General features: G+C 56.7%; 1 protein-coding gene and 2 long non-coding RNA genes across 4 annotated transcripts in view; 1 reads left to right on the forward strand and 2 right to left on the reverse strand.

Moving 5' to 3' along the window:
• Nucleotides 1-22,402: 22,402 nt before the first annotated feature.
• Nucleotides 22,403-28,097, reverse strand: LOC110351311 (uncharacterized). The gene is made up of 2 exons (XR_011803808.1): nt 27,828-28,097; nt 22,403-24,492 (listed from the first exon to the last, which is right to left on the reverse strand). It is a non-coding gene; the product is annotated as an uncharacterized lncRNA (long non-coding RNA).
• Nucleotides 28,098-39,980: 11,883 nt separating this feature from the next.
• Nucleotides 39,981-49,846, reverse strand: LOC106014527 (uncharacterized). Of its 2 annotated transcripts, none has more exons than XR_011803757.1 (6): nt 49,782-49,846; nt 49,527-49,617; nt 42,753-42,941; nt 42,363-42,459; nt 40,996-41,122; nt 39,981-40,897 (listed from the first exon to the last, which is right to left on the reverse strand). It is a non-coding gene; the product is annotated as an uncharacterized lncRNA (long non-coding RNA). The 2 variants fall into 2 exon arrangements; XR_011803758.1 differs by lacking the exons at nt 39,981-40,897; nt 40,996-41,122; nt 42,363-42,459; nt 42,753-42,941 and adding exons at nt 43,654-44,249; nt 44,380-44,505; nt 45,067-45,280; nt 46,281-46,600.
• A 13,565-nt stretch (nt 49,847-63,411) lies between these two features.
• Nucleotides 63,412-69,000, forward strand: part of LHX5 (LIM homeobox 5) — a 7,027-nt gene continuing 1,438 nt past the window's right edge. The window contains exons 1-4 of the mRNA XM_027470064.3: nt 63,412-64,038; nt 65,723-65,946; nt 66,968-67,245; nt 67,929-68,094. Of these exons, the coding sequence (XP_027325865.1) occupies nt 63,866-64,038; nt 65,723-65,946; nt 66,968-67,245; nt 67,929-68,094 (841 nt within the window). The 5' untranslated portion in view covers nt 63,412-63,865. The remainder of the gene's footprint in view (nt 64,039-65,722; nt 65,947-66,967; nt 67,246-67,928; nt 68,095-69,000) is intronic.

The following is a 69,000-nucleotide window of genomic DNA, read 5'->3' on the forward strand; positions in this document are numbered from 1 at the left end:
CCTTACAGGACCGGGCTTGCCATCATCAGGCGTCACCTGAAGGCGTCCCGCGGCTCCAGCCAGCTCTCCAAACCCCGTGGTGGAGCTGCCCGTGGAGGAGCTGCAATCATGGTGCTCAGGACCCCCCTTCCTCCCCGCTGGGACTCCGCCAGGCTGGTCTGAGCACGCCGGAGGAAGGGGGCTCGGCGGACGTGTTGCTTTTCAAATTAGCACTGAATTGATTTGGGTTGGGAAGCGGCAGCCGGGGGGGCTGCGCGGGAACGAGGATGGGTCCAGAACAGAGGTGGGAAGCTGAAGGTATTGCTGCCCAGAGAAATGATTTTCTGGCAAACGTTAAGGACTTCAGCACTTCTGGGGATTGGGTTTTATGTCCTTTTTGGTCTTCAGCTCCTTAAACCCCCTGCCTGATCCCCTCTCGGCACTGTGCCGGGAACAGGACGGGTGGCAGCGGGATGGCGTGGCACCGGCAGCACCGTGCTGGGGTGTCGTGGGGGACTCCAGACCTCGTCCAGAAAGCACCCAAGACCTCGGCCTCCTCCCAGGGCTGGCCTCATCCCCGCGGTGACCTCCGCAGCAGGAGGCCCGGCCGTCCAACCCCTTTGTTCTGCTCCTGGCAGCCGCAGCTCCGGCGGCGCAGAAATGACTGATGGAGTGGGGAGGGCCACGGAGGAATGCTGCGGGGTGGGCGTGTGGGTTCGTGGAGCTCCCCTGCCTCCACATTTACCCCCCTGTCCTCCTTGGCCTTCCCCAGCCTTGCCTGGAGGCCGCCAGCTCTGATCCTCCCTCGCAGCCTCCTCCCTTCAGTTCCTCTCCCTTCTCCCGGGGACGCACGTCGTGGTGCCGGGGGGAGAGGATGGAGGAACCGGGCACCTTGCAAAAAGAGCTCAGGTTTGCACAGCAGCCTCGCAGCTCAGAGGATTAAATCCCCTCGTTCCTCTGGGGGAGGCCAGGAGCTGGCTCTGTGGTGGCTCCAGCAGCGGTGACATTTGGGGACGCTGCCGGGTTTGCGAGCATCCCCACACCTTGCTGGGGGCACACCAAGCGCCGATGTCTCCTGTGGGATCTGCCAAAAAAATCTCCTGGCTCTGATCCTGCTCCCTGCCTCCACCACGGGTGATGAGGGGACCGTAATCCCCCCTCCTCCCTTCCCAGCTCTTCTTTTGCGTCTCCTCCCCGCGCACACCATTCGAGTGGCTCTTGGCTGCTTATTTCCTCCGATGGCATCAGCCTACAAGTGGCTGCGTGGTTCAAATGAGCACCACCGGGCTTTTTTTTTTTTTTTTTTTCCTCTCCTTCGCTCTGGAAAGGGGGAGCTCCACTCCTGAGGGAGGGTGCCGGCCCTTCTCCTGTCCCTCTGCCCCCCGTTGAGCCCAGCAAGCCAAACTCTGCCAACCAAGACGGACACAGAACACATTTTGGGGCATGTGGGATGGGGTTTGATAAGGATGGGGTCCGTGTCCATGTAGGACAAGCATCGTGGGGCGCACCCTGCGCTCTCCAACAACCCCAAGCCAGCACCTCAAGCAGCCCTTGGGGTGCAGCTGGGCTCCTCCGAGCTCATTCCTCACCAGGGGCATCCCACAGCTGGCTCCTACCACCCCTAAAACCCCTTTTCTTGGGGCCTTGAGACCGGGGAAAGCACCGAGGGTGCAGTTGGTCCCCACATCTGGAAACCCCCCAGTTGGGCACTGTGGTACCGTGCAGCATCACCCCCAAAGCCCTGCGCATCCAGCCCGTCTGCTGTTTTTTTTCCCCCCATTTTTCCCCAAAAAAAACCATCAGCGATGCCCCAGCGGCGGGATGTGAACACCCTCAAAATTCGGCTCCAGCACCCCCGGCAGGATCCGTCCCCGTCTCCCCTCCCTCCTCCCTCACAGCTGCTTTCTCCTTCTGCTCCTGCTCCCCTCTCGCTCCCTCCACTCTGCCTCAGAGACACACATAACTCTCCCGTGAAATATATACAGTGTAAATATATAAAAAGCCGGCGTTTGCCTGCTGCTTATGTATTCATGAAATAGTAAATAAATTTTATGGGATAATGTGAAGGCTGCCAGGGAGCAGGAGGATGAAAACTAACCCCTAATGAGGCTCCGTGTCAGCTCGGCACACGCGGGATCGATCTGCCGCTTCCATTTAGCGCCCGAGCACGGGGGTGCAGGAGGCGCTTCCTCGGCCACCGCCGCGGCCGGGGGACACGGGGACACGGGGACACGGGGACATGGGGACACGGGGATGGGGAGTATGTGGGGAGGGTCCTGCAGGGGCTGTAGGGCTCAGCACCGGGGGTGGGAGGGGGAGAATGGGGAAGGATGCCTGGGGGGGGCTGCAGGGGGTGAAGGGGGTGCAGGGAGGGATGCGGGGAGGGATGCAGGCTTATAGGGGAGGGATGCAGGAAAGGATGCAGGTTTATAGGGGATGGATGTGGGGAGGAATGCAGGGAAGGATGGAAGCTTGTAGGGGAGGGATTCAGGGAGAAATGCGGACTTGTAGGGGAGAGATGCAGAGAGGGATGCGTGCTTGTGTGGGCAGGATGCAGCAATGGGTACCGGCTTGTAGGGGAGGGATGCGGGCTTGTAGGGGAGGGATAGAGGCTTATAGGGGAGAGATCACAGGAATGAATACAGCCCTACAGGGAGGGATGCAGGCTTATATGAGAAGGATGTAGGGCAGGATGCAGGCTTGCATGGGAAGGATGAAGGGATGGATGCAGGCTTGTAGGGGAGGGATGCAGGAAAGGATGAATGCTTGTATGGCAAGGATGCAGGGATGGATGCAGGCTTTTATGGGAAGAATCCAGGCTCATAGGGGAGAACCTGCCGGGAGGAACGCAGGCTTGCATGTGAGGGATGCAGGCTCATATGGGAGAGAGGCAGGGAAGGACGCAGACTTATATGGGAAGGATGTAAGGAGAGATACAGGCTTGGATGGGAATGACACAGGGAGGGCTGCAGGCTTTGAGAGGCTGCAGGTTTCAGTGAGGATCTCTTCCTCTACCAGCCGGGGGAGGGCTGGGGGTGGGTCTCCTTCTGCAGCTCCTCAGAGGCCACCAAGAGCTGCCACCCCCTTGTACAGGGGTTCGAGGGCTCCGTTAGCCCACCCCAAGGGTCCCTCAAGCAGGACCCGCTCACCTTGGCCTCCCCCTGCGCACCCACTGCCAACCCCAGCCTGGAAAACCCCACAAGGGACCCCATGCTCTGCCCCGAGGGGCTGGGGCTGTCCCTCCTGCCCTCAGCCTCCCCAGGCAGCAGCTCAACCCCATCACTGCTTGTCCTAATAAACACAGGGAGCATTATTCCCTTCCTCCCCCGCAGCAGGTTGTGCGTTCAGAGGCATCAACCTCCCCATTTGGGGTAATTTTCGGCGATATTTGAACACGATGTGGAAAAACACAGCAAAATGGTGGGATATGGGAGGGATACAAGTCCCACACGCAATGCTGGGTGCTGAATTGCATGATTTTGGAATTCCATGGTGGGAATTCCATGATTTTCTGCCAAAAAAAAAAATAAAAAATCGATTCACGTCAATCGAGTTGCTGATGTCATCAGCGCCTTGGCGAGCTGGCGCTGCCGTTGTGCCGGGCGGCGTCGAGCATCTCGCCTCCGTCATCGCCTGCCGTGCAGTGAGGGAAGAACGCACGTGAGGGAATAACAGCAGCTGAGATAAAGTCCAGGTACCGTGCTTACCAAATACCGCGCTTACCAAAGAAATGCCGTGGTTTCTGCCTCGGATGTTCCCTTTCCACCCGGCACCGGCGCAGGCAGGTGCCCGGTCCCCCCGTGCCCACCCATGGGTGCCGTGCCCGGGGCTGCCGCAGCCCCCCCGGCTCAGCGCCTCCCCCTCCTCCCCCCTCGCATTCTTTTTTATGGAGGGAATGAGATGGAGAAGTAAAAATTATTAACCCCGAGGTCAGCACTGGCTGCCTCATTCCTCTCTAGCTTCAAGCACTTTCTCCCTCATCTGTTTCACAGACAGCGATGTTCGGCTCAACACATTTGCATATACTTATTGCTTTTTTTTTTTTTTTTTTAGTCTTTATCTATTTATTTATTTTTAAAGAGACAGAGCCGAGCTTCCCTCCTTTTTTTTTTTTTTTTTTTTCTTTCATTTTTTTCCCCTCCTGCGAGCTGTAACCAACTGCCAGGCTGGGGATTTGCGCTCCCTCCTTCCGCAGCGCCGGCCGAGCGAGGCAGGGGCACGCCGGCCTCGCCGTCTCCTCCTTCCCCTCGATGTCGCCGCTGATTTTTGGGGTCCCCGCAGGGCACCCCGATGCCGTAACCACGCAGGTTTCGGTGCAAGCCACCCCGATGCTCCCACGCACCAGGCATCCGAAGCCATCACCGGCAAAGCCGTGCCGTCGTTTGGGCACGGAGCACGTTGCGACGGGCCAGGAGCGTTTTGTCTCCAGGGACTGACCACAGCCAAGGCTTTCCTCTGCCACCCAGCCTGACAAGCACCAAAAAAAATATTTAAAAAAAATAATAAAAAATGGAGCGTGGTCTATCTGAAGCTGAGCATCTCCAAAAAATCACTCGCAGATATTCATAATGGTCCGGCAGCTATTAGAGGCGCGGGGAAGAGGGAAAGGGAAGGAAATGAACGCCGGGCGAGAGGAGAAAATTCATAGCCCCGCCGATACGCCATGATAAATAATTATGAGTTATTAATTTTAAATTACATCTTTAATGCGTTGCATGATTTTAATTCCCACCGCAGTATTAATATAGGGGCCGTGGCTTTGATTAATTCCAAGCGGAACGGAAAGGTGTCGATCCCCGGGGCCGCCGGGGAGGGCATGGCCGTGGGGTGCTGGGTGGGGAGCACCCAGAGGTGGGGCGGGGAGCACCCAGGGGTGGGGTGCAAGCCCTGGGGATGGTGGCAGCGGGGTGTTTTGGTGCTGTGGTACTTTTTTGGGGGGGAAACTATGTCGGGTGAGCATCACGGTGCTGGGGAACCCCAAGCATCGCCGTGTCGCTGCACCAAGGGCTGAACCATGCAGAGACGCACCAGTTCCCATCCCCTGCACCATTTTATCCAGTTCCTTATCACCCCCAGCACCTCCTCTCCTCGCTCCGTGCCCAAAAACCGCTCACTGCATCCCTCCGGGTTGGGTACCACTGCCCCACTCCCGGGCTGGGGAGGGCGAGCATCCCAGCCCCCTGCCACCCCCGGGGCCGGCAAGCCGCTCTAAGTTTGCTTTCCGAGTAAACTTCCCTAAGTGTGACAATCGCTTTAGCTTCCCAGCGAGGATTTGCCGGGCTCCTGTTATCTCTTTGAGAGTCGGGAGTTCTCCAAATGGGCATGCGAGAGCAGCCGGAGAGGTCAGAGCCGGTTAGGCTGCACAGCCGTTCAAAGCCCCCTTCCAAGCGGCATTAAAGACGGGATTAAGTCTAAGAGGGTTATGGAGGGAGGAGTAAAACAGACTTGTCCTGCACCGAGCGCCGAGATAAGGCTCTGTTCTGGAGGTGTGAACCCCCGCGTGCGCCAGCCCAGGCGCTCGGGGGCTGCGGGATAATACCGCAGGCGGGCGGATCAAGCCGCAGCCCTGCGGCCCCCTCGCCGGGGCGGTGCCGCCCGCAGCTGGCCCCTCTTTATGGGATTTTTGAAGCTGGGGAGCGAAGGCACAAGCAGCCCCGATTTTCTGCTGGCTGGGAATGGGTCGAGGCAGCGGCTGGGGCTGTGGCGTGGCCCTGATTTTGCGTCCTGGGTTTGGAAACCCGCGTCCTCCTGCACCTCCATGGGCACTGGAGCCAAGACCAACCCCAAACTCGGGTGTCACCAACCTCCAGTGTCACCAACCTCCAGTGCCATCAACCTCTAGTGTCACCAGCCCCTAATATCACCAGTCTGTAGTGTCACCAGCCTCCAGTGTCACCAACCTCTTGTGTCACCTCTTCCCAACGAGCAGCCCCAACCCCATCTTCCTGCACAAGGAGGGACCCTGCCTGGTTTGGGTGTCACCGCACTGCCCTCCAGCCCCAAACATTTGGGGCCAGGCAGATACTGGTTTAACCCCTCTCAGCATGCCCAAGAAGCAACGACACATCACCATGCACCTGGGGAAACCGAGGCACACGGGACACCCGTGCAATGCCACCAACGGGGTGGAGAGGCTGTGCCAAGGCTGCAGGAGCAGGACCAGGGGATGTGATGCTGGGAGCATTTTGGGATGGATGCAGGCACGGGAGGGGGGCAGGATGCTGGCTGCCCATCCCTGCCCACCCCACAGCTCCTGAGGGCAAGGTTTGTGATTATTTTTTTTGGCTGTGTTGGCTGCGTACCCAGGCCACTCCGCAAAGAGCCAAGGTGCAGCGTGATGTCTGCATGTTCAGGGGCTGTTAAATTAAACAGCTCGGGGAATTAACGGCACGCTGCGAGCTGCAGCGAACACGCTCGCAGCCAGAGATGGCTGAATTTGCTTCTCACCCCCCCAAAAAAAATAAATAAAAAATAGGAGAGAAAAGCAAAAAGAAGGATAAGAGAATCCTCGCCTGCTGCACGGAGGCTTTTATTTCTCCCTCGCCCATTCCTCCTCAGTTTATTGCAGTGGTTTGGAGGACTCGGTGTTGGGGTTGATGCTCCCCAGGTGCCCCCATCCCCTCCATTCTGGGTTTGTGATGGAGCTCTGGTTTTTGGGGTCTCCAGGTGCTCTGGATGCCAGCAGTCATGCCACCGTACCATGCTTGCTCAGCACCATTGTGCTTTCTCTTGCTTAAAGGATAAAAAACCACAGCAAGGAGCTGCTCTGAGCTCTTTTGGGGAGCCCAGCCTGTCCCAGCTGCCCCCAAACCCCAAACCCCTGCTCTGTGCACCCCCTCGCTGCTTCCCAGGAGCATTTCGGTGTGCTGAGCATCCCTGCAGGATGCTGGCTTATTTTTGCCAGGGAAGTTGCTGGCCCTTCACTTACACTCTTTATTTTATTATTATTTTTTTTTTCTCATTCTGCACATGCAACGAACCCAACTGGAGGAAAAGGAGAAAAGGAGGAGGGTTTTCATGGGCACCAAGCTAAAATCCCATGGTGCCGGAGCAGAGCCCCTCCAGCAGCCTGCCTTTTGCTGAAACCCCTGCAGCAGGCGTGCAGCCCCTCAGCCTCGGGGAAGGACGGCCTGGGGGGGGAAAAAATCTTCCTACTCCATCCCTGTGCTGCCATGGAGAGCCGTGGCAGCCCCCTGCCTGCCTTCCCACGCCCAGCCGAGGATGCCCATGGATTTGGGGCACCCCCTCCGTGCTGGCTGGGCTCCGAGCCCCCCGCCTCGCCATCCCCAGCATCCCCGCGCCGCTGTCGGGGAGGAAGACGTGGAGCAATCACGGCTCTGTGCTGCAAATATTAATTATCCGCTAACTGCTCTCCAGGCAGCCATTAGATCCCGGCTCTCCGACAGCTGTTCGCGGCCGCACGCCCGAGGGACGCGGTGGTGGGGAGCAGCCGGGGGGACAGCGGGGACCTGGGGTGGCCGTGGGGAAGGGTCCCCGTGCTGTGCCCTCCCCCCCCAGGGTGGGGGATATGGGCGAGGGGAGCGAGGCACTGGTTTTTTCCATGCAAACTGGTTTTATTTTGGGGGGGTTCCTCCTTCCAGCGGGGCTGCGGGGTTCGTGCATCCCCTCTGCACCACCCTGCCTGGCTTCTCCTCCGCCCCGGCGGTGGGAGAGGAAGAAGTTGGAGAAATCCGGCTTTTTTTTTTTAATTGATTTTTCCCCAAAAAGAAAACAAACAGGCATGCTGGTGGGAAGCTGTTTGCTGCAGACAAAGGCGGCGCAGCCGGTGTCACCGAGGAGGGATTTAAGGGCAGGCGGCCGCTACCTACGGCCACCTCCCCACATTTCGGGCTGCAGACCCCACAGCTCAGCATCCCTCCTCCCCCCATCCCCCGGGTGGAGAAGAAAAGCAGGGAAAGCCGTGCCTGGGGTGGAAGGCAGAGATTTTGGGGCTCCCTGGGCGCACATAAAGGGCTGCTTCATGCCCACAGAGGTACCCAAGCCCCGCCGGGTGCCGTGCACGAGCATCCCTTCCTCCTGCCCACCGGGATATAGCGAGCTGCTTAACGAAATAAATGAGCGAGGTAGGCCCGCACACAGATAAATCTCTCCGAGAGAACATTTAGACGTTCCGTATTTGAGCTGGCCATCATTTAAATTACCGCTCTGCCTCCCCTCAACGCAGCCCCTCATTACCGGGGCTTAATTGCGGCGGCTCCTGGTGGGAATCAGCTGCCTCTGCCCACCCGGGATCCCGTGGTCCAGGAAGGTCCTGGGGGGCTTCCTGGGAAAGCCCCTGGCTGTGGGGATTTTTTTTTTGTGCTTCCCTACAGCAGCCCAGGTTCCTGGGGCTGGAGAACACCTGGAGAAAGCGCTGCGAGGAGGATGGGTCCTCTCCAATGTGCTGAGCTGTGCCGGTGGCTTGTAACTCCCCCTCTTCATCGTGCACCCTCTCATCCATCCCAGCCCTACAGGGATCGGGACACATTCCCCTTCCGTCATCTATATGAGGCATAAGTAGTTTTATAGATATATAGAATAATATGTAATAAACTAGGTAGGAATATGGGCAGGGTCGGTGCCACATCGGTGCAAAATCAGGAGTGGTGAGCGTGCTGGAAGAAGGGCGAGGAGACCAAACCAAGCTTTTCTTCCAAAGAATGAGCCAAAGGATGAACCTACAAGAGATTTCAGCAGGGTGTCGAGTCCCTGGGGGGGCTTTACCGTTCCCCCAGAGGTAAAACCTAAAGGTGGACACATTCAGGGACTGGTGCACCATACACCTATCCACCTCTGCCATGGCAAGGGACCCAGAAAAACACCACAATTTAGAGTAAATTTCTTAAAGGGGGGACCCAGAGAGGGATGAGGGGACTGAGGGGACCTGGTGGGTGGATGGCAGGGCGCTGGGGGCCGGGGGCAGAGCCGTGCCCCCTGCGTGGGGTAATTGGCAACCCCTGCCCCGCTGCCCCTTCTGCCGCGCGGTGTTTAATTGCACCGGCTAACAGTTCAGGGGCAGAGCTGCTCGGGGGCCTTATCTCCGCTTTCACCATTTTTCTTTCTGGGAAATGAAGTTAAAAATCCCTTCACAGCAGCTCCAGCAGAAAAAAAAAAAAAAAAAAAGAAAAAAAAAGAAAAAAAAATTAGTCCCCTATCACTATTTAACATGCACTGCTAAAAACTAGATAAACACAGGCCGTCACTTGGAGATTAGCTCCTCACATGACTAAATGATTTATTTAGAAGATTCCTTCTTTTCTCTCTCTCTCCTTCTCCCTCTCTCTCTTTTCCTTGGCTAAGAACATATTAATCAGAAATTAGAGGCAGGCTGAGGGATGGAGAACAGCCTGACAAAGAGCAAATGGGGAGGGGAGAGGGGGAAGGCTGGGGGAGAGGAGAGGGAGGGGAGGTGGGAGCAGGGAGAAGTGGGGACGGGGGAAGGTGCTGGGGGGGGCAAAAAATATATTTGTGGGGTGGAAAAATGGATAAAGAGGGAAATAAGGGGTGGGGGAGAAAGGGGAAAATGTGTGTGTGCATCAGGAGGGGACCCAAAGGTTTTGGGGCTGGGAGGGGGCGAAGCACCGGGGGCGTCGTGTGCAGCAGCGATGCGCAGGGCTTATCCCGCTCCCTGGGGGGGGGCTGGCAGCAGTGATTAAGGTTTTTATCTGGCAGGCAGCCCAGGGGGGCACAGAGGAAGCCCCCCAGCCTCTCATCACCCCTGTGTCCCCCCCCCCCAGCCCTGTTTTCCCACCGCAGGTGCGGGCGATAAGAGGTCCCGGTGCTGCTCAGGCGTGGAGGGGCGCGGGGGGCCGGGGATTTGCGGAGGGGGATAAAGGGAGAACGGCCCCGGCAGGATTAGCGGGGGGGCCCCGTGGTGGGCTAGGTGCTGTGCGGTGTCCCTCTGCCTTTATCCACAGAGATAACCAGCCCCGAGGCTGAGGCCGGCAGCGATAAGGAGATTAGGCGGCTCGGCTCTCCGCGGGCCCACCAGGAGGTTATCGAGAGGGGCTGGGCCTGAACGCGCCCCCAGCCCTGCCCCGTGGGACGCCTGGCATCCCAAAATGTGGAGGGTGCTCCCCGCCATACAAAGCAGGGGTTGGTATCCATCCCAAAATGCAGGGGATATTCCCTATCCCAAAATGCAGAGGATTATCCCCGCCCATAAAACAGGGGCACGCTCCCCATCCCAAAGTGCAGGGCATATTCCCCACCCCACAAAGCAAAGGATGCTCCACATCCCAAAAGGTAGAGGTTATCCCCATCCCACAAACCAGGCATGGTCCCCATCCCACAAATGGGGCATGCTCCCCATCCCAAAACACAAGGGATGCTCCCCATCCCACAAAGCAGGGCATGCACCCCAGCATATTGAACACAGGTGGGGTGGGAACCAGAATTCAATTACAAATTCTATGTACAGAAACAGGATTTTTTTTAATTATTTTTTTAAATACACTAACAAATCCTAACTAAGCAGAACCTATAAGAACAAAAGGTTTTGCGTTACCCAAACACGATTTTTCCCTTTTAAACCAACCCTGGGACGAGCTGGAGGTACCTGCAGCGAGCCCATCACCTTGGGCACCAGTGACGCCAGGATGACAAAAACCTCGTGTTTCTGCCTCAAAACGTGGGCAGGCTGGGTGCTGAGCACCGCCACAGGGGAAAACCAAGCAGAAAAGGAAACTCTTGGCACTCTGATAGCAAAACACACGGCAGCACTTTGAGGTTTAAGTTTTTAGCAGCAGACTTTCAGTGGAACTTTCCTTAAAACTCCAACAGCAAATACGTGCAGCTATCTTTATATGTACATATATATCACTGTACATATGTATTTAATTTTAATATGAATAGATCTTGTTAAATGTAGGCTTTAACATAGGTTTGCCATAATTTAAACTTTAAATTTTAATTCAATTAAATTTTTGAGGCCAAATGTAATGCATTCGAATTAAAAACCCCAGCTTCTGGGGAAAAAAAAAAAAAAAAAGTTTAGATTGTAATTATAACAGGCACCTTTTCATTTATTTTTTGTAATTGATTTTGATCCGCCCTTTGCTCAGGATGACAAGTGAGCACCCCAAGTGCTGTGTGTGACCCCTTGGTGGGTGTTTCCCAGGGCCATGCACCCATGGGGCCACATTTTAGGGGGCCCCGAGGAGCTGGGAGCTGTGGGGAGCTGGAGGATGATGGTGAGCAGGGTCAGGGGTGGAAAACTGAGTGCACTGTGTGTGCAAACTCCTGCACACAGACCTTTGCATGCAAATTCCTGCATGCAAGCCCTTGCACAAACCCTTGCATGTAAAGCCATGCATGTGAAAAATTACCTGCAGATCTGCGTGCAAATGCTTGCATGGCAGCCATGGTGTGCAAACCTTTGCATGCAAACATCTGCGTGCAAATCCTTGCATTGCAACCCGTGGTGTGCAAATCTTTGCATGCAACCATTTGCATGCAGCCCCTGTGTGCAAACGCTTGCATGCCAACCATGGTGTGCAAATCTTCGCACGCAACCCATGGTGTGCAAACCTTTGCGTGCAAACCCCTGCGTGCAAGCCCTGTGGCTCCAGAAAGGAGGCAGGCCGGCTCCCTGCACTCCCTGCCAACCCCATCTTTACTTTCAGAGCCCCAGAGCCGCGTAACCCATCCCTGGAAGCCTCCAGCTCCCCACCCCGTGCACCCCTCTGCTCGCAGGGGATGTCAGCGGGGACCCGCTGCGCTCCCTGGGCACGCCGCAGGAGGGGTGCTCGGTGTGACCGTGACACCCCCAGCTGGGACAAGCCCCCTTTTTCCCCAAAAAATCAAGGGAAAGGATCACAGGGACCAAACGAGGCCGGGTGCATGGCACAGGGGAGCAGAGGCACGGCAGTTGTGCTCCTGCCGGCTGCACACAGGCGCACCCCGCCATACCGGCGGCGACGCAGCCCCAGGAGCCCTTCCCCAGCCTGCCAGCCTCGGTGGCTGCGCTTATCTGCACCCACGACACCGGCAGCCTGAAAATGATTTCTGCATTTGATTTTTGCCTTTGCATTTCCTCTCGTGCTGCTTTTCCTTCCCCCCACCCCTCCATCCCTGCAGAAGATCAGAGCGCCGCGATGCTCCCACGGACTGACAGCTCGCACGCTGCCTCCTTCCTCCTCCCCCTCTCCCCTACTTTCCCCCTTTTCCTCTGCACGCTTTTTTTTTTTTTTTTTCCCATACACTCCTTTCTCCTTCCTCTTTATTTTATCTCGATTTGCCACAAATCTGTTCCCCCTACAAAGCAGCTGCCATCTTTGTTCGTTGCCATTATCAGCTGCGGCACACGGGCCCGGCCAGGCTGCCTGGCAGACAATTGCTGACTAATAGACTGTCTGAGAGCTATTGTAGAGTGTGTCCGAGGCAGATCTATCACCGTGTCCTATCACCCGTGCCGCATTGACACCGGGGGAGAGCGGCACGGAAGGGGGAACGGGGAAAGGGATGGGAAAAAAAAATATAGAAGGAGGAAAAAAAAATTAAAAAAAAAAAAAAATAGGCACGGCGGCATCGCTGCTGCCTGGACCCGGCGGGAGCAGATGTGGGCAGCATCTCCAGCGGGCTCCATCCTGCCTCCATCTGCCGAGGGACGGCAGCAGGAGGCTTCCCCAAGGCTGCTTTGTGGCCGAGAGGTTGCTGCCATCGGCGGTGCCGGCGGCTGTGGAGGGCGAGCTGCGGTGCCGGGGGGGCAAAGGAGTGGGAAGGGGAAGGATTGGGGGTTGGAGGGGCTGGGGTTTTGGGGGTGGGGGGTGATGGTGATGGGGTGTGTGGATTTTCTGGGGGATGAGGGGTGCTGGTGCAGCTTGTGGCCGTGGTCTGCGGTGTGCGGGGGCTGCGGGAGCTTTGGGGAGGCCATGGGGAATGGGGATGCACCCCCGTGGAAATGGGGACACAGCTGGGAAATGGGGACCCAACCTCAGAAATGGGGAACCCCCAGGAAATGGGGAGCCAACCTCGGAAATGGGGAACCCCCCCTCCTCCCTCAGCCAGGCTCAGAAATCAGCCCTGGGGGTCCTTGGGCTCTGATTTATGGGGAGAAGATTTGGGTATGGGCCCATGGTGGTAGGGGTCCCCCGCCCATCCCCTACAACGCTCACAGGTGATTATCCCGCTGCCCTTAACAAGGCCCCAGGCTCCTGGTATTAAAAATGTGTGGCTGAAAAATGTCAAAGGGCTGGAACCTCAATAACCCCCCCGTGGCCCCATGCTGGGAGCTGGGAATGGGGACGGGGTCCTCAGGCAGGTGGGGACAGTGGGGCTGGGGGCTTTCCCTGCTGCAGAGCTGCTCCCATCCCATTTCCCACACCCTGCCACCCAAAAAGGATGTGAAGGAGTGGGAAGGGGACTTTTGGGTTGAGTTTCTTTGAGTCTGGCCCTTTGGGTTCTCCTCCATTTGCTGTCTCGGTCTCGCTCTGGGGAGGAGACCCCAAAAAAGCCACCGGTGCTGCCAGCAGGATGCACCCACAGGACTCCATCCCCAGAGGGATGGGGACAGAGGGGGCACAGCACCAGGGAGGGGGCTGCTGGAGAGGGGCGATGGGGTGGGGAGTGGCAGGTGACCCCCTCCAGCCCCAAAATGGGACCCTGAGGCTGGGGCGAGCTGGAGCCACGAACGGCAGAGGGGGCTGCAGGTCAGCAGGACATCAGTGGGGACAATTTGGGGACACGGAGCAGACCCCAGGCCACCATGGGGGGGGCGAGGGGATGCAGCCTGAGTCTGGAAGCAGCCACAGGGCATGGGGATGCCCACCCCACATCGCCCCTTGATGGGAACCATCCCTGTCCCCCCCGTGCCAATGTGTGTTCCCAAATCGGGACCCCAAAAGAGGCGCCCACCTCCCCGGGGAAGGCAAATACAAAGAAACACCGGGCAGGAGGCGTCGGGCTTTATTTTCCCCGGGCTGTAGAGCCTGATCTATGCGTGCGCACACAAGGTGAGATGAGCTGAATAGTTAATGTCCCCAGCGGGCTCCGCTCCCGCGCGCCGCAAAGTTGGGAACAAAATGACCGGCCATGCATTGAGCTGGCTTACATCGCCCTCCATATGGAAATGAAGATAATCCAGGTCGCAGCTTTGTGTGTGCTGCAGGGGAGGCAGCGGGGGACGAGGGGGATGGGGATGGGTATGGGGATAGATCCTGCCCCGGCACGGGGAGGGCGAGCGGATCCCAGCGCCGGGACAGCCTCGGTGAGCCTCGGGCCCGTCCTTCTGCAGGGTTCAATCCAAGCCTTGTGCCCCGGCAGGGCCAGGTGCTCCCTCTCACACAGCCCACCTCTGCTCCTTCCAAATCCCGATGAGAAAGGATGGTTTTTCCCCAAGTATTACTGATTACACAGACTTTTTTTATTTGGCACCGGCAGGAAGACCCTTGAAGTGCCGTAAGCAAGGTCTAATTTAAGGGGGGAAAAAAATAATAAATAAAAAAAAACAAGCAAAGGATTGCACAATTTGAAATTATCCCCAAATAAAATCCTTCCCCACTAGGCAGGTTTTAAGGCTTTGGCTTTTGTGCCCCTGGTGTGGGGTTGGTTTGCTTTTTGGGGAGCGGGGTACCGCAGCGCCCTGCAGTCATTGTGCTGCCTGTAAGGAATTTGTCGTTCCTGCAGTCCTTGCCTTTCCATTCCCCTCTTTTGTTTCTCTTTTTGCTGCACAAGATGCACGGGCAGCTCCGGTAGGTAGTGGGGAGAGGGGCTGGGTGATGCCAGAGGTGGGAATTTGGGGGTGCCGAGCAGGGCACCAGCAGCTCCGGCTCCATCCCCAGCCCGGGCCGTGCGTCCTCTGCGCTCCTCCTCCGCGCAGGTGGCTCGGGGACCCCAAACCTGTCGGCGGGTCCCCACGGCAGCCCCGTCACCATCTGCCTGGCCGACCTTCGTGCAGGGCTTGACGTGCGTCTCGTCTAGCTCGATGTCTTGGCTCCCCCTGTAGCCGGTGGGGAGAGAGGCACGGGCAGCCTGCGGGAGCAGGGGGGGAGCCCAGGCTGCGCGCAGCCAGGTGGGCAGGGGGCTCCGGGATCCCCCCCAGCCCAGAATACACCGGAGAGGTCCTCACCCTCTGGGCTATTCCCCTGCCCTGCTCTGGGGAGGCTATGGGGTCAGATCGTGCCCCAAAAGCCACATTTTGGGACATCCTTCATGTGCCCTGGTGCAGAGCATCCTCCCTGGGACACTGGCACCCCACAGGGTCCCCAGAGCTGTGCCCAGCCAAGGGCAACAGTTTGGGGATAATTACACTCCTCCAACAGCCCAAACTGTCCAGATTTAACACCAAACTGCGCTGCAGCTGCCCCACGGGGCGTGCCGAGGGCGATCCCACTCCTGGGGGTACCCAGGGAAGCGGCGCGGTGCTGGCACGATGCTCGGGGAGCCCTGGGTGGCGGGGACACACGCAGCTGGTGGAGAAACAGGGCCAGCCTCTTGATCACACCACCAAGAGCTGGCAAATTGCCGTGGCTTAACGAAGTCCCAGTGCCGAGCCGAGCTGTGGAAATCACTCCAGAGCGCGCCGCCAGCCCCTGCGCATTTTTCTTCACCACCAGGTAGGGCAGGAGCCAGGTCCTCATCTGACCCGGCTATTTTGGAGCTGTCCCTGTGCCTGGAAGGCTCTGCTGATTTGGGGGCAGAACTCCCACATCCTGCTCCAGCTGCTGTTCCCTGTGGGGGCTGCAAGCCCCGATGTCCCCCGCTGTGACCACCGGGGACGAGCCCACGCTGCTCCATCCCCCGGGGCTGGGAGAGGAGCAGCAGGCGGCCCCGTGCAGGTGACAAATTGCCTCTGACGGGCGGCATCAGAGATACTCGCAGGAGCCATTTGTCCACGCTCCTGCCAGCGACGCTGCAGGAACCAGCCGGGAACCGCTCCCGCTGTGCGCGGGGCTGACGGAGAGGGGCTCGGTGGGACGATGCTCACAGGATGGGTTTGTACAAGCCGAGAGAAACGACCTCATTCTCCAGGGGCTGAGCACAGCAGGGAGCAGGGCTCAGGCCCCGATGATGCCCCGACACCGAGGACACCCGTGATGGGGCCGGGCTGGTGCCCGCAGCCGGCAGCGCAGCAGCGTGGCGGCGCATCCAGCCTGGCTGTGAAATTAAGCCCTGCTGGTTAATTAAAGACTTGGGCCCCGAGACCTGCTCGCTCAGCTCCGCAGCAGCAGGGCCATCAGGCTGTTACGCACCGCTTCAGCCGCAGCGGCTACGACCACGGCTAGAGAACGGGGTGGTTTGGGGCAGGAGCAGCTCTCCTTATTCTCCAGGTGCCATTTCCCACCAAAAAAAAACAAAAACCATGGACAAACACGTGCTGGATGAGCCCATCCCTGCAGCAGCACACCTTTTCCTACCTGTGCCCATTGACCCGGAGCAGGGGGGGTGTCTCTGCCCTGTCCCCAGCCCCAAATCCCCCCCACCCACCCCATTACCACCCCGCCTGGCTGCTCGCGGGCAGCCCGGCCCCGGGAGGGGCTTTGGGGTGGGGGCCGCGGGCGGGCGCACGCTTTTTATTTCAGTAATTCTTTTATCTTGTTCTCGCACCCTGAACAGTATGAGCGTTCATCAAAGTAATTGACGCGGATGAAATTAGCGCTTCCTGCTATGTCGGACAGATAAACTTTGCTGAATATTGATTTTGCACAAAGAAAATGACATGTGCTTGGTCCTCACCCTTTATCTGGACGGAGCAGGGAGATGCTGGGGGAGGCGAGGGGGGAAGGAGGCAAGCCTCCGCTGGAGAAGCATCCATAAGAATTACTTTTATCTCCTCTCCCACAAGAAGACAACAGAAGATAAGGCTGGGCGACAGTGCTGGGGGAGGAGGTGGGGGAGCAGGGAAGAGGAGCCCGGCGAAGACCTCCGCCGTGCGCTGGAGCGGCTGGGGGCTCTTTGTCAGCCGCGGGGTTTGGGCAGATAACCAGCTTTGTAGGGCCGTGCGTCACGGAGAGCCAGGGAAAGGCGGGCTCCCCTCCGTCCCACCTGCACAACGCCCGTGGCAGGGGGCTGCATCCCCCCCCCGGCGGCACCGTGGGGCATCCCCCAGCCCGGCCCCGCGTCCCACCGGGTCGGCTCCTTTGCACAGCGAAGGTTTTGTGTCGACGCCGCGCTCAGCAGAAAGGGGATGCGGGAACAAAGCTGGTACATGTGCTGCCTTTCCCAGAGCAGGGGTCAGCGCTGTTCTGCCAGACACGGGGCAACCCAGGCTCTGCACACAGAGCATCTCGCAGCGCCAGCAGCAAGGCAGCCACGAGGTTTTTGATGACTGCAGGAGGATTAATTAACGTGCCCTGCTCTGCCTGGCACAGACTGGCTCCGTGATGAACCCCGTTTGGATGAGCAAAGCGGAGGCAGCCACTGAGCCCCGTTAGCTGCTCCCTAATTGCAGGAAAACTGGGGGCCACCTCCTAACTCCTGCAAAGCCTGGCGTCTTCCTGACATCGTCTTCCACAGCAGGTGCCTGGGGAGCTCCTGGAAATTGCCCTGGGAGGTGCCCCCAGAGCCACAAGGCAAGAGCTGGGGCTGGGTGAAGTGGGCACGGAACAGCTCATCGTCACCAGCATGGGGACAGCAACGGAGATACTATGTAAAGTCCTAAAAAAAGGAGGATGTGGAAGGATTTGAGCCTGAATTTCCTGTGCCGTGCTGGGCACAGAGCAGAAGGCAATGGGGGCCTCGTGGACAAAGTCTTGGGGGCTCCATCGCCCCTCTCCCGAGCACACCCCATGTGGGGCCATTGTCATGGCCATCAGTGAGGGACTTTTCTGCTTGGATCTTACTTAGAGAATTAAGTGTAGACGTGAAGCTCAAGCGAGTGCCTCTCTGCAGGCTTGGCAGCAGACGAGCCTTCCTGAAAAACGCCTTTTGGCATTCTGTGGTTTTCTACAGGCAAACCTCCAGGCTGAAAAAAGGTGGGACGCTGCCCTCACCTTCCCCCCAGGAGCTGCATGGGGCACCCCATGGCACTGAGCAAACCATGCAATATGTGAAACAAGCCAGATATCCCCAAAAAAGACAGTACAAATGACCCCTTCCAGTGCCACGGGGGCAAGGCAGCCCAGCCTGGCACTTCTTGCCTCCCCAACACCCACCCAGCAGCCTAACAGGCACCAGCGTTCGGCTCCTTCCCTTTTCCTTGACCAAGCAAACCCCATCCGATACACCAAATACATCTGCAAACTTCGGAGCTGTTTCTGTAACACTTTTCCTTGGCTAAGGTAATGAAGCTTCGTTTAAGCCACGCAGGTTTCTCCTTCACCTGCATGCTCTGGCGGCGAATTCGCGCTCGCGGCTCCTGTGTTCCGCTCCCCTCCTCTGCTCCCTGGCCAAAGGGAGGCACAGCCTCGCTCAGCGTTACAATTTCTGGCTTCTCTTCCTTGATTTCCACCTCCCCCTCCCCAGATATACCAGGCCTTGGGGAAAAAAAATAAAAAAGAAAAAAAAAAGAAAAAAGAAAATCACAGCCTTTAGTTTGCTGCTTGTATTTTCTAGACACAGTGCCCTGACATTGAGAGCAAACAGTTATTAAATAAATGCATTGTTAGGCATGCTTTTAGTCCTGACACCTCTGGTAAATCTGCATTTGTTATTTAGTGAATTAAGTGGTTTTAAATCAAGTTATAATCGGTGGGTGCCCTTGTACGCGGTATTTTATATCCTCCTGTGCATGCTTTGTTTGCAATTTCTGTACAATTTCTTTAGGTGCATTATATATTTTCCTTGAAACAGCGGCACGCTCTGCCCTGCTACCTGGCTCTGCAGAAAGCATCCCACCCTGAGCAGCTCACCTCCACGGCTCGATGTGGGGATGGGGTCCACGCCTCAGGGTGTCGCCCTTGGGTGCCCACCCAGCTGGGTGCTGCAGCCACTCCAAGGAGAGCCACCTGGGGAGGGTGTCCGGGGAGAGCCCATCGCCCAGCCTGCTGCCCCTGCCCGGGCTCTGAACACCCAGGACGTCTGCTGAGATTTTCTTCCCAGCCATGGCCAGTGCCAGGTCACAGAGTGCCCGTCTCACCATGATGTGGTCACTTGCATCCCTCCGTGACATGGCCATCTCCATCTCCATCTCTCCGTGGTGTGGTCACCTCCATCTCTCCATGCCATGGCCATCTCCACCTCCATTCCTCCATGACATGGTCACCTCCATCTCTCCGTGGTGTGGTCACCTCCATCTCTCCATGCCATGGCCATCTCCACCTCACCAAGTTGCTCTCAGACCTGGGAGTCTGAGCCCAGCCAAGACACCCAGCACGGCGCTGCCTTCTGCATCAAGAACCATCTCACCTAACTTTTTGGTGCCCCTAAGCCTGGCTGATCCTTAAGACCCTGGCCATTTAAGGTCACAAACGTGCAGAAGCCTGACCAAACCTCAGATTTTCCACGGGGACTTTCCACCAGCCTAGCAGAAATTCCTGCCCACCTTCCCGCCACTGGCATGCCAGCAGAGGCTGTGCCATCACCCATGAGCTGTTGTCCCCTCGCTGCCCCTCCACGTCCTCCCCCGGGGGGCACATCCCTTGTTGCCCCCGCTGCCCCCCCTCCTCTTTGCCCATTTATCTCCTCCGGCGGGTGATTATACATAAATATGAGCAACTGTGTCTGCGCCTGACCTTACCTGCCCTGACTAAATTCATGTAGTGTCTGTGAAGATAATTCTAAAGCCATAAGAAGATAATAAAAAAGGAAAGATAAAAAAAAAAAGGGCAAGCATTGTGGTTTGTATTCTCTTATCTAACCTCCTGCAGGCCCGGGTGGGAGAGCGGCCCCTCGCTATTTAAAGGGATGCTGCAGTTGGGAGCGCCGCAGAGAGGGCGAGGAGCCCGGGTGCTGCTGGGGCTGGTCCCGGTCCTCCAGAGCTGGTGGGGTCAGGGGAGGGGACTCCCAGGGGAACCCCACTGACAGCAACCCCCCAGCCTGATCCTGTCCCCACATCCTACTCAAATGGTGGGCAAAGGGAGCGGGAGGATGCTGTGGGTGAGATGCCCGAGGTGGCAGAGGATGGGCGCACGGCCCCGCGGTGAGCTGGTGGCCAGCTGGGGAGGCTGAGCTGGGAAAGGGAAAAACGCATCCCTGGGGGTGATTTCCCAGGTAAAAATCCCCCTGCTGCGGCACCCAGCCTTTGCTCACGAGTGCATCAATTGTGGGGACAGAGGGGATTATCAAAGAGTTCATCGCGGCGGTGTCATCTGCGAACGGAGCGGGTTGTCAGATAAACGGCACGGAGCCAGCGCCACGGGGGGGGAAAAGTACAGAGCCCCCTCCCAATGAGACCCTGAGGAAAAGGGTTGGTGCCAGGGCGAGACATCCCCAGCTGGCCCCCAGCTCTGGGAGGCAAGGTGTGAAATGTCAGAAATTCGGACATCCCTGCAATTGTTTTCTCACAGGCTTAAAGATCTGCTGCCCCGAGCCGGAGCGCAACCAGGACACGGAGCTGGGTCCTGGCTTCACCATCCGTGCCAGCACCCAGTGTGCTGTGTGCTTGAAGGCACGAGGCTCGGCTGGAAATCGCCCCAGGCCAACTCCAAATGCTCCAGAGCTTTGTCCGAAGGCACTTTGCTCTGTTTTCCCCTTAGCCTTGTTTTTATTTATTTGTTTGTTGTTTTCTTTTTTTTTTTTTTTTGCATGACTGGGATTTAAGCGCAATAAAGCCAAACGACGTCGATGTCATAACAAGACTAAAACCCCACCAAAGAACCCCAAAACCCCATGAGCGTGCCAAAGGAGGATGTGGTTATGGGGATCACCACCCCTTAGCATCCCCAGCGCCAGGACAGCAAGGCAGGGCTGCATTTAAGGGATGCTCCCTCCTTGTTCCTTGCACCACGGCGGGACGTCCCCGCCGGAGAGGGTCCTGCTGGGCGAGGGGCTGATGGAAGAAGGGACACGGGGACAGCCACCGCCAGGAGCACGAGGAGGGGGACACCAGCCCGCCGCCCCCCCACCGCCACCCCCCCCCCAGTACATGGAGAGGGCTTTCTTCCGCCTTTGTTCAGCGGCTCCGAAGTGGTGTCGCCACAAAGGCCGAGGTGAAAGGGGTTAATTTGGGGGACAGAGGTAGGATGTGAAGATGCAGAGCGGGACAATGGGCCGCCTTCCTCTTTTGTCAGCGCGGCCATTGTGCCGCGTGTGAAAAATGAAATCTGTTTCATTTTGTTCCCAGATGCGATCGGGCGCCTCTATTTAGAAGCCATCAAAAAAAGCCAGCCAAGTGTTGGGGGGGGGGGGGGGGACATGACAGGGGGGGACGCAGGCCTGCCAGACACGGACAGCCCCACCCCGGAGCGGCCTTTATTTATTTATTTGGGGGTTAACATTTATTTAGATTTAACCCGCTCCCTGCCTCCGGCATTCAAGTGGCCGAAACAATCGGCAAAGTCAGGGGGGAGAGGGTTTGGGTGGCGGTGGAGTGTCCTCCCACCCGGAGCATCTCCACCCCAAAGCATCTCCCATCCCGAGCATCTCCATCCCATATCATCCCCAATCCAGAGCATCTCCATCCTAGAGCATCCCCATCCCATAGCATCTCCATCCCAAAGCATCCCCAATCCAGAGCATCCCCATCCTAGAGCATCCCCTATCCGAAATATCTCCCATCCCACAGCCAGGCACTGGGATAACCCCTCTGGCTGTCCCACCCCGTCCCCTTTCCCCCTCGAGTTTTGCAGGAAGGTTGGGCAGCTTCGTCGCTGCTATTTATCAGCGTTTCCCCTTAATCCCTGCAGAAGTGGAAGGAAACCCGGTCCCGGCGCCTTCCCCCCTCCCTCCCTCTCCCCGAAGCAATCTGTGGTTTTGCTACCAACGTGAGAAATTTTCACCTCCAGCGAAGGTGTGAAACTTGGCAGTTTTGTTCCCTCCGAGGGGAATCGCAGCCTTCGCAGAATGCAAACAAACAAACAAATGCAAATTAGCCCCTAAAAAAAAGCATGTTTTTTCAATACGCATCTTAACCTTTGCCACAAATTAACAAATCCAGCTGGAAACCCTCAAGATTTATTTTTCCCATCCAAACACACAGCTGCTTTTCCCCCAGGATGCTGGCGGAGGTGAGAGGCACCAGGCGGCGGGTACGGGATTTGGGCAGGGGACAGAGCCGGGGCAGAGCCAGCCCCGAATGCAGCAGGGCAGGATTTGAGAGTCAGGGCAGGATTTGTGTATCGGGACAGCCCATCTCCCTTCTGCAGACCCAACAAACTCATTCCAGCCACGGATTTGGATATCCTGGGCAGGGCTTTTCCCGAGGTGCCTGCAGGTGATGAGCCAAGGAGCAGTGGGGATGTGGCACCGCAGGGCTGGGACGTGGCCAGGAGCCTGTCCAGAGGAAAGGGACAACCTGCCCTCCATCCAGCAGGGCACGTCGGGTATCTCCACACCTTCACGTGCATCCAGGACCCATCTGACCCCAGCATCACCCTCCGGCTGCTCGCCCCCTGCTCCCACCACCGTCCCCTGCGTCCCCCCTGGTGGCCCCGAGCGGGACCTCCCGGCGCGGGGCTGGCAGGATGGCAACGTGGCGGCGAGGCCGTGGGTGTCACATCACATAAATCAAGCTCCGGAGCCTTCCTATTTAACACACTCTTCCCCTTCGAGTTGTCAGTGAAACCGTTAATTAATTAGCTAATCCCGCCATGAAGTGGATTCTAAATGGGTCTCCCCTCCCTTCCCCCCATTTAGGTAATTACTGCTGAGGGAGCTTTTGTGAGAGTAATTTTCCAGCAGGGACAGCCCCGGATGGCTGAGGGAGATGAATTTGAAGAGGGGGGGGAATAATAATGCAAACGGGTGTGCGTGGGGGGGATAAAGGGCTCCTCCTGCAGGGTGCTGCGCTCCGGAGACCCAGCTGGGGCCAGCTTCTCCTCCCGGTGGTACAGGAGGACCACGGGGCTCAGCCTGGGGAGGCTGCAGCAGGAGAGGCTCCCGGTGGCCTCAGCAGCGTGTCCTCACCACCAGGCAGCAAAATCTGGGTGCTGTCCCTGTGCCAAGGTGATTTGGGTGCTGTAGAGGGTCCCCACGTCCCCACTGTGTGCGCCCATCCTGCCTAGAGCATCCTCATACCTGGTTTTAAAGCATTTTCCATAACAAGGCCAAACCCCGAAGCCTTGAGGATTTTTCCCTGCCAAACAAAGCAAAAGGTGATTGGGTTTCAAGGCTGAGCGGAGAAATACTCAGCGGTCCCCGGGGCAGCAGCTCTTGGGGCATTTATTTCAGTCGAGGCAGCACCAGAAGCAGCGTTTCTCCTTCCTATCTTGCTCTTTCCATGCCCCCGAGCAGCTCCAAAACCCTTTTTTGTTCCTCAGAACCTCAAACCCAGTCTCCAAGCGAAGATTTTCAAAGGCACGCAGAGTTTCAGATCCTCAGCTTCATGTCCACGAGTCGTGCCGTGTCCAACAGAGATACCGCGCCAGTGGCGCAAGCCCGCCCGCTGCAGCCGAGCGCCTTTGAGCCGCCTCGCATCGCTCACAGACGCCTTCAGAAATCAAAGGTTTCATCTGAAAATCGTGCTTTGGCTGGCCTTTGGGTGCCAAGAAGTCGATATGCCCAGCGCAGCCACAAATACACCCGCCCTGCACCCATCCAAGGTGCCCCAAGCATTTTCTCACTGTCACGGGGCAGGAGGTTGTGGGGAGGTTGCTCCGATTTGAGCAGGTGCCTGCAGCTTGTCTGTAGGGGAAATATTACCAACAGCTTGGGATAAGTGTCCCCATCCCCTGAGAAGGTTCCCTGAGCAGCACCCAGTTGGAAAATTCACGTTTTCTTCCCTCCTTTGCCACGTACAGATGAAGTCGCCCTGTGACACCCAGCTGGGATGTCTCCTCCCTTTGGTCTCTCGCTGCACCCCACAACAGGCTCCCAGAAGCAGGGATGGTGGAGACGACTTCTCTCTGGCTCTGGAGAGGTGATGAGCGGGCTGCTACAGCTAGGAGCCTGTTAATACCTTTTTTTCCCCAAGGCTTTCCCCAAATACAGCTAGGAGAAAAGATGGGTGCACCTCTGCGCCTCTCCTTGTCTTCTGCTGCTGCAGCCGAAGCATCCTTTAGGACTTCCCACCCTCATTTTTCTGTATGGATCTTTCTCCTCCAGCTGCCTGCAAACAGCCTGCCAGGGACTGCCCTTGTCTGCTGCCTCCTCCCAAGGAACAGCCCAAACCTTAGCGGTTTTGTGTTGCAAACTGGGGACAAAAAAATGTCCTTGCTCCGAGCTGAGCTGGGGATGGGACCGGCTCTGGGGTTCCTGCAGGAGAGAGGCCCCCAGGGATGGGGCAGGAGGGGCTGGGGGGAGGAGGTCAGAGTCCACTCAGACCACGGAGGATATTTCACAAGTTGTCGAGGGCAATCTGCAGCCTTTCTGCTTTGAGAGATAAGGCTAAGCTGCGAGGCTGAGCAGGATGCGGTGGGGCGATGGCTCAGACTCTGGGTGTTGCGTTGGGAACTGAAGTGACACGGGGCTTACCGGCACGTCCGAAGGATGCTGTCTTGGCCGGGATGAGATGGTGCCATCCCCTCGCCAGAAGCACCCCTGTGGCAGGTTTGGTCCCATCAGGAAGGTACATGGAGAGGAAGAAAAGAGCCCAGAGCAGCTGTTACAGCCTCTGCATCCTTCCTCCAGCCACCACCCCATCGCCAGAAGCTGCTCCCGCTGCAATCTGCGCCTCCCCTCTCCGCCTCGCTAGGAGCGAGTGCGGTCAGCCGGAAAATTAAGACCCGGGGTTGAACCCAGAGGGGCACCGAGCGGGGCCATGGGGATCGGAGCAGCCAGAGCAGCCCCCTGGCACCTCTGTGCCAGCCCCGCTGCCCACCCTGTGCCCAGGCACGGTAAATCACTGCTGACAGCTCCGGCGGGCACAGGGCTCGCGTGCCTGCCCGCTGCCTCCCGCGTGCAGCTGGCGCGGGCGGAGGTCCAAGGTCAGCTAAGTGCTTAATGGGCCTCCCGCGAGGACCTGCGCTGAAAGGCGGGCGAGGAGGGAGCATATGTCACCGCCGGAGCTCCGGGGCTGCTTGGGAGTGACAGGAGGATGCTTCCCATGCGGATAGGCGAGCACAAGGGGCTGCTTTCCCAAGCTTTTTTCCCCGGGAGCGCAGCAGGGACCTGCAGGTCCGGAGGGTGGATGCACACCCAGGTGCCCTTGGCATGAGGCTGCCCAATCCAGGTTTTATTTGGCCAAGGAGGCTGAGGAGGAGAAGGAGGAGGTGTGGGAATGTTCTACAGCACCAGCTCCAGGTGAGAGCAGGAGAAACGAAGAGGAGACAGCACCGGGGGTGAGCTGCCTGGCCAGACCTCTGTGGTTGTGCCCTTGAATCTCCAACCCAGCACACCTGGGTCCAGCCCTGAGCATCTCCCGGTCTCGGCACCGCTGGTCAGCATGACTGCAAAGCGAGTTTCCATGCAACCGAACACAAACACCTTCCTGAGCTCCTGGCCGAGCCATGAGCAGAAATTCACGACAATTTCAGCAGGATGTCCTCGCTGCTCTGCCAGAATGAAGGGGATGTTACGCTCTGACTCAAACTGAACATTTTGGAGCTGTTGAAACGTCATGGCATCTGGGTGGTCCCTGTTAGAGGCATTGATCTCTCCACGACCACACTACTGCACCCTGCAGTAACTCCCTGGTAGCCAGTCCCCTGGGCAAGAACATTTCTGGATGAACACAGGGATTTCCTACTACTGCAGCCAGACAAAACACAGGGGCTGAGCCCTGTCCCTCGGAGGATAACTGGTACAAGCAACCATCCTGAAGCACACGAGGTGCTGCCCCCCTCCTGCAGCCAGGGCTGCAATTCCCAGAGCCTCTCTGCAAAACCTCTCACCTTTCCCTAAGGGGAAAAATATTTCTACTGCTGTCCCATGCCACCTTTCCCCCTTACACCTCCACACTCATGACCACGAAGCCACGAGCACCGTGCACACACAGCAGCATCCAGCTCGAGCCCGTTATCCAGGCACAGGTGGCATCAGGGTAAAGCTCTGCCCAAGTTTGCTTTTCCCCCACATTTGGGCACCAGAAAAGCTTTGCCTGAGGATGCTGCTGCCCCCCCTGTACCCCCACAGCTCCCCAGTCTCACAGTTGGTGGCCAGGCACCGAGGGCTGGTGCCCAGCAGCACGTCCCGGGGGGAACGAGGGGGGAGAGGAGGCCCCTGGGGACGTGGGGTACGAGGTTTGCTTTCGCAGACTGAATCAAACGTTGGGAAGCCGGTGAATTAGCAGTGTTTGCTGAGCAAACGCTGCCGGGTGGGGACAGGCAGAGGAAGAGTGTTTAAGCACACAGTCCTTTATTTGCTAGCAAACATCTCCAGCTCCTCCTCTCCCTCCCCTGTGCCTCCCTGCGCTGCTGCTCCAGCAAGGCTGGGTGATGCCTCCCAAGGCAAGGAGGAACGAAATTCCCCCGGGGGGAGGGAGACCATGTGGAAGAAGCATTTTTTGTTTCACCAATGTGCCCACACCAGAGCACCCAAAAGGATGGGGGTGGTGGATTTGGAGTGCAAAATCCCAATTGGGGGTGGATTTTGTTCAAAAACTACAGTCACCTCCAGCATTGCTGCCCTTCTGTGTGCTCTGGAGGGGAGGGCACTGAGGACACGGCAAAGCACAGGACACACAGCAGAGGTTTGGCATCACTAGAGCAGCTTGTGAGCGCTCTTAAAGCCCTGGGGCACAGCTGCAGGGTAGGATTGCTTCTTGCAAGCCGAGGTAGGGAGCTTCTTGGCCCTGCTGGCTCGTGGGGTTCTGGTGCTGAGCTCAAACCCCTCTCCTGGCACAGCCCCAGGAGGAGCTGATCTGGGAGAAGCTATCAAGCTTGTTCAGATGGCCCAGCAGGAGGGATTTCACCTGCTGGCCAGGGGTTCACTGGGATTCAGCATACAGGGAGCTGCTAAAGCCATTCTCTTGGCTCTGAGAAGTCCAACATTTCATCTAGCTTGCGCACCACATGCCATCTTCGGTGATCGCAACCTGCTTGACCAGACCTCGCTTATTCCTTGGACTCAGCCCTACACCAGACCTGGAGCACACCTCTGCCAACCACCTGACCTCCTGCCGTGACACTCAGCTCCATGGAAAGGGCAAAGCTCGAGAGCCCTTCCCTTTCTGACCTCTGAGCAGGTCCAGATACACCTCCTCTGGAAACCCCAGCTGACAAACTGGGCTGGCTTCCCACCCTGAAACTCCTCCCAGGCGCCAGGAGGAATTTCACGGACCTGTTGATGCTCCGCGCCACTCTACTGCAAATCTCCTTCCATCGCTGGCCAACGACTGCAAAAATGCCACAGCCAGGTTGCCACCTCCATTCATAAAACATCCTCCCCTGCAACTGCTGGACCGGCTTTTATGGAGCTGTCTTAATGCTCATTCACCCTTTGAAGGCCAGGTGCTTAGCCAGCAGCTGTGCTGCACGCTGCTGCCTGAATTACTCATCACGGGCAGCGCGTGCATCATTCATTATTAACTGCTCCGTGTTCGCCCCGAGGCTTCATCCAGTGCCACCGCCGTGGCTGCAGGAGGAACGCAGCCACCCGTGAAAGCAGCAGCACCCCTCACGTCTACCTCTGGGGGATGGCACTGCTTTTTGGGGTGCTCGGTGGCACTGAGGTGCCTCCAAGAAAGAGCCCAGCCCTGCCCTGGTATCCCCCCAGCACCGCAGGGGAGAAGGATTAGAGACAAAACGTGCGCAAAATTAGTCCCCAAGACATAAATTACAGGTGGCGAGAAGCCTTCAGCTGCTATAAATCAGCAAAGCCTCGCCGAAGTAAGTGGAGCAGTGCTGATTTACGCCTCCTGGCAGCTCGGGCTGGCCTTTGGAGCTTTGTCTGGGATTAGTGGGAGGAATTGTTGGGGAGGGGAACACTCTCATTACCTTGTCCCGCTCGGCGCTTTGCTTTTCTCCGGTGCGTGTTGTTGTCGGGAGCTGGATCTAATTAGCCATTGCAGGAAATGCCTCAGCTTCTCCTGTCCCCCACCGCTCGGCAGGGGAGGGGGGGGCTAATCCCAGCCAACGTGGGAACGAGCCCTGATGCAGAAATCGGGGCCCGATCCCAATATTTGCTCTGCAAAGCAACACAGGCACACGGAGCCTGGCTACCTGGGGGGCAGGAGTGGAGGTTGGAGATGTGCTACCTACAGCACAGCCTGGTGGGGGGGGTCTGAGCCCTCAGGGCTGCTCTTAAGCAGAGCTGCAGGGCTGTGGGTGGGACCCCAGGTGAGGCTGGTGAGGGTAATTAGTGCCTTGGAGGATCTGATGAGGTTTAGCTCTGCAGCATGTGATTCCCTTCCCTTGAATTGATTCAGTCCTTTTCCATCAGGTGTCACCTGCGACGTGACCCCCAGCAGACACACCACGTTAAGGTTTGGGGTGTCCGAACGCAGAGGGGTTTGCTTGCAGATGGGGTCAGTGAGCGCTGTACAAGCCGTGGAGATGCAGACATGGGGGTGCCATGCTCTGCGGGTGCTGCTGGCCCCTGGGGGGCTGAGAGCAGCGTTGGCAGGATCCTGGCACCCAGGCGGCACCGAGCTCCTCCGAGCCCATCCGTGTGGGCTCCAGGACCTCGCAGAAAGCTGGCTTTGCTAACTTTGCCATCTTCCCAGTTTGAGGAACCCTTGGGCTGAGCAGTGGTAACCGGCACGCTCACACGCTGAAAATACCGTGGCAGTGGTAAATGCTAAAACAGCACGGGGAGCTTCTCACCACGAGGATGGCTTTGATTCAGTGCGATGTATTTAGCGCTGCGGGGCTGATTTACACCGAAGTCAGAAGGTGGGCCAGCAGGAGAGGGAGGAATTACCACCTTCCGCAGCAGGACCAGCACTGGGAAATATCTCCCTGTGCCTCAGCAGCCGCAGGTCGCAGCCTGACGTACGGGCACATCTCCCCTCCTGCTCCCAAAGCAATAACCCCCAGGTTACCTCAGTCAGCTGTGAGTTCCTGCAGACCAAACCTAAAACTTCAGGTGCACAAAACACGTTTAATGCCCATGGGCTGACCCACGGAGCACCCCTGTTCACCTGTCTTGATTCCCAGACACTGAATCTTTGATGAGAGCAAGGGCAGCCCCTGAAATCCACATTGCCTTTTGAAACCCTCAATTTTGGGTTATAAAGTTTTCCTCCGTGCTGATATGAGTTGAAATGCCATAAGACATCTGCATGGGTTGCAGGGACAGCACCTGGTGCCCCAGAGATGTTTCTACCCCTGGCAGCTGGTTGGGTGTGGGGTCCTTCAGCATCCTCCAGAGCTTCTCTCCTGAAGGGCTCTGCCATGTGTCTCACACCTGGAGCGGGACATACCATGAGTAAAGCTTCCTGGGATCAGAAAGTCAGGGGGAGCCGCAAATCTCCAGCACGGGGCAGGTGACACACGTAATGGTGCACGTACACACACGCTGCTCCCCATCTCCTCGGGCTCCTCCTGCTCCTTCCATCTCTTTCATTCTTCTGAAAGGGGACTTTGCCATTCCTGGGCTTTGTTGGTGGCAAGGAGGATACTGGATAAAGAGTCTGAGAAAGTGAAAGAGGGTGCGCCGGGCTCCAGGAGGAGAAGGAGGGGAGAGCAGGAGAAGGAGGGATTCTCGGTATCTACAAGGGAATTAAAGCGCTTTTACTAGAGTGAAGAAATCATCTAAAGAATGGCAGGCGAACAAAAGCAGCAAGGCTATGGACAAGTCGTTCTGAATAGATCCAGATCCCCTTAAGTTTGTAACACCCCCTACACACTTCTTTTTTTCCCCTTCCCCCCCTTAAGCCTTTGCTCCTCACTCCCTCCAAGAACAAATGCAGAGGGGAAAAAAAAATACTAAAAAACCCACGAGGGAGGGGAGGAGTGGAAGAAAGCTAAAAAAAAAATCAAATAAAATAAAAGGTAATCCTCAGCCACTTTGCCCCTCTGGGGGCTGCTCTGGGCCAGATTAAAGGTCCGGTGTGAAACCATTCTGCTATTCAGATGCGATAAGCAGGATTTACAAGCAAAGAGAAAGAGAGAAAAGAATGGGCGAGAGGAGAAAAGGAGAATTATTTGTGTCTCTTAATACTTGTTAAGCACTTCTCTTTTGCTAGACCAGACAAGACACAGCTATGCTCAAAGTCCGTGCACAATCCTGCCCGCTTGTGTCCCCCCCACCCCTCCCCGCTTCCCCCTGCCCCCTCCGAAGCAAGCAGGCAACACTTTGTTGCTACTGAGCTGAAATTGGTCTCCTCTCCGAGCGGCACACAAAGAGAATGGCAATTAACCTTCCTGTTCCCTGGTGACAGCGATCTAATCAGCGCTGCGCCTAGGCCTGTGCCAGCCGCTCAAAGGCAAAGCCCCCGTGTTTGCGGGGGGGACGGGGCGGCGAGGAGGGGGCTGCAGCTGTGTCCCGCACCGGGGCCGGGATGGGTGCTATGGGGAGAAGGGACTTGGGTTGCTTCCATCACCAAGGTTGGCTTGTCCAGCCCTTGGAGGATGCAGGTGGAGGTGTCGGTGGGAGCCACAGCCTCAAGGATGGAGGGCAAGGCAGCCTTGGGCTAGTGGTGGCCCACCGGGACAGCGTAGAGCCCTGTTGGGGCTTAGGGTGGCTGCAGGGATCCCACCCCAGGTGATATGGGTCTCGATGTTCACTCGTGTGCCTCAGGAGGATGATGCTCTAGGAAGAAGGCGGGGAGGCCGGCCTCCCATCACCAGCACTCCTCTCTGGAAGAGGGAGGCACCTGGGGGGCTTCACAGCTGAGAACTGCGTGCCGAGACCCGCAAATACAGGCCTCGGTTTTGAAACTTCTCCACAAGCTCGTAGGCTTTTTATTTTTTTAAATGGAAAAATAGGCTTGTTAGAAAAGCCTCAACCATCCTTCACAAAAGAACCACTACTCATCAGTGCCACTTTTCAGCAATCCTCCTCCACTCCATATTTTTCCATTTTTGCAAGAGCTGAGGATGAGAAACAACTCGCGTGTTGTTAAAAGACCAAGATGTAAGTGTTGGGTTTGTGCTACTTTCAAGGGAGAAAAAGTGAACCTCCCAGAGGTCAGCTGAAAATTGAGAAGTGCTTTATTATTTTAAACCTCTGAAAAATCCAGCCAATGGCTAGTTCTCTAATTGTGGCCATGGATCCAAGCAACTGAAGCAGAGGTCTCAGAATCAGTCTTTTGCTTGCTGATGAGTCTGGTCTTAGATCCCAGCAACACAGGAAAATGACAGTGAGATGTCCTCTAGAAGAGGAAAAAAAAAAAAATCTTTTTTATTTTCTTGCTAGTTCTAAAGAAAAAAAAAAAAAAGTCATCTTCAGCACTGTCGATGGAATTTTCTCGAGCAGTGAAATTCACCTGTTCCTCAAGTGCTACAACAAACATTTCCCACCACAGCTGAGCAGGAGGCCTGGGCATCCACCTCGGGGACATCCTGATGGGACAGGGGCGTTATGGGGTGGTGCTGACACCACAGAACTCCCTCTACTTTGGTTGTGCTGCCCTTCTCTTTGTTCCTAGCATAACGCTGCACTCTTATTTAATATCTGGTGGCCTTCCTCCAAGACACAACAGCATTTCAGGGACAAATGTGAACTCGCACAGGAAGCATTGCCCATAACCACTGCTTAAAACCCAATTCCCGACCATGTATGCATGGTGCAGAGCCCAAAGCTTCAACCCTGGTGGCAAGGACCCTTCCTTGGCCTTCTCCAAGGCCTGGCATGTCTCAGGGCACGCTAGCACGACCCTATGGCAGCGCTCAGTGCTCAGGAAGGTGCCAACACCTGGAGCTGCCAAACCTCCCTGAGGGCCTCCCTGCTGAGGGACAGGACCCCCACAACCCAGGGGGGAGAAGGAGCGATGGGGGGGACCCCCCAAGCTGGCCTAGGGCCCACCGTGAGGCCAGCCATGATGGAGGCCCAGCACTCGGCCTGCTGCAGGGCTTTGGCCAGACAGGCACAGGCGTCTCCATTACACCGAAAGGAGGAGCATAATTGAGCCTAAATTGATTCAAACAGAGGCAATTAAAGCAAAACTCGGCCCCCCACTGGGAAAGCGAAGGCGCGGCTTATTTTTAACTCATAACCACCACAACAACCACAGAAACGTAATTAAGGGGCAGCGTTACACACACCCCCCTTCAGCCCCAATGACAGACCGAGTGAAATTGCCCCCCCTGGTCCCCCATCCCATTAGCCACCCCCCCAAGCGCTCAGCCCCATCATAGCCAGCACCACGGACAGCCCACCCCATACCATCCACCCCCCTATAGCGTCAATCCTCCCCACTATAGGGCCACCTGCTCCTCTATAGTGCCCACCCCCTGCTATAGCGCCCACTCCCCACTTATACCCCCTGCCCCCTTTACTTATAATGTCTGCCCCCCATAGCTCCCACCTTTCTATAACACCTATCCCACTATAACACTCAGCCCCCCTGCTATAATGCCCCCCCCTTATAACTCCCACCCCACTATAATGCTCACTGCCCCGCTTATAATGCTTGCCCCCCAGCTAAAATGCCCACCCAACTACAATGTCCACCCCACTTAAACACCTGCCCCACTATAACACTCACCCCCTTGCCTATTACACCCACCCCACTGTAATGCTTGCCCCACTATAGTGCTCACCCCGTGCTATAACACCCACCCTGCTATAACACCTACCCCGCTATAATGCTCATACCCAGCTTATAACACCCACCCGCTCTAATACGCACCCCACTATAACGCTGACTCTGCTATAATGCTCACCCCAAATCCTCTGTGCTCTCCCATTTTCCGGCCCCAGAGCTGCTGCCCCGGCCCTCCGCTGCCCCCAGCTCTTCTCCCAGCCCAGGAGCATCCCAAGCATGGCTCCGTGCCACAGGGCAGGGCTGGCGAGGTGCAGGAGGCACGGTTACATCGCACAAATCCTTCTCCTTTCTTAGGTGGAGACCCGGAGCGGGGCTGGATCGGCATTGCTCCGTCTGCAGAGCAAACAAGAACCATCAATTAGAAGTAATTACCACCCCCTCCCCATAACTTAAGAGGCTAATACTAGGCTTCATTTTTAAGAAAGGTAATTTGACGGCCATAAATTACAATTATAAAAACTTCATTAGAGTCGGTAGCAATCCATCCACCATTGTTCTAATTACACACTGTAGGAGTAATGAATGCTAATGGTTTAATGTACAATAATTACCACAATTGAAAAATAATAATAATACAGAACAACCTCAGTTATCCAAATGTCACGGGGGACGTGGAACGGGCTGGGGTAATCGTGGTTTCAGATAATTGAGGGGCTCTTCAGCGTGATTAATAGGTGCCACGACCTCTGCGTGGGGAACGAGGAGCTTTAAGCGATGGCAGCGTGGTCAAGTGAGGCAAGGCTCGGGGCAGAGGGGGGAAATCGGGTGTCTTCTGTCTTTGTTTTGGATTTTACGAGATATTTTAGATGTAAAGTAAATGTATTGTTTTGCAACCGAACTGTGCCACCTCCTGATGAGTTTCAGGTGTGGTCGGCAGGGTTTGAAGCAGAAATATGGGAATTGGGCTCTGAAACCCGCTCACACTCGGTCCCATTGTGAGAAGCACTGGGAGTATTTGCTGTGCCGGGCAGAGCACGAGAGGCAGTTTTGATCCCCTGCAGCACAGCAGCAGCACAGAACTGCAGGAATTTCAGGTGAGAAGGGACCCCAGGAGGTCTTTAACCCAACCTCCTGCCCACAGCAAGCTTAGCATGGAGTTTGGGCTGGGATGTTCAGGGATTTCCCCGGTCAGTTCCCAAACACTTCCAGAGACAGGAATCCCACCAGCTCCTTTGCTCCGGTGCACAGCTTGTTCACCCCCACAGTGGCTGTATTTCCTTACATCCCACCAGATCCTGTTCCAGCCTATTTCCCTCTCCTCTCCTCCTCTCAGCACAGCCCAACCAAGCCCCCAGCCTCTCCTCCCTCCGGCCCCACCAACACCCTGGCAGCCTTCTGCCAAACCCACCCCAACACTTATTCCTCAGCCCCCTAGTCCATCCCAGGGGCAGGGGCTTGCTTTTGTCCATGTTAAAGCCCCACATCTGCCAGAAAATTTCCATTCCCCTAGCCTGGCCAGATCTGCCCTGCCCCACGGCAGGATGAACCCTGCAGGTTGCCACGTCCTGACCCTGCTGAGGAGCATCCCAGCTCATCCCCCAGGTCACACATTGCACACCCTAAACCTATTGAACAGAGGAGCTCTCGGGACAGATCTATCTAGAATCTCTGTAACATAAAACAAACCTACAACAAAAGGCTTGACCCCACCAGTCCTTTGAACGAAGCGCTCAGCTTGCTCCAGCTTTGATCCCAGTCGGAGGAGGTGGTTCTGGTAGCAGAGCCGTGGTGTTTGCCTCGTTACCCTCCACGCCACATTATCCTCCAGCAATGGGTCAGGGCACATTACCTGGAGGTTACCTTGTCACTGCCACCCTGCCTTGGCTTAGGTTGGGGCACAAAGTCAACCCAAAATAGTTTCAGCATCAGTCCGTCTGCAAGCGGCATACGAACGGCATTCCTCTCCTCTTCACAGCAGGAAGGGGTTTATGATAGGAAATCAATCTGCCATCTCCCCTTCCTCTGACACAAGCTGCACAGGGAATATGAAAAGCATTACAGGCTAGGGAAAGCCACTGAATAAGAAAGAAAACAAATCAAGTCTCCAGAAGACAGAACAAAGCATGTCAGCTGCCTCATGAAACAAAACAGTGACCGGAGGAGCAGAACCATGGCTCACCTCCGATGCTCTCCCAGCTCCTCGGGTCTGCCCAGGTAGGGACCCCAGCAGCCCACCCATGGGTGCTGAGGAGCTTTGGGTGCTGAGGAGCATCATGAGAGCTGCACTAACACCCTGCATGGATGGGTGCTGCCAGGGCTCACTCTGCTCCCCAGCCTCTGTGGACAATGGAAGGGCCCAGAGATCTGGGTGATACTTTAAAACATCAGTTTTAGGCTTTTTCATTCTTGTCTCGATAAACAGCCCAGTAGGAAGGGAAACTCTGAGAGAAATCAGGCTTTCCCATTCATTTGCTCCAGGGATTGGAAGATGCCACCTAACTGCTCCCTTCCCAGCCTTGACCCCGCGACTGAAGCAACTCGATTCAATCTTGTTGCCAAGACATCCCTAAGAAACAACAAACCGGGGTCAAATCCAGGATATTGGCCCTGGGATTCCCGTTCCTACAGCCTTGACAAGGTTACAGAACACAGAAAGGCTCCCTGCCATTGCAGTGTGCACCAACATCTATGGGACACCCCCATCCCACCGACCTGCAGGCAGCCCAGCTCCTGTAAGCCAGCCCTAAGAGCAGATCCCATCCACAGCCTGACTGGGAACAGCGTGTTCTTGGTGTGCTTCCTCTCTAATAGGATCCTAATTTATAAGAAAGCAGATAATATATCAATGGAAATTAACTTCACACTCTCCTTACACTGGCAGGTTGAGCTGCAGGTGAGTGCAATGTAATTAAGAAATTAAAAGGTAATTTCCACATATGCTTTCTGCTAATCTAGCTCAGCAATCATTTAATTTACAGCAGGGGACTGGCAAGGAGGCAAGCCAAAATAAATAAGATAATGCTACGTTTAATCGCTCGGCACAGTGGCAGCGGGACGGAGGGGTTTCGGAGCGGGGCCAGCAGGGTGAGGAGCAGGGAACTGGGGAACCCCCTGGGGAAACTGAGGCACAGAGCGGCCCAAAGCAGAGAGCACCTCCACGGCACCAGAGGGAGGGACGAGCAGTGCCACCAGCTGGAGAGGACACCCGGCCACACGGAGCCCCCCGGTGCCGTGCCGGCCTTCATGCACTGCGGGTGAAGGATGCCTGGGCAGAGAATTTGGGCTGCGGGAGCACCTGGAGCCATGCATGCCACAGCCCCCTCAGTGGGGGCAGGCGCCAGCCCCGGGGCCTCAGCAGGGGATGCTCTCCATGCAACTCCGGCTTTTTGTTCCCAAGCCCCGCGCCGTGTGGGGCGGGAATGCCTCCTAGCCCCATCCCCTCCTCCAGCCCAGCTCCCCCCCGAAGCAGAGACCCAGATGCTTCCCCCCTGAGTGGGGAGAAGCATTCATATGGGAGCTTAATCCCCCAGAGACGTGGGGACGCGGGGATTACGGCCGACCTGGGGAGATGGGGCCGGTATTCGGGCTGCTGAGGCAGGGAGGTGGCCACCCGGCCCCATCCGTGGTCCACCAGTGACACACAGACCCGCACCGATGGCTTTGGTGACAGCGGTGACACCTTTCTGTCCCCCGCCGTCGATAACTCATCCGGCGAATCTCCGCCTGCTTTTGCCGACCGAATTATTCCCAGCGCGTGGGGAGGTTATATTTGTCCTCTTCAAGCGGCTCTAGAAACGGTCAAATAATATTTGCCCAGCAAATTGTTAAACGGCAATTCTGCTGTCACTCACCCAGTCCATTATTCACGGGGCACTTGTTTGCTCGCCCCGCCGCTCGCTGCCTGTCCCTGCCCTGAGGGGTGACCCGAGCCCCGGGCCCCGAGCGGTGCTGCCCGTGCCTTGCACCTGCTGAACCCATTCTGGAAGGGGCACTGGGGTTTGCGTTCACCCCCCATGCTGGGAAAATCCCCTGCCTGAGTTGGGGCGGGGGCTTGGAACTGGTGACCCCAGGAGGGACTCGAGCGCTGGCCCCAAGCGAGCTGCTTCCCCTCCTGGGATGAGAAGCACCTGCACGGAGAGAAGTCATGAACAAAGCATATGCATCACCTTGAAATACTGCACGAAAAGTGGGAGAATCATTTACTTCTTTTTTTTTTTTTTAATGAACACTCATAAAACCATTAAAATAAAAGTTTGTTTTTATCGCAACCACTTAAAAATGGGTTGGAGGATTTCTTGCTTGGTTGTTGTTGTTTTTTTTGTCGTTTGTTTGTTTTTATTTTTTCCCAGTTCATCTCTTCTTTATTCTTGGGCTTCTGGCATCACAGAAATATCATTTTAAAACTGCATAATTTCCTGCTACTTCAGCTCAGAATTGCCCTTTCCAGACCACATTTTGCCTTCTAGCTAAAACTGCCAGGGTATTCCTGCTTGGTCAAGGAAACACCTTCCTCCCCGCTGCTCAAAGCTCATCTGGAGAGCTAAGCCCTGAAAACCTGCAGAAAAATGATATTTATTCTGCATCTTTTTTGTAACTGGGGCTATTCGGAGCCTGCCACTTCCCCAGCTGCTGGGGAGGAAGTGCAAGGAAACCCACTACAGGTAAGACGGGAAATTTTGGTTAGAAACATAGGGAAAGGATTTCAGAAAAAAAAATAAATAAATAAATAAAAAATAAGGTTTCTTCCTCCTCCTTTAAGTGCCAGGGAGTTTTACAGAGGGAATAAGGCAAACTTCTCCTTCCCTCCCCCTCTACATCACCTCTCACCAAAGCATCCTCCCAGCAGAATAACAAGAAAACCCCTTGGGCTGTAAATATTTGCCTGCAGACTGTACTCCTGAGACCAGGGCTCTGAGCTTTGTCTCACAGCGTGTTTATGCCCCGATGTGGCACTAACACAGAGCATGGGATGGCAAATCCTCCTGTCCCACCCAGGGCCATCCAACGAGCTCATTGACCCCATACCCAGAGCCCAGGATCAGATTTTATGCCACCGATCCTTACATCTCCTTCCAGAGCCACCAGCTGCGTCCCAGTGCCCAAAGGAGCCTCCTCCTGCTGCCCAAAACTCTCCCTGCATCACCTGCCCTTCCACCAACATCCATCACCAAGCACCCAAATCCTCCAGAGCACCAAAAATCCTCCTTCCCCTTCCCTCGCCTCCTCCACACGCATGTGCACACACATCCATGCGTGCACACACGCCTGCACATCTTCCCTGCCTCCCCAGCCCAGCCGCGGCCACGTGAGGCCGTATTTCGTATGCATGGCCTGGGAGGGCCTGGGCTCTCCAGCCAGTAATTTGCTGATTGGAAAATGTTCCAGGAAAAGGGAAGGGGATGAGAGAGGGGAGGGGAGAGCCGGGGCGGGGGGAGCGGGGAGGGATGAGATGGGAGTTCTCAAACTGCGAGCCCTAATACCAAGCATGTGGCCATATATTATTTTAATAAAGCCAGCACATCCTGCGCTCACGACAGCTGCTGTTCCCTTTCTCTCATCCTGTGAATCTCATTTATTCCTCATTAGCAAAATCACCTGTTTGTCAAATAGGGACAGATCTGCGAGACATTAAATCGTGCTGAGGCTGGCGGGGGTCTGGGGAGCGGAGGTGGGATGGAGCAGGGCCGGGCAAACCCCAGCCTGAACCCAAATGCAGACATCTCCCAGAGGCTGAGGAGGAGATGAGGATTGGGGCAGCAGGTGATGCAGCATTTCCAGGGCTTTTATTTTTATTTTTTCCCTGTATGGTGGAAATTATGCCACGGGCAGTGCCTGGCCACAGCACTGCTGGGTAGGTGCACAGCACACAGCACACCCAAAGTGGTGACCAGTGGTGTCTGCAAGAGAGAAACTCAGGGTGCCCTTCAGACTGACCTAAACCTCCTCGTGGGGTCATGGAAACAGCTTCTGACAGTTCTGCAAATTTGGAGTTTCCATCTCTTGTTACCGTAAGCAGCCGCGCACTTAACACTCAAAAGACATTTGGGATGAGCAGCGAATAATTTCTTCCCTTTTGGAAGAGATTGGGTACAAAATGTCATCTGATTCGGTTTTATTGGTTTGGGTTTTCTTTAAATTGAGTGAAAACGTCAGTGGGACTGACCCATTCTTTCAAAGAATTGTGGTTTTTGATGAATCAGGATTTTCCACTAACATTGAAGGAAAAAAAAAATAAAAAAAAATCCCTGGACTGCACTAAATTAAGTGTCTGTCGCCCCACAAGCCTGGCAACGGAGTCTTTTTCTGCTGGTTTTGCAGCTTACGAGATGCTTTTCCTAATGCCAGCCCTGGCTTTTCCCTTTATCAGTTGAATGACACTGGGGGAAACAGCTGGCTGAAAATCAAGGCTTCTGGTGCGCTAAAAATTCTCCCTGGCTCTTTGCGATTCGGAGTTTGGGTTCAAACTGGCCCCGGACCAAGCGTGTGTGCTTGGCAGATACAGAGAGAAACCTGGGGAGGGCGGGGGGAGCTCGGCCCCCTGCGTGGCACCGCCGGTCCTGCCTGCCTCCCTGCCAAAAAAAAATCGGGGAGGGAAGGGCTGGAGATGCCCTACTGGGGGGCTTCCCACCTCCGCCGCTCCTTCAGGCAAGCCAGCAACTCAGTCTTTCCAGAATTGGGTGCTGGAAAACCCCAGTTAATAGGGGGATTTGGGGCCGCAGAGAGCTGAGCCTCCAGGATGCCATTGTGCCAGGTCCTTATGGCAGTTTGGGTTTGGGGGGAGCAGGTCTGGGGTCTGCAGGGGGCTCAACAGCTCAGGGGGAAGCTGCTCTTAAATTCTGGGGAGGCTCAGGGTCAGGAGGTGACCGTGTCTGTGCACAGCTTTCCTACTTTCTTCCTCATTTTTTATCTAGTCCTGAGCATCCGTCCATCCCTTCCCCATCTTGTTCCCATGTGTCCTCTCCCCAGGCTGCTTTCCTCCATCAGCTCCAGGTTCTCGAATCCGTTTCCTCCTCCAGCTCCTCTCCCACCTCTCCATCCTCCCTGCCATCCACTGCAAAATCTTCGTGGTGGGGCAGAGGAGGTGGCCGTGGGGCTGTGCCCAACCAGGAGCCCATGGGGACTGCAAATCCTAAGAGAAAACGGAACCTGAATGGGATGGAGCTGGGCTCCCTAAATCAATCACCACCACCAAGCGGGGCCGTGGTGCCCCTGAGGGCAACTGACAGCTCAGGGGGCCACCTCCAAACCAGAGGCCATCCCTAGATCCGAGGGGACATGTGTGGGGACATCCAGCCTGGTCGCCCACCAGCACCTCCCTACCTTTTGGGGTCCCCAGCTCTGGGCTGGCTCTGGGGACAGCAGAGACCCCAGGCTGGGCTTGCAGCCACCCCCCTCTGCCCACAAAGCCCCCCACCACCACCTCGGCATGCCGATGCCACCGTGCCTCCCCCGTCCCTGTCCCCCCCTTCCCTCCTCTCTCTGAAAGTCATCAGGCCTAGCGAGGTCTTCTCCCACTTATGCAGCTCATGAATATTTAACAGCATCTGCTCTGGAGGCGATAAAGCCTACCAATCCTTGACAAATATGGCCTAATCTTTTCAATTTCGGGGTGCAAATATTCCTTCAGAGTCCTGTTTGTCACCTAGATTAATGACTGTGGCTCCCATAATCCTTGGGTGCTAATTCAAGTGGTGGCTGCCGGGGCCGCGCATGGCGGAGGGATGCTGGGACACATCTGAAGGAGAGATTACTCGCTCGAGGGCCCTTTGCTGCAGGGTTTTGTTCCTCCCTTGGCACTGGGGACGAGGTGGGGGCTGCTCGCATGCTTGTTTTTAACCCGTCGTAGAGGCTGAGCCCGTCCCGGGTCCGATGGGGACAGGGGGACGCCAGGGATGGGGTGGGATGGGGATGTGTGCTCACCTCCAGCTGTGGCTCCTTTCTTGGGGGCTGGTGCAGAGAGCAGCCCCGGCACCACCAGGCTGTGATGTGCTTTAGGATCAGCCCCATGTGGGCACTGAGCATGGGATGTGTCCCGAGGAAGCCACCAGTGCCTTCTCCAGCTCACAGCGGGCTTTGCAAACCACTTAAAATTGCGACCCCAATCCCCATCCCAGTGTCATTCATCCCCACGTCCATGCAGCCTCTTCACCCCTGGAGACACAGGGCACGGGGCTGGGTGATGCTCAGCTCTCCACCACGGATGGAAGGACGAGGGGATGTTTTTGGTCAACACGCCCAGGGAAACCCCACAGCCCCACCGCCTCCAGGCACACGGTGCCGGCCACATATATTCATTTGTTCCCCAGCCAAGATGAAAATATAGCAGGGAGAAGAGGGGGAAATCAGTGCTGGAGCTGATCAATGACACCAACACCTCTGCTGCGGGGCTGGCAGCTCCCATCCATCGCCCGGAGCCTGGGAAGATGGATGGGAAGAGCTGGGAAGGGCTGCGAGGAGTAGGGCAGCCCCAAAAGAGCTGCCCCAGGCAGCTCTGCACCCAGACAGGGACCTACCTCGGGCACAGGGATCCTCTTGAACCAAGCCAGCAGTGGCAGCTCTGGGTGCACCAGGGGGATCCGGTCCCAGGGGAAATCCCCTCGCTGCTTGCTGGACGGGAAAACTTCCACGTGGCACCAGGAACTGCAGAGCGCAACCAAGAGTGGCGTTATTTTTAGGTTAGTTTCACATTTCTGTGGCAGAAAATGCTTCCTCAGCCAGACAAAAATAATACTGTGAATAAAAAAGTAGGAAAACAATTTTTTTTTTGCGAGCAAAACCAAAAAAAATAGGAAAAAGCATTTTCTTCCACCTGAAAAAAAGAAAAAAAAAATCATCAAAAGAAAACTTTTGCACAATGAACATTTCTGGATGCTTTCCCTCCTAAAATATTTTGGGAAGAAAATCTGCGAACCCATTCCCTGCCTGGAGCTTCATCAGGGCTCTGCAGCCAGTATTTGCCGCCGTCCTTGTTTTCCCCTAGCTGGTTCCTACACCTGCCGCAGGCTTTTGGGGCCAGGAGGCTTCAGCTGGCTGATGCAGAAGGGGGATTAGGGATGGTATTGGCAGCCCCCAGCACATTGGGGCCGGTCCCACAAACCCCAACCTCCACAGGATGCTTGAGGGGGGCTTCGGGATGCTCAGGCTGACTTGGGACGCGGGCCCCAAGGAAGGAGAGGTGCCGGGGGGCACGGAGGGAAAGGATCAGCCCCTCCTGTGCCGGCATCCCCGCTCCCTGCCCCCTCTTCTACCTCTTTTTTTTTTTTTTTTATTCCGCTGAGCAAGCTCAAAAAGCAAAGCTGGCGCCTTTGTCCTGCCCAGGCTTCGTTAGGGCCCTCGTCGCACCGGGGTGGGGAGCGGCTCATTAGGCGGCGGCTTTGAAGCGGGCTGTGTTTGGGGTTCATTTGTATGCCGGCAGAAGGGAAACCTCTGTGCTCCCAGGATGTTTTTTCTGGAGGGGCTTCCTGGAAACACAACAAACATGACCCCGCGCGGCGCTCCCCCGGCCCACGTAGGGCGGCGGGGGATGAAACGCGGGGCCGGGACAAAGGAGCAGCCCCACAGCCCCCCCCCGTCCCCCTGTCCTAATGAGGACGAATGCACACCGATGGGGACCACGAGTTTTCCTGCCCTGGTGACTCAAAGCTAAAGAAATCCCAAATTTTATGGGGTTCGGAGGGGCCTCGGGGCTCACTTTGTTAGCGGGATGAAAACCCATTCCTCTGGGTGTTTTGCTAGGGCAGAAGATCCAGTGGATTCCAGCCTGGCAAATTATTATTTTTTGGGACAAATCCTCCATTATTCTTTAAAACGTTGTCTCAGGATGAATAGGGAATGCAAGTGAAAGGTACAAATTCTTGCCAATTTTGGCAGACCAGCTTACCTGAATGAAAGTTCCTAGTAGGTAGCGTGCTGGAGGAGTTGGGCCATTTCTTCTTGATGCTTTTAACTTTGAGGTGAAACAAGTTTGGGTGCTTTGTCTGCATTGATGGGAAAGGAGAAAAGAAAAAAACTTGTTGGTACGGGGAGGAAATTGTTTTAGTCACCTGAGTTAAAAATAAATGGAAATCATCTCCCCAGTAAGCGATCCCAAAGGGTCCAGAACTGGGGAGGAGGCACAGGGTGAGAGCCCTGTCCATGCAGCCTGGGGTACCACCGGCCATGAAGCAGTGGATGTGTCCAAAGAACAACAAAAAAGCTGGTGAAGGGTCTAGAGAACAAGTGTTATGAGGAGCAGCTGGGGTTGTTCAGACCTTACAGAACTTTAAATTACCTTAAAGGAGCTCGTAGCAAGGTGGGGATCGGGCTCTTCTCCCAGCCAAGTGACAAGATGAGGGGAAAGGGCCTCAGGTTGCACCAGAGGAGGTTTAGGTTGGATATCAGGAGGAATTTCTTTACTGAAGGGGTTGTGCAGCCTAGGAACAGGCTGCCCAGGGACGTGGTTGTCACCAAACCTGGAAATCTTCAAGAAACATGGAAATGCAGAGCTTAGTGACATGGGTTAGTGGTGGAGTCGGCAGCATGAGGTTAAAGGCTGGGTGCTGCGAGTCGAGGGACGAGGACAGCAGGGAGGCTGGGGATGCGGTGGCCTCGTGGATGTGCTGCCAGGGCTCGGGAGGGAAGGCAGGGAGCAGAGAAAGCCTCAGCAGGCCCTGTCAGCCTCATTCACACGTTATCAGATGGGGGAAGCCCGCAGGGCCGTGCAGGAGGTGATTAATCTCGGTCTCCAGCAGGAAGGCTCCTGGAGAGGAGCAGGGAGGTCAAGAGGAGATGCGGGTTGAGGAGAGGTGGGAGCCTGGCAAACGCCTGAATTCATTTGTACCTTTAATGCAGAGCTTGCCTCAGATCTGAAGCCACCTCTAGACCTCCCCCGTGTTAATTTGGGTTTTTATTTGGGATCACCGCTTTCTCCTCACTATAAAGCACATCATCACCACCACCACATGCTTTTATGGCACCTTTATCTGATTACCTGAAAGCGTTCATTCAATCAGCACTAATTCATTAGGCTTCCCACAGTCAGGTCAGGAGGAAAAGGGGGGCAATGCCCACCTGCAGGGCAGCCCCACATGGGCAATGGGACCCCAAGTCCACCCACCTCGCTTCCTCATGGGTTCACGGCCACGATGTGGGAAGGTTTGGGCTAAACCAGACCTCCAAGACCTAGAGACAAGGCAGCAGGGACGATGAGGAAGATGAGGTCTGTGGGCATGGGGTGGTCCTGCCCCCCCCGGGGGCTGGGGGCGGTGGGCAGGGCCGCCCATCTGCTCAGGTTTTGTCCCTCAATTAGGCTGCGCCACACCGCGCTCCCCGCGCTTCATTGGTTTCCACTTCACGTTCCTCATGGTTCTCAGGCACCGGCACTGAGCAGCTCTGCGCCATCTCCAGAGAGCCTTCGCCTTTGGATTTGGGCCATTTTATTTTATTTTTTTCCCCCCTTTTCCCATTTTTCCAGACGCTCCCCTCACCTGGGCCAGCTCAGAGGGGAGATGTGGCACCAGCCATACTCGGGCTCCTGCCAGTTGTCCCCTCTGCTCACAGCCTCCCCACAAACCTGTGTGACCCCAGCAACATTTCCTGCTGCTCTGGAGTCATCCAGCCCTCAGCCTGCTTTTCTCCACCTGCCTCAGCACCTGTGCATGGGCACGAGCACCACACATCCCTCTGGAAAGCTTTGATCTGCATCACAGGTTCGGATGCTGTTGCCCATCACAACCCACATGCTTGACCAACACATTGCTTGTAACCCCAGATCAAACCACAGGCCATTCTGGCAAGAAGAAATTAAAAATAAGTGCACAAAGCCATTGGCATGTACGTGGGTTAAGCCTGTATTAGTGTTGGCAGGCTGCAGAAGCAAGCGGAGACTCCCTCCTTCCTATTTTAGCTCCCATCCTGACCTTTACTTCGCTGCCGAGGCGGCTGTGCTGCTGCATCCGACCCATCCATCTTTACATCCCAAAGATATTATTATTTAATTCCCTCTGCAGCCGCCTGCAGCTCCTGATGGCCAAGCAGTTCTTCGGCTGATAAAAAAAAGTTGAGCATCACTCAGTAAATCAGCAGCAACAGAAACGCTGAATCATTAAATCTTAGGCTGTAATCTATTTCAGCTGGGTTCAGGAGATGCCAGGAGAGGAGAGCGCACGTTTGGAGCACCGATGCCCATGGGAGCAGGCAGCATCCCTGTTTGGAGGAGCATCACAAAATGGGGAAAACAGCTCATCAGCTCGTGATCTCCTGCAGACGGAGGTCAGCACCCGGCCACCCCGTTCTCTCCTCCTCCTGCGGACACGCTCCCACCCGCAGCAGGGGCTGCATTTGTGTCCCGAGGGAGCAGAACCCAGGGCTGAGCACCCCCACGTCCAGGCACAGAGCTGGGAGTTGCGTGTTGAGCCCTGGCTATGCCTGAGGGTCCAGCAGAGCCCCTTTTGAGCCATTCTGGGCTGTTTCTTACCCTTCCAGGTGCTTTCCTGCAACAGGAGCTGGGCACAACCAGCACGCATCATCTCCTCCGCACAAAACCCCATGCCACCAGCCCCTCTGCCCAGCAACATTTCCCCTGCCACCACCTCCAGGAGCCTCACCGAGCTCTCAGCAGCCACAAGAAGCTGCCAGTGGATGCGGGTCTCACCCCTGCCCTGGTCTCTCCTGGAGGAGCTCTGTAATGTTCAGCTTCTCCCAGTTCGGAGCCTTACGATATTTTGGAGAGGGAAAGGTCTGGGGGCTCCCCCAGCTCCGTGGTGGTCTTTCTTGTTGGATTAGTACCATGGATCCTCCAAGGGGTCCTTGTGTTAAAGCCTAAAATCAGAGAGAGGAGCAGGTAAGCAGGCAAACAGGGGCTCGGTGATGGAGAGGAAGGAGGACGAAGAACTGGGTGGCTGGAGTCACGGACAAAAATACACGCTGGGAAGGAGGGAGGGAGGGCTCAGACACTTGGCTGATGGATTTGCTGCACAAGAGACCAAAGGTATGCTTCTTCCTCCTCATCATCATTATCCCTGGAGCAAAGGAAGGGACACCCAGTCCCGGGCACCCACAGGGCCCCCCAGTTTTGGCACAGCTCCCCCAGCAGCCAGCCCAAAACCCAGCCTGGCTGATTCTCCATCCCCTTTGGTGGGGACACACGGAGCACCCCTGGCAGGAGGCACTTCTGCCCACCACCACCCTCACCCCAGGACGATCAGCCTCCCTCCCTCCCCACAAAACCACAGCCCAGTCAGGGGGGGACAGCCAGCCCTGGCAATCTCACGGCCCCCCCAGGCTGGCCGCATTGTCCCTCCGAGATGCCTCCTTCCCCCTCCCCGACACCCCCCGTCTCTCCTGGCAAATTCTCCCCCCCTCCCCTCCTCCTGGATTCAGCCGCTCTCATAATAGCATCCTTTTCATGGAGACAAATTGTCCAGCCGGGGGCTGCACCTGAGGGCTTTCACCCTTTAACAAATAGCCTTTTAATTTTCTGCCAGAAGGGCATGGAAAAGGGGGGGGGACGAGGGGAAAAAGAGGGGGGGGGGCTGCAGAGGGGGGTTGCACAGAGGAGAGAGAATCAATCAGACATCCATCTTCATCATTGCTGCCAGGGGACCGCTTGCACTGGCTGGATGCCCCTGGGGGAAGGTGGGGTGAAAAAGAGAAGGGGTTGGGGCGAGGGGGAGGCAGGAGGCGGTGAAGGGATTGAAAGGGGGGGGGGGGGGGGCACAGGCTTCTGAAAGCCATGTGGAGCATTGCCCTCGAGCCAGATAAGCAGCAGCAGCCCTTGGATCGCAGGGAGCAGCAGGGAGGGACGTGCTCCTGTGCTTACCCTGCTCTCCGAAGGGGCTGGGTCGGATGCAGGGGTGATGGCCCCACGGCACAGGGACACCACGGGACATCCTCACCTGCTGGGAGCGGGGAGGTCCCCGCAACAAAAGAACAAAGAAATGCAGGGGGGGACACCACCAGCACCTCCTCCTCCCGCAGCAAGGGCAGGCATCACGCTCCGCTTCCACCCCAGGATGGGGGAGCCAGAAGGGTTTTGTCCCTGGGCAAGGAGCCCGCCAGCATCTCCCTCCCCTCTCCTCCAGCACAAGGGGAGACCACGCTGCGGTGCCAGCTTCAGCTGGGCTCCATCGCCTTTCCCAACTACAACAACAAAAAAAAATAAGCAGAAAGGTTAATTAGATGTTTGCAATCCAATTTACGTCGTGTTTGTGAAACCGGCATTTCACAAACCAGCCTGGGAGCCCCCCGTGCCCTCGCTCTTTTGCTAAATTTATTTCACAGCTTCGCCGACCTGGCTGGGCCGGGTCAGAACTCGCCCATTATCATTTTTATCACCGCCTCGTACCCTGTAATTACGAGCTGCTTCCCTCCTTCCCCGGCCCCCTCCGCGCACAGGGTGGGGATGCTGCTCCTGCTCTAAGCTCCTTCCACGCTGGGGCTCACCCAAAGCCTGGGACAGCTCAGCCCTGGTTTTGGCTGATAAGCGAGGGGAGGTTGTTCGGAAAGAGGGGAGCTTGCTGCTCACCCCCCAAGCATTAAAATATTCAGATGGATAGTAGCAAGGCAGAGAGAGGGGAGGTAACAGGCACAGCCCTCGGGGGCTCCGCAGCACCTCAGCTGCAGGGCCGAGCCAGCGCAGGGCTCAGAAATTGGGTTTGGGACCCAGGTGGCCACCGGGAGGAAGGATGCTGCCCGGATGCAGGTGGGCACGGCCAGCCGGGCTGTGCTTTGTTGCAGAAATTTGGCTTCGTTTCAGTCACCTGTGAGCATGAATCAGGAGAGGGCTTGCAGGCAGCACGAACGCGCACACACACGCGCAGCCAGCTCAATTGCCCATGAGAAGGCTCATGTAATTAACAGGCAGCCGGCTTCTTTTGCGAAGAAAGGACTTGGGGGGCATTTTTCTGGGGCAAAGCCCCGCGAGCAGGTTTCTGCAGGAGCACTCGCTGCAGTGGGGGCCCGCGAGGAGCCTGGAGGTGAGGACAGAGCATTGCCCTCTCCGTGGGCCACTCTTGGAGAAGGCAAGAAAAGGCTTTTTTGCAGCTAAATCCCCAGTGCAGGGCCCCTCTGCTGCTGGAAACGCAGTAAGGGTGGGCATGGGGACCTGGGGATGGTGTCAGATGCTCGCATCCATCATGCACCGTGCTATGGTCACGGGGGGGTCTCCATCACGGTTCCCCAGCCCCAAGCACCTCTAGCTCAGCCCGTGCTGCCCAACACACACACACACCCCACAGCCACCTGCCTGCACAGCACCAAGCACAAACCCACCTCGAATCCCCCTCAAAACAAGGGCCAAGCCCCCAGCCCTGCCAGCTCAGGGCTGAGCACGCCTCCCCCCTCCCTGCTGCTGGAGGACCATTAAAACCCCATTAACCCGGGGCTGTTATTAATCACACAACGTCACCCAGCGGGGACAGCCGTGACATCCGAGCGCCCGGGCTCCCCCCAGCTCCAGGTGACACGGGCACCGAGCAGGTAGGGCTCATTTCTAACCCTGCGAGCACGCCGGCTCCAGATAATGAATTTCTTCCGCACCACAAAGGAGGAGAGCTTCGCCGAGACTGGAAATAATCACCCCGAGGCGAGGCAAGGCAGGGACCGGACTCTGGACGCCTCTCAGCCCTGCAGATGATAATCCCCTTTGGGGCTGGGCTAGGGGCAAGGCGAGGAGACCGCAATTTATCACCTGCCCGGACTGTGCGCACCCACTGGAAGGGGATCTCCAGCTGTGCCAAAGGGCACACCCGAGGAGGGACAGGTCCCGGGGGGGGAAATCAACCCAGGAGCTCCGGAGATGTTCCCGTCGGACACCTGAGGACACGGAGGGGACGTCCCCAGGCAGGCACGGAGCAGGTTAACACCACGGAGCCGAGCCTCTGCCTGCGCCAACGGAGGCTTCAGCCCCATCAAGCCCTCGCAGTTCCGTGATATTAAAGCTTTCCCCTCATGCATAGAAGCAAGCAGGGGGGCTAATTGCTTCTTATGACACTATAATGGTAGGACTATTTACAGTAGATTAAAATCCAATCCATAATGAGGTATAATAACTTCGCAAATGCCAGGATTCGTCAAAGGGTGAGGAGCGCCGCGGAGCCTCGGAGCCGAGCAGCCTCGGACCTGGGGTCTGAGCCCTAGCGCAGGAGGAGCAGGGAGGGGGTTTTTGGTGGGTTCTCCCTCCCTGGTCACTTCTCCCCTAGGTTAAGCACTGGGGATGGAGGAAGACCCCAAACACAGACCCTCAGAAACCCCCCAGTCACACCAGGGCTTGCTGGGGGACAGGGCAGCCTCAGGACCAGGATCCAGCAGCACCTTATGGACAAACCTCACCTGGACAACACACTGCATGGCACACAGCACACTGCAAAACCAGATCCCCCAAAATCCATGGATATCCCCACACATCCCCAGTCAGCCCCCATCAGCTGGAGAGGACACAAGCAGAGGCACACGGGCATCTCCACTGACCCCCCAAGCTCAGGGCCACATGTGCCTGGTTTTCCTGCAGATTATCCTGCAGTATCCTGCAGAAATCCTACAGATTTCTGTCCCACAGGAGAGCAAGGGCTGAGATCCAGCCCCCTTGGGGTCCACAGATCCAGCTCCCTTGGGGTCTGCTTCCTGCCTCCACCGCGTGTTTATGGTGCGACCTTGAATGAGCCTGGCGACACATCACTCCTGGCTTGTTCAGAGGAGGTATTTATTTATTCTCTGCCAATGACATGGGCTGACGGTGCCCTCTGAATTTCAAATAGGACTCTGCTCTGCTTTCACAGCCTGTGTGGCTCTGCTTTAAAAAAAAAAAAAAAAATAGCCAGAGAAGAAATAAGCCCAAAAAGCTGAGACCTAATTTCTTCCTCTGGGAAGGGAACATTGCTCCTCAGCTTCAAGGGCTCTCTCCTGGAGTCCTGTGAGCAGGCTCAGTGCTGTGCTGGCACCACGCACAGGGGATTAAGGGATGGGGATAAGTGTGAGCAGCCAGAAAGTGCCTGTGGTTGTCCCAGGGGATGGAGGCTGGGGTCAGGGAGAGCCCCCAGGGGAAGTCACAGCCCATCCATTCACCTACCTCAGGTCTCCAGCAATCCCAACAGGTGAAATCCCAGCTCCAAGGGACGTGGTGTCACCACAGGTGGAAGCATGGAAGGAAAACCATCAGGCTAGGAGGTGAAGCAGCTCGGGTTATCGTGAGCTCTGCTGAAATTCACCCACACAGCAATACCATGCAGGCTCACATCCAGCAGCACAGCCCAGTGACCACCAAGTAGGTGTGCAGCAACAAAATAGGTCCAGAACAGGTCACCCCACAGGCTGAGGTCCTCACCAAGAAGGTCTGTGGCCAGACACAGGCAAGGCTGAAGGAGGCACATCCACAGCAAAGCTCAAAAAGTGAGTGGAGGCTCAGGTCTGGGCTTAAATAGACCCCAGCCGCAGGTGGAGCCCCCAGGTGAGGCTGCTCAGGGTCGTTAGTGCCTTGTGTCACCAAGGTGATGCTCTGGGCAAGGTGCTAGCCCAGCATCCACCTGAAATTCAGAGGTGTCCTTTGGTATGAATAAAGATCCCAGCTGGAAAACTTGTACGTGGCAGCTCCTCATCCCAGGAGGGGATGGGGCTTCTCAGCCTGCATCCGAACCCGTTGTCTCGTGGCAAACGTGGTGCTCTTTGACTCACCTCGAGGAATAAAACACACATTTCACCCAATTTTGGTGGTGTTTGAGGGAGCTGGAACAGGCGATGGGGAAGAAGCACACGGAGAGGGCGGCTTCACCTCTTGGTGGGAAAGAACCACTGGCCACAGCCCGAGTGAAGTTCCCACTTTATGACATTATTTTATTTTTTTTTTTAACCAGCCTGGCTATTAACTTCGGTATTGGCTTAAACCCCCTGGCCTCAGGCACAAGCAAAGCAGAGCTCATAGACTGTAAATGTTAATACTGCTTTAGCACCTTTATAAGCTAAAAGGTGGATGCAAGATCTGGCGCATTAATTCCTTTTTTTTTTTTTTCATCTTTTTAGCACATTTTGGGGTAATATGAATAATAAATATTTGAGCTGATGAAGGTTAATGGATGGGTAGCCCTGGTGACTGGCACTCCTGGGGGGAAGGCAGCAGCTCCCTTCTTCCCAGGGGATCCAGGGGGCTCCAGCAGCCGCCTATGGAGAGGTTGGGGGGCTCCTCATCAGGGAAATATCCAGGGCAAAAACTTCTTGGGGGGGTTTCACTTGTTAGCACTTCAAAGAAGAGCGCTGGGGCTGGTGGATGAGTGGAGATGGCCGTCCCTAAACTGCCCTGGGCAAAGCTTTGGGGAGAGGAGAGACACCTCCAGCCAGGACATCAGCCTGCAGTTTCCATCCAAAAAAATGCCAGCTTTGTCCAGCACACAGCCCCAGCCTCAGAGCCCTTTGGGCATCTAATTCCCATGGAGGTGGTGGTGGTGGAGCACAGGAACTGATCCCTCAGGGGGTGTAATCCCAACTGACACCCCCTCGTGCTGGGGGAACAACCCAGATCTCCCAGATCTCTGACCTGGATCTCCTAGATCACTGACCCAGAAATCCCAAATCTCCAATCCGAACCTCCCAAATCTCCCACACAGATCTCCCAAATCTCCCACCCAGATCTCCCAAATCTCCAACCCAGATCTCCCAAATCTCCCACCCAGATCTCCCACCCAGATCTCCAGACCTCTGACCCCGCCTGGCTTTGCAGAGCCTGGGTCAGACCAGGAGGACTTTTGGTGGCCCACCTCTGGTGGACATCAACGTGGTGGGATGCGGGGACACCAGGGGCACATCCCTCACCCTGGCAGTCGGTTATGGGGTGGGTGGTGACAGCATGGCTAAAAGAAAGCCTTGTCCTGATCCCTCCTGCCCCAGCACCAGCCCAGGACCTGCCGCAACGCCCCGTGCCACCCCACGCGGGGACAATGCGGTGACAGGCACCTAACGGCACGCAGTGACCGTGGCGTGGAGCCAGAGGCAAGACGCACGACCTGCAGCTCTCCCCCTATTCCCCTCCCACCCCATCCACCTCCCCAGACCCCGATTTGGGGCCGGGGGCTGCAGCAGGGCTCCAACCCATCCTCCTCGCACCGCGCTCGCTCGCGCGTGGCATCGCCGGGCCCCCCCCCCCCGTCCCTCTCCATCCTTGGGGGATATCAAGGGCAAGCAAGAGAAGGGTTACCTGGAGGGAAGGGTTGCTAAGCAACCCCCCCCCCGACCCCCCCCCAAGCATCGCAAACCCAAAACTCGTTCCAGGCCTGCAACCAGATTAGCATATTAATGAGGCTGTAATTTCCCCGGAATTGTCTGCGCGGCTATGCCCGCTCACAGCGGCACTGGCCCAGGAGTTTGCTATGCAAATAAACTGGTTTTACAGGCTGTGACTTAATTAACTCATCAAGTTCATCTTCCTAACAAAAAAGGCAGACTAACTGCGGATTAATGGACCTGTGTTTGCTCTTCTTTCTCTCGCCCCGGCTCCCCGAGGCACCCGCTCCCTCCAGACCCTTCCCTTCCCGGCCCCGCCAGGAGATAAATCCTGGGAAAAGAGATGGGGGGATCGCAGCACAGCCTCCTGCGGAGTCTGGGAGGTTTCCTCCTCGGCTTCAAGGGGAATAAGACGGCTCAGGCCTCGAGGATGGCAATTACGCCTCCAGCTGAAGCTGGCAGGTGACCACTTATGAGGAGGAGGTGGCAGCGTCGCGGCGCTGTCCCCGTAAGGCGGATCAGGGGCCGGGTGTTTTGGGGACGGGGATTAAGGCTCGGTGCCCAGGTGAGCGCTGGCGAGCCCGCTCCATCCCCATAGGTGCAGGGTCAGGGCAGGCAGGAGGGATGCTCTCCCTCCTGGGTTAATTAGAGAGGTCCTTCTGGATGCATCCCATGCTCAGCGGCTCTTTCTGCCTTTTGATAATGACCAGAAAAATAAATATAAGGATTTGCAGAGTCACTGGGAGAGAGTTCACATGGCCAAAAGTCTGTATTCAACCACAAGCCCCCGGACTGGAGGCTTCTTGGAAAATTAATGTAATTATGGGTTTATTAATTTCCCCCTCGACTCCTGGCTTTTTTTGGTTCTCTCCCTCCCCATGTGAAGGAATTTCTGCAGGAGCTGGGTAGCCCATAGCTAGGATGGGAATGGTTGATTTGACATCTGTATCACAAATTATGCCAGACTGAGGTACGGGGAGCCCAGAGAGCCCGTGGCCATCCAGGGGTCCGGCTGCTCCATGCCCCGCTCCGCAGCCTCTCCCCAGCAGCTCCCAGGGCAAAAATCTGCACCTTAACTGGGAGAAAGCTTTGGGGCCTTCGCACCACATTCGGCCAAAACCCAGCCCTCTTCCAGCTGCAGCTGGCTCAGGATGGATTTAAGTTGCCGAAGTTGTTTTAAACTGGGTGAAGTCCTTGAAAACCAAGCTGCACCCCTGAGCTTCTCTGCATTGCCAGGGAAATGGACTGGCTGACCTAAAAGATCCTTTCCATCTCTAATTTCTGTAGCTGTGTGATTCATCCCTCTTCTTTGAAAGTGTTTCCTACACGAAGCGCCTGGTAGAAGGGAAAAATGATACCAAATAATCTTTTTTCATTTCCCCTCGTCGTTGTCAGGGCTGATGAGAGGTGAGGGACAGCCGGCTGTGACACGAGCCGAGCAGCGGAACAGAAAAGGCAAAGCAGGATCCGGCTTGGCAGCCAGGAACGAGGCAATTCACGCAAGGCAGGATAGGAGGAGATGTTCTGGAGACATCCTTTCCAGGAACGCTGCCTTATTTCCTCGGACCCCGCCAAAATCCCGAGCTGGAGACAAACACATGCAGCAACTCTGTGCCAGAATCGGCGGTTCCCCAGGACCCTCTCCTATCTACCAGCACAGGACCACCAGAACCAGCTCTGCTTTCAATGGTTTCACCATCCTGCAAGCAATTTCCCTGCTCCAAGCTTGTCTGGTTTCTTTATCCGTGAAGCTCCTGCAGCAAGGAGTCCCACCGACAGCTCCGTGCCGGGAGGGACAACGCCTGTGGCTTGTCTTAAATGTTGCTTCCTCCGCCTCCAGCTGAGGATGGGAAAGGGAATTTAGCTTGGTGCTTTCTCCCACCAGCTGTAGCATGTAGGGAAAGCCTTCAAGGGCAGCACGAAAAGGAGAGCAGAAGCTCACCACATCAGCCAAGTCCCCCAAAGCATGCGGGTGAGCAGCATTGGGTCCCGAAGCAGTCCAGCGTGGGAAGGGATGAGATGGGACCCCAAACCTGGGCATGGGATGGGAGAGCCTCCTGGGCTCGCAGGCACCAGCACATCCCTCAGCCGCCCGTATCTGCTCTGGCTGGGGCAGGACAGGGACCCCAGGAGCCCTCTGCAGTCCCCATGGGCACCGTGTCCTCCCCTTGGGGGATCCCTAAAACCTCAGTGGATATGGGGTGACATGGCCTTACCTCCTCCGTTACACAGCTGCTGTCCCCAAAAGTAGGAACATGGGGGAACCAAAGGGACAAAATCCTGTTTGAAAGCAAACCCTGGACCTGATCCCGGTCCCTTTACCAGCCAGTTCCCAGCAGTGATTCGGGGATCAGAGGTGGCACAAAGTACGGGCACCTGTCTTCAGCTGTCACACCAGAGGTGCTTTTTTGATGAGTTTTTGTGACCATAACATAAGACTTTCAGCTCTTTTTATTTATTTTTATTCTCTTTTAATTGTTTTCCTTCATTTTCTGGGAGAAAGTAATATAAACTGGGAGAAGTAATATAAACCAAAGCCCTCCTAGAGCACCCTTCGCCGCTAAATGCATGCACACGGATGTTCTGGAACAAAGCCTGAAGGTTTGGTGTACTGTCAGAGCCAGGGAACTACCCAAAACCTGAACATCTTCCCAGATACCATCCCCCCATGAGTATCCTTTTTAAGACAGGCATTCCAGGACAGAGATTTTTATTTTCCTTCCTCCTGTGCAGCCACAGCTTCAACAAAAGGGGAAAAGCATTTCCCTCGCCCACACCCGGTGGCACGGGAGAAGGGGGGACACCCAAGAGGACCAAGTGGTGAGGATCCAAGCTGGATCTCCACAAGGCAAAATAACAAAAAATGGCCCTTTTATGATTAACGAGGAGAGTGTTAGGACCGAGGGCGATGGCAACTTCTCCAGTCTGAGCTGTGGGAGGGGAGGTGCTGCCGAGCCCGGCGTCGCGGGGCAGGATGCCGAAACCACCGGTGCTCCGCGGGAGGCCAGGCTGCGTAGTCGCCGGGGTCCCTTCTGGCCCTAAAACCTCTGAATCTATTGACGCTCTGAGGCTTCAAAAGCAGCAGCTGCTCCTGCGCAGCACCTAGTCCTCAGAAGCGCCTGGAATAATGGATCCATATTGTGCCAATGCATACTAATGTTAAGATACATTTGCGGCACACAATGTGGTGGCTGCGGAGACACCCGGGTGTCAGATCGAATCAGCGTCAGCGACACGGCGCGCCAGGACCTCGCGGCAGGTCCCTCCTGGCTTCTCCGCTGGGAAGCCGTGGCTCCTTTGAAATTATTGTGTTTACCCCTTGTGTGAAAAAAATAAATAAATTGTCCCAGGCTCACCGCAGGGCTGGTGGCGGCAGCTTGCCTGCTATCCAAAGGGTTGGAGGTGCGGGTGTGGGGGGAAACAAAGGGAGATGCTGCACGAGGGGTGACCGGAGAGCTCTGAGGTGCAGCCTCCTGCACCCTGCTCATCTTCTCTCATGCACCAGTGCAAGGAAATGAAGATCCAGGGCCAGGGGCTGCTGCCAGCTCTGTCACAGCCCCTGCTCAAGCCCCCAGAAGTTGCACAAAGCCAGGACCTGCGCCTGCCCCTGCCAGGTCTCATCACCCCCTCTCGAGCGCAGGATGAAATTCGGCTTCTGCGGAGAGAACGCAGCCTCTGGGGCTGCCACCGGGTATTCGCGATGCTGGGTCACGGAGGAGCAAGCCCCTACCTTGTCCAAACTCCCTCTGCACCCAGAGCAGTGTGAGCAGAACTGGGGGGGGTGCACCTGCGTGGTTTGGGGTGGTGGCACACGTGCGTCTGCGTGCAACGCCTTCCCATTTGCATTTACCCATGCAGACACTTCGTCTTTCTGTAATAAGCGTGCCTGCATCAGCCTGCCCTCTGTTCCCAACCCAAATCTGCACGAGCCCATACGGGAGGCTGCCCAAAACATCATTTGTTCACAGGAAGGCAACAAAGCAGAGCGCAGCCCAGCAGCTCCCTTGTATTAGGGCTCGTTGTTCCCCTCGCTGAGCCACCCAACCGCCCCGGTGCCGGCAACCAGGGGGCTTTGTCACCGCCCAGGCACTGCAAGGGTTAAATCCATCCGCACAGGGGCTTTGGGACTCACCTGAAGGGGCACCGGAGGCTCCCTGGGGGCTCCTTGGGGGGGGGTCTCTGCCCTGCAGAGCATCCCCCCGGGCTCGACCCCGCCACCAGCTGGCCCAGGTGAGGAGCCCCCCCCGGCTCCAGCTGGAAGAGGGAGATGGGCAACCTGTCCTGCTCCAAAATGTAATAAATAAATAAATAAGGATGAGAAGCATTTAAAGAAAAAACGTGAAGAAGCCGACTCCAGCTGCTTCCCCAGCCCACGGGGGACTCCTCTCTCCTTCCAAGCCTCCAGCCCTACAGGGATCCTACTCCAGGTGACGGGGACCCACCTGGAGCAGGGCCCCTTTTGTGCCCCTGGGCACGGTGAAGAAGGGAGTGGGGACAGCAGGAGGAGAGGGGAAGGGAAAAGAAAGCAAGGTCGCCACGTGCCCAGGTGACGGTGACAGCCCGGGGGGTACCGAGCCCTGAGCCCCTTTATTGAACCCATGGCAGAGGAGATGGGGTCACCACGCTGGGTGTTGGGGGGGGGACACGTTATAGGGTGGTAGGTGTGTGTGTGACACGATGGAGAGCTGCGTTACGGGTGTAGGGAAGGGGTCTGTGTGCACGTGTGCGTGCCCAGCAGTGGGACGTGCACATGGACACACATAAAGGGGCAGGGGGCAGCTGGCGGTGCCCCCCGTCCAGCCAGGGAATGCCAAGGAGGCACCTGGCAACCCAAATTCTCGCTGTCCTGGGGGGCAGCACAGGGGGATTGTGCCGGAGGAGAAGCAGATGCATCCCAGCATCACCTTTCTGCAACACCCAGGGTTTGCATTTCTTTTTGTCGGCTGCCTGGGTCCCCCCACAGACCTGGGGCTGCCACATTTTGGGGGGGAGCAGGGGCTGTGCGTGCCCGCCCCACCGCTGGCAGCTTGGTTTTCTGCTTCGGTCCCAGCAGAAGAAGGGCTTCGTGCTGGGACCCCCCGGGGCTGGGGTCAGTGGGGTGCTGGGTGCTGGACATGGGAGCTCCGAGGGTCTTCCCCTCCGATCGTCATGTCTGCAAAATTTCTGCTCTTTTGGCAAACGGAGCTCTGTGGGGGAGGAGGGAGAGCGGGGGGAAAGGGGGGAGAGACGGGGAGATCGGTGCTGGAGGTGTGTGTGTGAAATGGGAGAGAAATGAGGGAAAGTGGGGGAAATAAAGGGGATGTGAGGGAGGAGGAGAGAAAGAAAGAAAGAAAGAAAGAAAGAAAGAAAGAAAGAAAGAAAGAAAGAAAGAAAGAAAGAAAGAAAGAAAGAAAGAAAGAAAGAAAGAAAGAAAGAAAGAAAGAAAGAAAGAAAGAAAGAAAGAAAGAAAGAAAGAAAGAAAGAAAGAAAGAAAGAAAGAAAGAAAGAAAGAAAGAAAGAAAGAAAGAAAGAAAGAAAGAAAGAAAGAAAGAAAGAAAGAAAGAAAGAAAGAAAGAAAGAAAGAAAGAAAGAAAGAAAAAAGAAAATCAAAAGGAGGAAACAGAAAAATAGGAGAAAAAAATAAGAAAAAGACAAAGAAAGAGGAAAAGAAAAAGGAAAAAATGAAAAGGAAAGAAAGAAAGAAAAAGAGAGAAAGAAAGGAAGAGAAAAAGAGGAAAAGAGGAAAAGAGGGAAGAGGGAAAAGAGAAAAGGAGAGGAAAGAAAGGAAAAAAATAGGAGAAAAAGGGGCAAACGAAAGAAAGAGAAAGAGGTAAAGAAAGAAAGAAAAAGTGGGAAACAGAAAGATAGGAAAGAGGAATAAGAAAAAAGAAAAAAAAAGGTAAAGAAAGAGAAAGAAAAAGGAACAGAAAAAGAATGAGAAAGTGGAAAAATAAAGAAAAAGAAAAAGGTAAAAGAAAGAGAATGAGGAAAAAGGAAAAAAAAGAGCAAGAAAAAAAGAACGAGGAAAGAGGAAAAAAGGAAAAAATAAAAAAAGACGAGAAAAAAGAGGAAAGAGAAAAAAGAAAAGAGGAAAAAGAGGAACGAAGAAAGAAAAGAGAGAAAAGAGAGAGACAAGGAAAGGAAAAGAGAGGGTGGGAAAAAAAGAGAGAAAAAGAGAAATCGAGAGAGGGAAAAATAAAAGAAAACAAACGGGGGGGGGGGAGCGAAAGAGCGAGAGAGGGAGCGGGGCCGGGGGGGGCTGGGGGGGCCGGGGCCGTTCAGGACCCTGGAGAGGGCCGGGGGCGGGGCGGGGGGGGCGGGTTGGGGACATGGGGGGGGGTCGGGGACACGGGGGGGGGGGGCTGGGGGACACCGTGGGCTCCCCCGGGGGGTTCTGCAGCCGGTGCCGGACGCGCTTCAGGGGGGGCTTTGAGTGTGTCCCCCCTCGCCTCGGCCCCGTTATATACCCATGGGGGGGGGTCGGGGTACTCTCAGCACCCCCCCCGTGCCCCCCCCGCAGCTCCCAGCGGCACCACCCGGCCCCAAACCCTGCCCGCGGGTGCGGGCCGTGCGCCCTCCCCCCCCCCCCCCCCCATCCCCTTTTCCCTATTTCCCACGAAAAAATCAAAGCTGGGGAATGGAAACGAATGGAAGGGAGGGGGGGGCACAGCCCGACGGGGACACCCCCATCTCCATCAGCCCTTCCCCACCCCCTTTATTTTCCCACTTGGGGTTCCCATTTAGGGTTCCCATTTGGGGTTCCCATTTACCCCACCACCACCGCCCCCCGACGGCAACACGGGGGGGGGCGACAACCCCCTAACCTCGGGCTTTTCCCTCCTCGGGGTGGCCACCACCGTACCCCGGAGTGCCCCTTACCCCCACCCCTTATCCCCTAGCCCCCCCCCACCAACCCCCGCAGTCTCTCCGGGGGTCCCTGCCCCGACGGGGCGCCCTCCCCACGCACCGGCTCGCTCCGTCCCGCCGCAGCTCCGCGCTCGCCGCCGCCTTTTCTCATGCAGATCCCCCTCCTTTCACACCTCCCAAACAAAGGCAAAGCGGGGGCATCGCCTCGCCGTGTCAACACACACCCTCATTAGCGCCGCTACGGCGGGGGGGGGACGGCCCCGAGCCGAGGAAGGGCTGGGGGGGGAGGTCGCACCGACGGGAGGGTGCGGCAAACCCAGGAAATTTGGAGAGGGTTTTGCGCCCCCCCCCTCTAAAACCCCTCCACGCCACCCCAAATAAATGAAGTGGCCCAAGCTCAGGTTCGGTTTATTGCAAGGTGCAAGGGGGAGGCACATACGAGGCTCCGGGGGGGTGGGGGGGTGGGTTGGGGTTTGTTTTTGGGGTCCCAAACAGCAGGGATGGAGAGCAGGGGATGGGGACGGGGCCCTGGGATGGGGCTGGAGCTCGGGGAGGGTGGGTGTGGGGGTAATTAAAGCCTCTCCAATTACCGCCACCCTCGGAAATTGAAAAAATAGATATAAAAAAATTAAAAATCAACCGATTCAAACAGCTGTGGGAAGGGAGAAGGGAAAGCGATCGGAGAAATCCCGACCGCCGGCCCCGCTGCCGCACCGGGAGAGGGCTGGGGGCTGGGGCCGGGGGTGGGGGGACAGGGGGAGGGAGTCGGGGGGGGGTCGGGGCCGGCCGCCCCCAAAAGCCGGAGAGCCCCGGGGCACCGGGGGCTGCGGTCTCCATCCCGCACCCTTCCCGCTTCTGGGTGTTTGTTTTTTTTTCCATTTCTCCTTTTTTTTTCCTTTCTCTTTTTTTTTTTTCTTTTAATTTTCTTATATTTTTTTTCTTTAATTTTTCTTTTTTTTTTTTTAACTTTCCTTTTATTTATTTTTCATTTTTTACTTTAAAAAAAAATCCCTTTTATTTTCCCTATAAACGGCCCCCAGGAGCCTGATCCCGGAGCCCCCCTCATCTCCTGCCGCCCCTTTTCGTTTGGTGCCGTTCCCCCCTCCGAAACCCGGGGATGGAGCTGGGAGGGGAGGCACCGATAAATCCGTTAAAACCAAGAAAAAAAGGTGAAAAAAAAAATCCCTTCGTTCTTCGTTTGGATTTCGTTTTTTTTTTTTCATGTTGGTTTTGGGTTGGTTTGATTGTTTATTTGTGTGTTCCCCTCCCGCTGGGCACAAAAACACCCGCGGCGAGCAAAACCCCCCCGGGCCGGGCTCCCCGGTACCGAAAAGGGGGAGAGAGGAGGAGATTTGGGGTGGCACGGAGAAACCGGGAGGGGCACCGGGGCCCATCTTGGGGGCAGGAGATTGGGGTCGGGGTTGGGATCCCTCCCGGCTTGGGGTCCCTTCTTGCCGGGGGAGCTCCGGGGGGGCTGTGGCGATGCTCGGGGCTCCGCAGCTCCGCAACCCCCAGCACCCCCCGGACCTCTCGGAAATTTCCACGTCCCCTTTTAACCTTGGTATTAATTTAGGACGGATCTTTCTAAACGGCCCCGCAATGCATTCAGACGCTGCTGGAGGTTTATCTTTTTTTTTTTTTCTTTTTTTTCCTTTTTTTTTTTTTTTTGTACCGTGGGTTATATTTACACCCAAAACAAAATAATTACACTTTTGTTGGAGAGAGAAAGCTGGTGATTAGGCTGTGGCTCTTTGCAGCAAACCCTTTCTCAGTGGTACACCAGGACAATTTTTCACGGCTGGGTGAAATCAGACGCGGGAGGTAATGAATCCTGTGAGCTATTTAAATTTACAATTTGTAACGCAGTCACTCAGAAACGCCTATGGCCCGGCGACGAGATGCTTGCTGGGTTTGTTTAATGTTAAAACGGCCCCGGCCCCCTTTTACCGGGGAGAGGAGGGGGCGGCTGCGGCATCCTCCGGCCCCGCTCCGCGCTGCACCCGAAAATAGGGGAAATCGGGGAAAACCTCCACCAAGTCGGCGGCGGAGCATCCTAGCAGCTAGATAATTAATTACAAAACACCGGGGGAATATGCAAACCGCGTATTACAAATTCTACAGGGCTTAACTGATTGGAAACAGATTATTATCTTGTTTGTCTTTTGTCTGTTTCACTTATCCCTCTGCCGTCTGTTGTGTTGTAAGTTGATACACTTTATTCTTGAAAGGGGATTTTTTTATTATTATTATTATTTTTTTTTAGGGTGTAAATTCCATCGACATCTTCTACAAGCGACGCCGCTTCTCCGTGCGCTCCCCTGTTAAAACACAACGGGTTGGTTAGGTGCATCAGTGTGCCGCTGCCTCAATTACCCCGGGGGAATGCGGCCAGCGGGGGTGGGCTGGGGGGCTCCTGGGGTGCGTTTTTCTTCTCCCCTCCCCGTTGCCTTTATTTGTTCCTTTACTTTCAAACGAAACGGGGAGCGGGAGGGGGGGAGAGGCAGCGCCTGGCAGCGCCTCGCGCCCCCTCCAAGCCCCCCTCGCCCTTCTCTTGAGTCCGGAGAGGTCCCGGGGGGTCCTGGAGAGGTCTCCGGGGGTCCCCGGGGGGTGCCCAGGAAGGTTCCGAGTGGACCCCGGGCGGGTTCTAGGGAGTCCCGGTGTGGTTCCGGGGAGGATCCCGGGGGTGTCCGGGGGGGTTCTTCGGGAAGATTCGGCCAGCCCCGTGGAGGGGGGGTGGGTTACGGGAGGCTCCGCCAAGCCGTGGGAACGGGAGTGCGCGGGGCGCACAAGCTCCGCACCCCCCATCTGGCACCTCCACGCGTGCCCGTGGCCACGCGTGCCCCCACGCCCTCCCGGTGTGTCCCCCTCCCCAAAACCGTTCCCCCCCGCCGTGGAACCGGGTCCAAGCCCACCGAGGGCTGCGGCCCCCGACGGGGCGCACCGGGATCCCCCCGCGGCCCGGCTGTGCCCGTGGGGAGGGCGCGGGTGTGCGCAGGAGCGCGGGCACGCTGCCCCGGCCTGGAGGTGTGCACGCGTGGGGGTGCGTGTCCACGCGTGTGCGCGCACCTCCCGCGGGCACACGCCTTTGGGCAACCGCACCTACCTCGGGAACAAGTCCGTGGGAACGCGGCTCTGCTGCGCGGCTCCGGGGCGCAGCGCGGGGGGGAATTGCAGGGCCCCCCCCGGGGCCGGTGTTGGGGCCGGTACCGGGGCCGTGACCCCCGGCCCCGACCCTCCCCGAGGTCTCTCCCCGGCGTGGAAATTCAGCGGCGAACCCCCCCCCGAGGGCAAACTTCGGGCGCAGCGCGCTGGGGAAGGGCGCAGCGGGCGCTCCCGTCGCCTCCTCTCGTCCTGCTCCTTCCCTCCTTAGCCGGTGCCTTCTTCATTTATTTCCTTCTCTCTCCTTCTTTCTCACCTCCTCTCTTTGTTTTCCTTCGTTTCCTTCCTTCCTCGCTCGCGCTTTCTCCAGCTTTCCTTTTCGTGCCCTTTATTTTCCATCCTTTCTTTCATTCCTTCCCGTTTCTCTCTTCTTCCGTTTCCGCGCTCCCGATGGTTTTCCTGCCTCGTTTCTACCCTTATTTTATTTAATTTCTTCATTTTTTTTTCGTTCACCTCTTCCTAGCTTCTTTTACCTTTTTTCTTTCTGATTTTCTTTTTTATTATTTTTCGTTTTTCCTTCATTCCTTCCATCCGTTTTCGTTTATTTTTGTTCTTTATTTTTTCCTCACTCTCCCGTTTTCCTTTCTCTTCTCTTTTTTTCTTGTTTCTTTTTCTCTGCTTTCGTCTGCAGATTTTTTCACTTTTCACTCTTTTTTTTTAATATTATTATTTTCCGTTTCTTTCTCTGTTCTCTTTTTCTTTACCTTTTGTTTTATTTCTTTCTTTTCGGTGGCCTCCTCTCCGTATTTTCTCTCCTCCATCCTCTTGCCCCGAACCACACAAATCCGCCTCCTTTTCCCTCTCCCGGCGATGTCCTTAACGCTGCGGATTTGCTTTTTGGTTTTGTTTTGTTTTGTTTTGTTTTTTGGCTTTCCTCTGCCGCTCCCCTCGCCGGCTGCGGGGTTTCGGGGGGCGGCCGGGGGGATTCGGGGGGTCCCCAGGGGCCGGATCCCCGGGGGCAGCCGGTTCGGCACAGCCCCGCCGCACCTGCAGCTGGGGAGAAAAAACAGCGGAGAAGTGCGGCGGCCCCGTCCCGGCCTCCTCCTCCTCTTCTTCCTCTTTTTTCTCCCCTTCCTCTCCTTCCTCCCCTTTCACCGCTTTCTCCTCTTCCTCCCCTTCCTCCCCGTTTATCCCCGCATCGCGGGGCCCCCACGGCAGCTCCACAAAGCCCCGCGGGGGGCCCGCAGCGCAACTTTGCGCCCCCTCCCTTTTTCTTTCCCCCCTCCCCAAAAATCCTCTTCCCCCCTTCTCCCCCATTTCTCCTCCCCTCCCTCGTTCCTTTTACCTCCCGGCCCGGCCAAAATAAATAATACGAAATAACACTACTAATAACACCAACAGCGATCCCGTCGAGAAAACAGGTGCTGCCTTCTCCATCCCGAGCCGGGATGGGGAGCCCTCCCCCAGCATCCCTCTGGGATAAATTAAATTACAGAAAGAGGGAAATTTCAAAAAACAATGAAAAGCCCTTGCGGAGCCCCCCGGGCGGCCCCCCCAAGCCAGGTGCGTACTCACTTGGCGGCGCAGGTACAAGCCACCCTCAACAATAGAGGCGCGTTGTTTTTTTCCCTCTGTGCCAAGCGCAGGGCTGGAGCCAATTTAGATATGCTATAAATTAAGAGGTTGCCATGGCCACCGGGATGCCATTGGCCACCGGGCGGCCGACGCGGGCCCCCACGTCACCAAATCTGAATAAGGATGCGCGAATTAACTAAGGCGGGGGACAAAGCTGGCCATGGGGACAGCATGAGAGTGGCGGCGCGGCGGCGGCGGAGCACAGCGAGGCACCGGGGCTGCCGGCTGCAGGGGGGGCGTTCATGCACCCCTCCTGCCCTGCCCGCTGCCGCACAGCCCCCCAGCACGACGGAGGGGCCGGGGGCGTCCCTTCGGGCTTTTTCGGGGCCGTTTTGGATTTTTGGGGGGGGTCTTTTTTTTTTTTTTTTTTTTTTTTTCTTCTTTGGGCTTTTGGGTTTTGTGTTTTTATTTTTTCCATCCCCGCCGGAGAGAAGAGGGGGAAGAACTTGACAGCTCCGCTCCCCTCCTTTAATTTTTGAGATTTTTTTTTTTCCTGGTGTGTTCTTATTTTTTATTTTTTTTATTATTAATTTTTTTTCCCGACGGGTGAATTTTTGCGAGACCTCGCTCGGGGCTCTGACTTCTCGGTGGCGAGGCTCCTTTCCCCCGGCGGAGGTGATGATGGTGCATTGTGCGGGCTGCGAGAGGCCGATCCTGGACCGCTTTCTGCTCAACGTCTTGGACAGGGCATGGCACATCAAATGCGTCCAGTGCTGCGAGTGCAAGTGCAACCTGACCGAGAAATGCTTCTCCAGGGAAGGCAAACTCTACTGCAAAAATGACTTTTTCAGGTGAGTGGCACCCCCCCCCAAAAAAAAAAAAAAAAAAAAAAAAAAAAAAACATACTCCACACCGAGGGGATGCGGTGCCGCCGCCGCTCCCAGCCCGGCGGGGAAGAGGAGAGGGGCTGGGGGGGCTCCCCAAGGGATGAGGAGGACTCCCCGAAGGATGGGGGGGCTCCTCAAGAGATGGGGGGCCTCCCCCTGAGAGCTGGGGGTCTCCCACCGGGATGTGGGGGGGTCTCCCCTCGAGATCTGGGGGTCTCCCCCCATCCCCATCCTTCCCTCCCGGGAGCTGGGGGGCTCCCCTCGACAGCTGGGGGGCTCCTCCTGGGTTCTGGGGGTCTCCCCAGGGATTTGGGGCTCTCTTCCCGGGTTCTGGGGGGGCTCCCCCCGGGATCTGGGGGGCTCCCCCCACCCCCGTCCGTCCCTCCCGGGGCTCCAGCCCGCGGTGCCCGGGCAGGGCGCGGCGAAGATGGGGCCAGGGGCTGCGCTGCAGCCCGAGGTTGGGGGGGGGCTGTGCTTTATCCTCCCCCCCCCCAGCTCCTTGTGTGACCTTGCCTCCAAAAGCAGCCGGGCCCGCGGCCCTCTCCGCCGACCCCCCCACCCCCCAAAAAAAAAAAAAAAAAAAGACACAAAAAAACCCACCCCGGGGCCCCGCCGAAGCCGGTGCCAAAATCTCGCCTTTTGCCACCAAAACGCTGCGGGCGGCGCTTCCCCGCCGGGCCGCTCCTTGGCCCCCCTATTTCCTCCCGGCCCCGGGGCCCCCCCCCCCGCTCCGCCGCTCCTTAAATGCCCCTAATGACTCCGATAAGGTGCCGGGGAGGAAATTAGGGGCCGGGATGGGAAGGGGAAAATGACTTACGACCCGTAATGCTTTCACTACATCAACGTCACGGGCAGCAGCGCGGGCAGCAGAAGTTGTGCCGAGGCCAGAAGGAGAAAAGAGGGGACCCCCCCGGACACCCCCAGCCCCATTCCCCCCCCCCCCGGCCTGGCAGCCCCCGGCTCCCCCGGGCCTGGCAGCCACAGCCACAGCCACCGTGTGCGGCTTTTGGTTTTCTCCTTTTTGTTTTCTTTCTTTTTCTTTTTATTTTTTTCCTCGAGGAAATCGTTTTCTGCATTTTTTTCGTTTCCCGGGAAAAAAAAAAATAAATAAATAAAAATTAAGATAAATAAAAGGAATAAAAAGGGGAAAAATAAAAATAAAATACAACATCGGCCGGGGAAAAGCGCTGCGCGCAGGGGAAGGAAGCCGGAGCTGTGCGAAGCGGCGGCTCCGAGCTGGAAAAATTAAAATAAAATACAACGGGGGGGTGGAAGGGGGGTGCAGGATGGTCCCGAGCTCCCGACCCCGGGGTCCTTTCGGGCCCCGCCGCCGCCCCCCGGTTTGCTCCCGGTGCTCCCCGCTACCCGGAGCGCCCGGCCCGGTGCCCTCCGGCCGCGATGTGCGGGGATGGGGGGGGGACACGAAATCCCCCCCTGCTGGGCTGGGAGGAGCGACCCCCCCTTCACCCCCTACCCTTTTGGAGAGGGGGCGACCCCCATGTCCTCTAGGAGAGGACCCCAAACCCGAGCTCCCCGGGGAAATGGGGTTGTGGGGTACGAAGCATTTCCATGCCGTGCCGTGTGCGTTCCCCAAAATCGTGCCTCTCACCTCTCTTTTTCTTTTTTAATCTCCCCCCCCCCCCCCCAGGAGGTTTGGTACCAAATGCGCCGGCTGCTCCCAAGGCATCTCCCCCAGCGACCTGGTCCGGAAAGCGCGGAACAAAGTGTTCCACCTGAACTGTTTCACCTGCATGGTCTGCAACAAGCAGCTCTCCACGGGCGAGGAACTCTATATCATAGACGAGAACAAATTTGTTTGCAAAGAGGATTATTTGAACTCCCCCACCCTGAAGGAAGGCAGCCTCAACTCAGGTACGCGCCGCGTGGCCTCGGGGACACCGAGGGGGACGCATCCCACACCAGTGCCCACCCTGGTGCCGGGGTTTTTCTTTCTGGCCCCGCGTTCCCCCCGTGGAGCAGGGTTGGGATGGGGGCCAGACGCCTTCTAAGCCCCCATCGCTCCCCACGGATGCTCGTGGTGCCCCCCCATGCACGCCCACCTCCCCGCTTTACACCAAGCCCCCCCCCAACACCCCACCGCGAGTGTGCCCGGTGCCCCCCGCGCCGCGGGCCTGATCCTTCGCCTCCTTTCACCCAGAGGCAAAGCTCCCATTTGACTTCCTTGGAAGCTGTCTCTGCGGCAGGACGGCAGGATCAGGCCCGCTCGTGCTGTCCCAGCAATGCCAGCCGCCCGTGCTCACCCCCTTCCGTGGGCTCTCTCTCCGTCCAGCACCCGGGGCCGGATCCTGCCACGCCAGTCAGTGGGGCCGCTGCTGCGAGCGAGGCGAGTAGAGCTTGGCCTGGGGGGGTGCTGGCATCAGGGACCCCGGGGGGGGCAGTGAGGGGGCGGCTGGGGGGGGAGGGGTGTGAGCCAGGCTCAAGGCAGTGACTGGACCCCCCCCAAAATCCCCCCCCGACCCTCGCATTTCTCCCAGCGGCGCATCCCCGGTGCGAGCGGCACGGTGGGGGGGGAGAGGGGGAGCGCCGGGGGCTGTGGTGTGCTCGGGAGGGGGCCGCCCCCTCCCCAAAAAGCCCCCCCCCCCCCGGCTGCTGAACCCCCAAGCAATTTGTGGGGGGGGAGCTTTATAGGGTCACCAGCTCAGATGCCGGCGTGCGGGGCCGGGCCGGGCGATGCTTGCCACGAGCTCCGTGCGTTGTTTAGGGAGGGGGGCAAAGGCGATCCGCACCCCCAGCACCCCCAAAAATCCCCCTCCCCATTTCCTGCAAGCATCCGGGCTCGGTGGGAAGGGGAGGGCAGAGGAGAAGGGGGTCGCTCTCTCTCCTAAGCCATCCGCCCCCCCCCCCCCCTTTCCTCTCTGGGTCTCCTTTACAGTGTCCTCATGTACAGACAGGAGTTTGTCCCCGGATCTCCAGGACCCCATGCAGGACGACCCCAAGGAGACGGACAACTCCACCTCATCGGACAAGGAGACCACCAACAACGAGAACGAGGAGCAGAACTCGGGCACCAAGCGCCGGGGGCCCCGCACCACCATTAAGGCCAAGCAGCTGGAGACCCTCAAAGCCGCCTTCGCCGCCACCCCAAAGCCCACCCGGCACATCCGCGAGCAGCTGGCGCAGGAGACCGGCCTCAACATGAGAGTCATCCAGGTGAGCCCCCCCCCGTGTGACGTCACGGGATGGACGGTGACGTCATCACCTCGACGGTGACGTCAGGGTGGGGGTGGTGATGTCCTCCCCCCGGGGGCTGGAGCAATTTGGGATGGGGACGGAGCGCCTGTGGGACCCGCGGTGCCGAGTGTTGGCCACCGGTGAGGGCAGAAGGCGCTGCCCCCAGGGGGGCAAAGAGAGGCCGATGGTCCCTGCCCGGCACGTCCCTGCTGCTCTTCCCCACCCCAAAAAAAAAACCATAAAAATCCCAGTGGAAATATAGGGATTAACGAGTTTAATAGGGCTAATAGGGGAGGGCGCTCCCGCCGCGCTGGTGCCGTCCTCGCTCTGCGCACAGGGCAGCGGGGTTGGTGGGGGGACGTGCGTGCCCCACGTGTGCAGGCCCTCGGGTGCAGGAGGGGGGCAATAATTCAGCCCCCCCCCCAACCAGGAGTAGATTTGGTTCAGGTGAGGGAATACCCCAAAAGAAGGCACCCACCTCGTCCCTTTTATCCCCATCCATCCCGGGGAAATCCCTCCCCAGGCGGTGACAACATTTTCACCCCTTTCCCCATCCACCCCTGGCTGATTTATTTTGGAGAGGGGGTTATCCCGGAGGATTTGGGGGGGCGTGCAGGGGGGGGGGTCCTTAGGGGGTCCTGACGTTGGCCCCCCCGCCGCAGGTCTGGTTCCAGAACCGCCGGTCCAAGGAGCGCCGGATGAAGCAGCTGAGCGCGCTGGGTGCCCGCCGGCACGCCTTCTTCCGCAGCCCCCGCAGGATGCGGCCCCTGGGCGGCCGCCTCGACGAGTCCGAGATGCTCGGCTCGACGCCCTACACGTACTACGGAGGTGAGGGACCCGGGAACCCCTTCCCCATCCCTCTTCCCTTTTCCTTTCCCCCTCGCCATCCCCTTTGTCCCTCTCCTCCCTGATCCCTGTGCCGCTGCCAGGCTCAGGGTGACGGTGACGGTGGCGGTGGCGGTGGCAGCGGTGGCGGCGCGGCCCCTCTCCGGCGAACAAAGCCCCAGCTGCGGGCTTTTGTGCCCCTTTCAGGCCGCATTTGTTCCCATTACCTCCCGGGCCCGCAGCATATGGAAGGTCACCGCCGCCCCCAACGCCCCCCGACACCCCGCCGGGACGGGACGGGCAGCGGGGAGCCCCCACGGCTTTTGGGGCAACATCTCCTAATTTTGGACAAAACGCCCCCACCACCTCCCCTACACCCCCACTGCTGCCAGGGCCCCGGTGCTGCATCTCCAGAGCTCCCCCGAGCCCAGGGGCTTTGGGGGCACCCCTTGAGGTTGGGGTCTCGAGCCCTTCCAGGCTGATAAATGGGAACATGTTCCCCATTATGTATATATGCATCATATATTTATATGTATTTATATATACATACATTTTATATATATATTTGTGTGTTTTATATATCCATATGTGTTAAATACATATTTTATATATTTTTTTATATATATATTCCCCCCCATATATTATCTATTCCCCATTTATCTATTCCCCCTATCTATCTCCCCATTACATATACACACATTTCCCCCACTCCTTTTATTTATTTATATATGTGTGTATATATATAAATATATATAAAATATAAATATTTCTACACCTGCAAATACTTTTCCCCATTAAATAATGGGATCACGCCCACCTCACCCCAGTTACCCCAGCTCCTCGCCCTCCCCTTCCCCTATTTCCTCCCCTTCCCACCCCAAAAATGCCACGGTGTTAGGATGGGGGGGT

This window comes from Anas platyrhynchos, chromosome 16 (assembly GCF_047663525.1).
Source record: "Anas platyrhynchos isolate ZD024472 breed Pekin duck chromosome 16, IASCAAS_PekinDuck_T2T, whole genome shotgun sequence".
NCBI lineage: Eukaryota > Metazoa > Chordata > Aves > Anseriformes > Anatidae > Anas > Anas platyrhynchos.